This window comes from Phyllostomus hastatus, unplaced genomic scaffold, assembly GCF_019186645.2.
Source record: "Phyllostomus hastatus isolate PE091 unplaced genomic scaffold, TTU_PhHast_1.1 phas_contig_80, whole genome shotgun sequence".
NCBI classification, from domain to species: Eukaryota; Metazoa; Chordata; class Mammalia; order Chiroptera; family Phyllostomidae; genus Phyllostomus; species Phyllostomus hastatus.
The window spans coordinates 45,833,344-45,905,079 of NW_025333960.1; the positions used below are offsets into that span (position 1 = coordinate 45,833,344).

The following is a 71,736-nucleotide window of genomic DNA, read 5'->3' on the forward strand; positions in this document are numbered from 1 at the left end:
GGTAGATTCTCGCATAAGGCCCGCCCCCCGAGCCAGCTGTGGCTTCTGAGTGGCTGTGCGCAACGCTTATCCGGCACTGCCCCGCCCCAGGTCCGGGAGGGTAGGTTGGCTGCCCCGGCCAGCGGCAGAGCCCTTCTGGACAGCTCCCGCTCACCCAAACAGAAGACGTCGGCGCCGGAGCGGGCTGGGACATGGCTAGGCAGCGCGCCGGCCCGAGCGGTGGGGCTCGGTGATCCCTCCCTCCCTCCCCGCCCCCTCTCCTCTCCCGCACTCACGCCCTGTTCGCCCCCCACCCCCGCCCCCCGCCCCCCCACCCCCGGGCGCGCCCGCCCGCAGCCCGGGGCGCACACTGCACGCACGCTCCCCTCCACACACTCACGCACTCCGGCACCCTCCCCAGCTCCCGTGGCCGAGCTCCGCCACGCGCGCCTTGCTAGCCCGCCGGCCGCCCCCGCCGCCCCCGTGCCCCGATGGACTGAATGAAGGCTGCCTACACCGCCTATCGATGCCTCACCAAAGAACTAGAAGGCTGCGCCATGAACCCGGAGCTGACAATGGAAAGTCTGGGCACTTTACACGGGCCGGCCGGCGGCGGCAGCGGCGGGGGCGGCGGCGGGGGCGGCGGCGGGAGCGGTGGGGGCCCAGGCCATGAGCAGGAGCTTCTGGCCAGCCCCAGCCCCCACCACGCGGGCCGCGGCGCTGCCGGCTCACTGCGGGGCCCGCCACCGCCGCCAGCGGCTCACCAGGAGCTGGGCACGGCGGCGGCAGCAGCGGCGGCGGCGTCGCGTTCAGCCATGGTCACTAGCATGGCTTCAATCCTGGACGGCGGCGACTACCGGCCCGAGCTTTCCATCCCGCTCCACCATGCCATGAGCATGTCCTGCGACTCGTCCCCGCCGGGCATGGGCATGAGCAACACCTACACCACGTTGACGCCGCTCCAGCCTCTGCCACCCATTTCCACCGTGTCGGACAAGTTCCACCACCCGCATCCTCACCACCACCCACACCACCATCACCACCACCACCACCAGCGCCTGTCGGGCAACGTCAGCGGCAGCTTCACCCTCATGCGCGACGAGCGCGGGCTCCCGGCCATGAACAACCTCTACAGTCCCTACAAGGAGATGCCCGGCATGAGCCAGAGCCTGTCCCCTCTTGCCGCCACGCCGCTGGGCAACGGGCTGGGTGGCCTCCACAACGCGCAGCAGAGCCTGCCCAACTACGGGCCGCCGGGCCACGACAAAATGCTCAGCCCCAACTTCGACGCGCACCACACTGCCATGCTGACCCGCGGTGAGCAGCACCTGTCCCGGGGCTTGGGCACCCCGCCCGCGGCCATGATGTCGCACCTCAATGGCCTGCACCACCCGGGTCACGCTCAGTCCCACGGGCCAGTGCTGGCACCCAGCCGCGAGCGTCCACCCTCGTCCTCGTCGGGCTCCCAAGTGGCCACATCCGGCCAGCTGGAGGAGATCAACACCAAAGAGGTGGCCCAGCGCATCACCGCCGAGCTGAAGCGCTACAGCATTCCGCAGGCGATCTTCGCGCAGAGGGTGCTGTGCCGGTCTCAGGGGACTCTCTCCGACCTGCTCCGGAACCCCAAACCGTGGAGTAAACTCAAATCTGGCAGGGAGACCTTCCGCAGGATGTGGAAGTGGCTGCAGGAGCCGGAGTTCCAGCGCATGTCCGCCTTACGCCTGGCAGGTAAGTCCAGAGGGTCGCCCGGAGCCGGGCTGCTGGGGAGAGGGCTCCGGGATGCTGGGGCCCCGGGTCCACGCGCCTAGCACTTCTCTTGGTTCCCTCCTGCTCTTCCCTACACACTTGCTATTTCTTCTCGACTTTATTTCCTCTTCCGTTTCCTCTTACTCTCCTCCTCTTATGTTTTTTTTCCCCTTCCTACCTCGTTTGCGGGCTCTCCTCCAGCACCTGCCCCGCATACACACTTCATCAGCCCTCCCCTCAGTGTGCCGACTTTGCCCTCTCTCCGAGGCGGGATGGGGTGCCTGGTGTCCGCTAGGAGCCCTCTCTGTCCAGGACTCACAGAGAACACTATTGCCCTTATTCAAAACCCTGTGTGCACTTGAACTCTTGCTTAGACAATGTGTTTCAGTTTTCCAGGCTGCCTATTCTCCCTATATGGAGGCAGTTGAGGGGCTTTGCTCTTCAGAAGGGAAAAAAATCTCACTGTTTTCCTACTTAATATATCAGGCAAACTTCTTTGGTCATTGGCAGGAGTCACAGCCTTGCCCGCGCCGGGAACCGAGTGGCCAGACTCTTAACAGCGGTTCCTGCGCCCTTCTCTAGGCTTGGCACTGGCGCGGGGACTTTCTGACCCAAAGGGCCTGTTTAAATCAGCTCCTGTGTCGCTGTCCGCAGTGAGGGGAGGGTGCAAGGATGAAATTTGGGTCTGCCACATTCATTCACCTCTGGGAGGATGGGGAAAGAGAAACTAAGAATAGAGAGCGCTGCGCCTTGCTTGCCAGCCACCCTTGCCCGGCTCCGAGTGTTTGCTGGGATTCGCTGAGGTTTGGCTGGGCTCGAAAAGAGGTTAGGTGTTTGTGGGAAGGGGTGCTGAGAAATTAAGACGGAGGTTAGTTAACACATCTTGTCCGCGGGGCTCCAGGCTCCGCCTTTGCATTAAGCGGACGCTGATTGTGCGCTCAGCCGGGCGGGGAGGGCTGGCTGGCCGCGGGAGGGGACGATTTGACGCGCTGGTTACATTGTTCTGGAGCCGGCTTGGGTCTTTGTGCCTCCTCTAGCGGCGGAGCCGCGAGGTACACCCCTCTATTGTTCTAGGAGCACAGACACCTCCTGCGTGGGCGGCGGGAGCGGAGGAGAAAAACGCGGCAGTGGCTGTGACTGGCACGCAGTTGCACGCTTTTGTGCGCACAGACCCAGAGCGGTGCGCGTGGCAGTTGCGCTGCCACCCCAGATCCAGCCTCGAGTCCATAGGGGCTGAGTGTCCAGGCACCCCACTGGGGAGGACACATGGTACCACACTGCAAACAGGGTTGGGCAGCTTCTCTTGGACTGGGCGATCGCTGACGATCGGCGGGCCATCAAAGGGACAGACAAGTCGTGGTAGCAGTGATTTACATAGGTGAGGGCAGTGGGACCCGCGAGGATCTGAGCCAACTGCACACTACGCGCTTCCGGAGAGGAGAGCTGAAGGAAGAGCTCCGGCTTCCTCTCCAGCGTCCCTGGGCTTTCCTCGCACCGCTGAGCCTGGCTTCTGTGCATTCAACGCCCGACAGAGCTGGGGGATATGACAGGCGGCATTTTCACCCACGTTTGGGGGAGGGGGCGTTTCCGATCTGACCACCTCGGCCTTCCCCGACTGTTGGAGGAATCCTACCTCCAGTGCCCCCCGCCCCCCGCATTGTTGCTCTGAGACGGCCAAGAAAACCAGCTTTCCCGCAAAGAGCTTCAGTGCACTCCCAGTGCTTTTGCTTCGACTTAGAAATCTACTTTCTCTCTCCTTCAGCTTACTCTTCATTCCCTCCTACATTTTTCTCTGATTTGCTCTTGGTTCCTACCAAGGATTAAGCAATGAACAGAGAATAGCAGTGAGAAATAAATTGGAGGCTTACTCACAATTCCCAACAATGTGGTTCCCTTTTGTATTAGCCACCCCCCCCATCCCCACCGCCACCCCCAGTCTCTCTCTGGCGAGCTCCAGCACGTGCTGGCTTCCCGGACTTGGGCGGCCAGAAGGAACGTGGCAGCTGGTCTTTGGGGGGTACCGTTAGAGGCATGATGACAGCTATTCTACTCCAGCGCATCTCAGAGCGCTGCCGCCCCCTCACGCCTGTCTCGAAAAGGACAGAGAGGGGGAAAAACACGTGCCTCCCTGCCTCTGTATCTGAAACTAAAGTGGCAAGTAATGCTCTTGACCTGTTAGCGCTTCTCGGCGTTTACAATGACCCCAGAAAGCATTGCTGGTTCGAAGGATAGGTATGGCGTCTCCGGGGCTCACCAGTCCTACCACCCACCCTGGGGGAGTCCCCGGATGACTCCTGGAGTGTTTGGGGAAGAAGAATTGAAACCCCCTGTAGGGGAAACTGAAAGCCTCCTTCAGCGAGTGGGAAATTCCTGCCGAGGACCCCATTTTGCTTAAGCATTCAAATGTGTGTCTGTTTTATCACCCCGAGCTGAAAAGGGACAAGAGCTTTAGCCTTTTTATCTGGTCATTTCATCAGCAACTACAAGCGTGTTGAGTGCTTATTATTGCATAGAAGGCTTTTCAGTTTGGGGTCAGCAGATCAGTCTCTTCAGACACTGACACAGAGGCTGGGATTGGTAAATAGGTATTATGTGCTCTGGAGCGCTAAGGGGACGGGAGCAAATGGAGAAGAAAAGCGGAGGGCTTCTCCGCCTGCAGTATCGATCGGTATCCCGCCAGTACGTCGCTGTGGACCCGCACCTTTCCTCTTTCTGGCTGCGTGGCATAGGGGAGTTAAAAAAAAAAAGTCCAAGGAGCTCCCCAGGGCGGCTGGACCTGTCTTCCAGCCCCACACCTGGGGGAAGTGGCGCCCCTTCACCACCCCTCCAGACCAGGCCTGTTCTTTCTATGTATTTCCTAAATTTAGTTTCCTTTTCTCTTTCTCACTTTGGGTCCCTCTGGGTCTTGCCAGAGGCCCAAGCAGGTGAGGGTTCGAGAGACTTCCGAATTAAGGTGTCTGATGTGGGCCATTGCGCTGCAAACCTCACCCTTAGGTGAAGCACACAACGTCACAACAGGAACAGGTCTTTCCTTTTCCTCCTGCCCCCCGCCTCCGTGAATCCCCAATCCAAGGCGGCATTTCGAAGGGGAAAGGAGATGCGGGGAATCCCAGATCAGCCCAGCGTTAGACTTCGGAGACACAGACTCCAAGTGCGCCGTTTCACTTGGGAAGGGGGGTGAGGCAGCAAGCGTTTGAAACTGCGCCCAGTCGGGCTTCTTCAGAAGTGTTTCAAGGCTGGTTCCTGCGGGCAGTTTTTATCAACTGGGCTAGAGGCTGCGAGGACAACCCCCCCCCTCCCCCGGCCCCGCGCGTTCGAGAACCAACCGTCTCCAGCTTGGAGCCTAAGAAAAGCCCCCGAACCGAGCACAAACACGAACAAAGAGGAGGAGAACCCAGACAAGAACCTGGACGGGCGTCCCGCGGAGGCAAATCAAGGCCTCAGCGGCGAGAGTGAATCCTCCAACGCCGGGAAGACAAGAGCAGAGCCCTCGACAACAAATCCTGTGACCCTGGCGCCTGGGGTGGTCCGCTGGGAGCCTGGCCCTGGTCTCCGCCACGGACAGACACGGACGCACGGCCCTCTCCAGGCAGCTACTCGCTGCGGGCGGCCGATCTGGAGCTAGCACTGTTCAGACAGCGGAGGGCCTTTAACCCACGTAGACGCCGCCGCGGCCCCCTGAGGCCCGCCACGAAGCAAGGAAGGGCAGTGCCTAGCGGCTCCTGCTAGGGCCACCAGTGGCAGCGCGTCTCCTTCCCAGCGGGGACACCTTAGGCCACGCTGGCGGGGTTGGGCGGGGCGGGACTCCATTCGCAGACCCCCACCCCAACCCGCAATCCCCCCCCCCACCCCCCGCCCCAGAGCACCCTGCCCCGCTCATCCCCTCTCTCGCTGCAGTTCAGTTTGGGATCCTGGCCCGAGAGGCCGCAGGCAACCCTCGTCAATACAGAACACGCGATATTCCAGCCCGCTGGCTGGTCAGATTAATAATTTAGAAGCTCTCGCTACTGTCCTTGCTTGGTCAAGCCCCGAGCGCCTCGAGGACACCTCCCGAACGCGCTGTGGAGGGGGAGCCGGCGGAGGCGGCGGGACGCAGGGGAGCAGAGTGCGGCCGTGTGCCCGCGAGCAGACCAGGCCGCCCGGCGCCCTCGACACGAGCAGCAGCGCATTTATTTTTATTTCAGACTTTCTACCGTGTGGTTATGTCACTTTCTCAAACAAATGTGTATATGGAGGGAGATCGATGCTGATAATGTTTGGAAGATTAAAAGAGCATTAATGCTGGCAACAATAACGTGAACGTGTGGACCCAGATTTCATTGATCTGGAACCTGATCCGGCGCGTTTCCAGTAAGCCCGACGGCGGCGCGCTCTTCCCAGCAGAGCGTTCACCAACGCCCGGGCTCCCCAACTGCCAGGTGCTCCCCGCCGCGCCGCCTCCCCAGCTCCAGGCGGGCTCTCTGGCCTGGCCGCGACTCCTCCCTCGAGCAACCCCGGCCTGCCCCTTCCTACCCGAGGCTTTCTCTTGGTCGCTGGGCTGCCTGCCCACTTCCCCAGCCCCGCAGGCACACACGGCTTTCCGAGCTCCCCGCCTCGGGCTGTGCGAGTGGTTGGGTGGAGAAGGCGCTGCGCAGCCCTCACCCGTGCCCTCCTAGTCCTCCACGAGCCGTGTCCACCCGGGCCCAGCTCTGGTGGAGCAGGGCCCGGAGCAACTTCCTCCCTCCCTCGACACCGTCTAGGAAGGTCGGTCCCCCTCTCGATATGCGGGAACAATCCAGCCCTACCTTGCAAATGGTGTCTCTAAAGCTGTTAACCGCGCAGCTTTGGGATCCCGGATCCGTGCATCCCCTTCCCGTCCGTGCCTCTTCTCATTTAAAGAGCCGGTTCGCAGACTTTCTACACGGATGCATTAGTTGGACAACTAAATGCGGCCCCGGTGACAAAGGCCTGGGCTTCGTTCCTCAGAATCGTCTGCTCTGCAGCAGGCTAATCGGGCCAACCGGCTGGGGCGGGAAGGTAAGAAAACCAGACCGCCACCCCCGCCCCACCACCTCCTCCTCTTCTCAGCAGCCGGTGAGAACCAGGGCTCGGGCCTAGCCGGGCCCGGAAGAGTGCCCTGGCCCCCCTGCGCCGCCTGGGGAGGAACGTCCGAGCTCTTCCCACCTGTCCCGTGGGGGACACTTCCACACCTACCAAGTGCCGTCGCCAAAAGGTGGTTTATTCTCCCGGAAGACACGCCACGGCGAACGTGTCTGGAAAGGAGGAAAGGTGCGAGGCAGCAGTGAGGATGGGGCGGGCGCCTGATGGGTCTGGATTTTTGAAATTCTAACTCCTCCAATTGGAGAATCTAAGCTTTTTTTTTTTTTTTCTTTTGCCTGGAGAAAGGCTCAATCTGGAAGGAAAGGAATGTTTTCCTTCCTTTTCCAAGAATCAAATGAGAAAAAAAGGGGAAAGAAAGAGGAGGTGGGGGGAATCTTGCATTGTTCTGCTTTGAGGTGTGGCAAAGGGTGAGTGGGTTTTTCTTTCTGTCCTCCCAGATGGGAGGCATCTTCCCACCGGTAGTGTTCATTAAGGAAGGCGGCTGGGATATAGCTCCTTGATTCCTCCTCAGAACGTGCTCTCATCCCCCTCCTGAGAACCGCAGTGAACTAAGTCAGGTGGTCAGTGATCAGATATAGAAACCAAGGGGGGGTGGTTTCCTTCTGGTTAGAAGACCACTGGCCCCCTCCCCACATACCCCACCCACGAGAGGTCCCTACGTTTTCCTTCCGGAGAGTTGAGTGGCATTTTGGAGAGTGGGGTCTTAAACGCTCCCCCACATGCACCTTAGAATCCCAAAACAGGGTGGGAATCCTGGTGAACGGTGAGGGTGGAACGGAGAGGAAACGGATTCCCAAAGATTATCTGTGTCTCCAAAGCAGAGCCGCCCCACTGCCCTCCTGAACCCCATCTGCACAGACGTAACAAGGGCCCAGGCCGGGAGCTTCCCCTCTCCAGCTCCAGGCCTGAACCTGAGAGGTCAAAAGCCTGCTTCTCCTGCTGTCTTCAACCCAAGACTTCATTTGAGGGTCACCTACTGTCTTTCTAGCTGTCAAAGCCTTGTTCTAAATGAAGATTGGAGGGAAGCAGTTCTCAGGGAGAAAGCTCTGGGCTCTACCATGCTATGGCTGGTGATGGTGCTGTGAGGCACTGCCTTCAGGAAAAGCAGTATCATGGAGGGGGAGGTCCCTGGAGGAATGAAATCCTCAGAGGAGACGCGGGAAGATTTGGCTTCTGGGTTCCTGCCAAAGGAAGGGAAATGAGGAGGGAATTAAGTAGAGATAATTGCCTGGATAAAGGGCCCTGGGGAAAGGGGTGGATATTGAGGCACCCTGGGTATTAACCTTCATCCAAGACCCTCTGGGTTACGCTCACACTCGGCCACTCAGACAGCCTTGTTTCCCCTGGCCTGGGGAAAGTCGCTTCATCCAGGGGACACTGTTCTTGGCGGGGAGAGGCCATGATGAAGAAGCCCACGGGGGTCATTTCTGCTGTCAGGTGCAGAGTCTGCTCGAGGTGGTCTGGTGGCCCACCGGCACCCCTTGTCACCCAGCCTGCCCTTGTAACCCACTTCAGTGACTTTGGGAAAGGCTTTCTGATTTCCATGCCTCACTCAGGACAAAGACTTGGGAGGAAACAAAATAGAAATGTGCACCGGTTTTTGCAGAGACAGGAAGGGAGGAGGTGGGAAGTTGATTGGGTAACTCAGCCCATCTGATGCCTGGCGAGGTGTGGATGGGCAAGGCATAGAGGCCGGTGGCTGCAGGGCGTGCAGCTAGAGGTAGTGTCAGCCCAGGAGCAGGATTCCTAGAAACTGTGGACATTTGTTATGAAAAACTGTCCCACACAAAGTGTCCCAGAGGGAAGGGAGGCTCTGCATTCCACCTTGACGCCTCTCTCGCCATTTGAAGATCCATTACTCTTCTGTAGAAAGCAGACTTTGTTTGGGTTGGAAGCACACCTCCAACGTAATTTAATCAGCATTGGACTTTGGCTCATGTAATCAAATATACATATACTTTCTCCTGCAGGAAGAAAAATAATTTCTCTGTAACTGCTATTGACTTGAAGTCATGTAATCTCTGGGAAGCATCACATTTTTAAAGGGAAAGGTAAAATGAAGGGGAAAAGAATCCAGAGTTTTAGTGGTTTGCCTTGTCCTTGCTAAGAGAGCCAGTTACCACCTAGAAAAGGGCAGAAAGAGCATTTTAGAGCTTAAATACTCGTGCTGCTCCCGTTGTGGGTCTTTCACTTCAGCTTCCTCTGTGGAGTCAGCCTCCCAAATTTACTTTGGTAGGAGACGAGGTTGCCTAGCACCCCAAATCCCGGGAATTGGGGCTTTATATTTACATGGGGTAGAGACATCCTTGGAGGAACCCGTTTGTTCCATGTTTTCCTCCCCTGTTTGGAGAGGCCACCGGCAGCAGCGGCAGCAGCAGCAGGATCCCAGTGGACAGCAAGCCCCTTCATTAAGGGTGATTGGTAGCCACTGCCAGCTCGCTCCCCGCTGCCTCCCCAGGGCGTTGCGTGTGCAGCTCTGCCCTAGAGCGTCCCTCCAGATCAAGCTTCGCCTCCCCACCCCCAGGGCGAGGCTCTGGGCTTTACCCAAGTTGAGTCTGTTAGGGAATCTGTTGTAAACACAGATCCATTGATTTGCATTTGTCAGAGAGTAAAGTTAAACCAGTGAAAAGAGAAGCCCTTACCCTTTTATGCAGGGCCAGGGAAACCTTTCATATTGATCCTATTGATCCAACCTTTCCCTTTAAGGAAACCACATAGTTAAAGACCCTCGTTCAATAGATTTACCCTGTGCTTGTGATATTCCTTTAAGTGTTCTCATCTAGGATAGCTGGGCATTAAGCCCATACTCCAAACCAGACAAAAATGAAAAGAGGATAGGAGGGGAGGGGTCAGGAGCCGGAATTGTGGGAAGTGAAATTGAATCAAACTGAAATGTGTAATGATTTGATTGGGGATGTTTTCCTCATTCTTCTACGGTGACATGCAGGGATAAGGACAAGATGGATGTATTTAGCACCTCTCTCTCTTCTCTCTTCTCTTCTCCTCTCTCTCTGTCTCTCTCTCTCCCCACCCTCTCTCTTTCTTCCACCAAAGAAAACCTGTTTATATGCTAGAGTAGCTACATCTCAGGCACATCATTTCTACTGTAAAATTATTTCAATCCACTAGCTTGGTTCATTGATGCTGGTTCACTTCAAAGCAGTAATACACCCACAAAATTGTCTTGGTTCATTTGTAGCAAATCGGGGATAGAATGGTCCCCAGGAAGTGCAATCTTTTGGACTCTGCGTGTGAGCATGGACACTGAGTAGGGGCTTGGAGCTGTGTGTTCTGATGCAAGTTGACAGAAACTAAGCCAAGAGCAAAGTACAACTTTTCCTACAGAGCAGTGTAAGGTGGAATAGGAATTGCTAAATATTGCTCAGTATCACTCATGTTTGCAGATGTGAAAATGAAAGTCCCCTTTGTTTCCAGAACTGTTGGCGTGACCCATTTCATTTTGTCCTTGACCCTTTGGTTCTGTAAATAACATTCATTTGTGATTTTCCCCCAACATGGTGCATGTACTATTCCTAATTGGCTATCTCTTGGGTTGTGTTCAGACATTCATGTTTGTTTTATGTGATTGAAAAATATTAATGATTCCTTAGGTGAGCTAATGTATTTATCTGCTGAGTGAGTTCAAAGGGCAGAGTTCAGCTTTGGTTCAGGTTAATTGAACAGGAAGCAGTGAGCTCTCCAGGCTGTGTTGAACAAGGGACCAGTCCCTTAAAATATCACACTCAGCAAACACACAATTTCATTGTCCTCATCCTGGAATCTGATGTAAGACGCGCAGCTCAACTCAGATTGCCTGTTTAAAACCCCAAAGCAAAGCACGGCAACTGCAACAAAACCCTCGAGTCCCCCTCGGGGAAGAAGAGTTTTCTCATTGGCTAATTGCTTTATTGGTAGCACTGACCTGCAGAGCAGCTGCAGGGGCCTAGATGAAGGCTGAGGCCTCGGAATAATGTGCTCCATTAGAACAGGGCAAGGCATTTTTTGTTTACTCAATTGGAGCACCCTGCAAAGTGCCATTAACCCCAGCCCAACCGAGCTTGTGCTGCAAAAGCCAAAGGTCACGCCAGTCAGGCTGTAGGATCAGCTAGCTCAGCCTTGGTGGGAGGGAGGGCGCATCCTGCTGGCATCACCCTCTCCAAACTTGGCCCAACCCTGGTGGGCCCTGCCAGGGCTTTGACCAAAGCAAGCATTGCACAAACTGTTTACATTTCCTAAGTGCTGAATCATGTTAGTGATGATTAAACAGTTTTGATCTGAGCACCATCAATCACACCAGAAAAAAAAATCCTCCCACTGACCCTCCCTTTTCTATTTATGTTCTCTTCATTCCTGTGCATTACAGTAAATAGAATTGTGCAAACGGTGCTTTTTTAGCAGGAATATAGTCTGGATAAGTGCCTGGATCAAGAGGAAGACAGACCGCCAAACAGAGCTAGGGGGTTGTTCAGCGGAAAGAAGGTTCGAGGTGGAGCGGCAGTTCAGGCTTCCACGGAGAGCCCCTTGAGCTAGAGCGCCACCTGCCGGGAGTCGTCTCACTGCCATGAGCTTTGCACCTCCCATTAGGCCCCGCCCCTTCCTTTCACTTTGTTCCTAGATCTGGGTCTCCATTCCTCACCCTTCTGACCACTACCTATATTTTCCTAGACTTTTCTTTAGGGACTTATTCCTGGTCCGTGGGGACTCTAACCTCTGCCTTTTGTCATCCGTTGTCCTGGAGAAATCAGCAGTTAGGCCATTGTGGGTGAGGTGATCGGCCCACCGTGCACATTGAGGTAGGAATCTCCTGCTTAGATGGCAAGCGTCTGGGCGAGGAGGGGCCGAGAGAGCAAAAAATATCTGTGGGAGAGGAAACGAGTGGTTATGTGTTTAAGAGAAATGATGCCAGTAAGGGCTGTGCCAACGGTAAGGTGCTCTGCGAAGGTAAAATATTGTACAAAGGCGAGGGGGCAGGAGAGAATTGGTATGGGCGGGGAGGACGTCAGGAAAGAGACATGTCAAAGCAGCGAGCCAGAGGTGGGCTCTGTGGAATCCCCGGGGAAGAGAGAAAGTGAACCAGCCGTTCTGCAGTTGCAAAGAGGTGAGCCAGTGAGCTGGACCTGGAGCCAAACCGTGGAGCTGGCTGTAGCTCTGTGGGCGGCAGCTGTTTCCAGACTCGCCTCACATCGATCCCGGCCCAGAGCCGCTGGCAGCAGAGCACCAGTGGGTGGGTCGCTGCCTCCACGCCTGGGCGCGGGCTTCAGCACCACGAACAGCGCCACGGCGCCCTGGCTGCAGCCTCGGCGAGTTTCCATCTCAACCCAGAGAAGGCATAAAGGACCTCTGCGGGGTTAAAACCGGGCAGGACCCTGATCAGTGGCTCCAGCTCTTGATCTCAGCACGTCCCGGACAGAGGAGGGCCTCAGATTTTCCCCTCGCACCCCATGGCTTCGATTCTCTGCGAGAGGTCAGGGATAACAAAGGGAGAGGAGGCAATGGTGAAGACAGGACAAAAGATGCTAAACGACCCTCTCCTTCCCAAGAGGAAGAGCATTACCTCCGGTGGGGGTCGGAGGGATTGAATTATTTTTCACGACGTTCTGCCTCCTGCAGGCACTGATTGCCGCTCTCAACACAGTATTTCAGATTTAGGATTTCCTCTGAAGTCTGGTTGCCCCGCACACAGGTGTACACAGATGGATGCTTTCTGCCCCACTTACATGCGCCCGATTTTTGAAAACATGGCTTTCATTTTATCAAACAATGCTCTCACTTTATATCAGCAGAATGTTGCAGGGGCAGCCAGCTACAGAACATCACTACCTCCCGTAAACCTAGAGACTGGGTTTGATTTCTTGAGAGTCATCCTTGATAGAGTTCTCTTTAAGAAGTACCTCTCCACCGCTTCTTCGGGTCACTTCCCCCAGGCCACACAATGAGGTCCTGTGGCTCTGGCCAGGGTGAGAGCTGACACTAGGCACTGACCCCTGACTCTAGCTGCTCTGCGTTGTTTTGTGTTTTTATTCCCAAGAGGCAGGTGGGTCCTTTTGACCTCTGATTGGGCACAACTCCAATCCTTAAGGTCTTCTAGTAGAATAGCCTGTGCCTTCCCAAAGCCAATTAACATGTGAAACTCTTGCTTGATTTCAAGGAATTTTATACTTCAAACCCAATTTATTGCTAAAGGGAGGTAGAGCATGGGAACAGACAAATGTGCCCTCTTTAAAAGAAAGTCAAAGGTGATAAATGAGATTTTCTTCCCTGTGACAGTTCATCTTTAAATTCCAAGTGATTCTTGGATGAAGAGGAAAAACTTCCAGCCCAAAACAAAACTAACCTGGTAGAACATTGGTTCTTATTGTTGAAAAACAAAATTTTTGTGTGTTTGAATGTATTACATTTTTCTCTATTTGAAGCAGACCTAAGAACGGGTTTCAGATCTGTTTGATAAGCCTGAGAAAAGCAGTTTCTTCAAGCTACATGATCTTTGAATTTGCAGACGTGCACTTCTTAGTAGTTGTTGGGCTACACTATCAAATCTCTTCCAGTAAAACATGGATTAGACAGTAAGCAAAGTGCTTTTTTAAATGTCTATTTTAAATGCATCACTGCATCTTATCAAAAATAAAAATAAGGCAGCCCATCGATGCAGACAACAGTATGGTGATTACCAGAAGGAAAAGAGTATGGGGGAGGTAGAAGAGGGTAAAGAGGGTGACTTGGGGTGGTGCATGCACAATACAATACATAGATGATGTATTTTGGAATTGTACACCCAGTGAAGGGACTGGCCAAAGAACATATGTGCATAACCCATAGACACAGACAACAGTGTGGGGATGGCCAGAGGGAAGAGGTGGAGGCTGGGTGGAGGTGGGCAAAGGGGGTAAAATGGGGACATTTGTAATAGTGTCAACAATAAAAAGAAAATTAAAAAAAAATAAATGAATCAAATCATACCCCTGAAACATATGTCATTTTCTTAACCAAAGTTACCCCAATAAATTCAATTTAAAAAAGTACTTCTGGCCAAGATGGAGGCATAGGTAGATACACTTTGCCTCCTCGCACAACCAAAAGAAGGACAACAACACATTTTAAAACTAAAAAGAACCATAACTGCCAGAAAATTGAACTGTGTGGAAGTCTGACAACCAAGGAGTCAAAGAAACATTCATCCAGACTGGTAGGAAAAGCAGAGACCAGCAGCCTGGGTGAAGAAGACATGTGGCAAGGTGGAGGCTGGAGGACAGGGCTGGTGAGGCAGCAGCTGGTGGAGCAGGCTGTCCCACACTTGTGTGTGGGTAAACTGGGAGGAACAACTAGGAAGCAAGATAGACTGTGCAACCCAGAGTTCCAGCATGGGAAAAGAAAGCCTCAAAACCTCTTGCTGTGAAAATCTGTGGGGGTTGTGGTGGTGGGACAAACTCACAGCCTCACAGGAGAGTTCATTTGGAGAGACCCACAGGGTCTTAGAACATACACAAACCCATCTACCTAGGAATCAGCACCAGAAGGGTCCAATTTGCTGTGGGTGTCAGGGGAAGTGACTAAAAGCCAGAACAAGTGGCACTGTTCCCTCTGAGACCCCTCCCCCACATACAGTAATGCAACACAGGGGTGTGGGTTGCCCCACCCCAGTGAATACCTAAGGCTCTGCCCCTTTCAATGTTATAGGTGTGCTGAGACAAAGAAATGTCCAAATGAAAGAACAGATCAAAACTCCAGAAAAAGAACTAAGTGATGAAGAGTTAGCCACTCTGTCAGATGCAGAATTCAAAACACTGGTAATCAGAATGCTCACAGAAATGGTTGAGTATGGTCGCAAAATAGAAGAAAAAGTAAACGCAATGCAAAGTAAAATAAAGAAAAAATATACAGGGAACCAACAGTGAAGGGAAGGAAACTGGGACTCAAATCAATGATCTGGAACAGAAGGAAGAAATAAACATTCAACTGGAACAGAATGAAGAAACAAGAATTCAAAAAAAATGAGAGGCTTAGGGACCTCTTGGACAACATTAAATGTTCTAACATCTGAATCATAGGGATGCCAGAAGGACAAGAGGAAGACCAAGAAATTGAAAACTTACTTGAAAAAATAATGAAAGAGAACGTCCCCAATCTGGCAAAGGAAACAGACTCCCAGGAAGTCCAGGAAGCTCAGAGAGTCCCAAAGAATTTGGACCCAAGGAAGCACACACCAAGGCACATTGTAATTACATTACCAAAGATTAAAGATAGGGAGAGAATCTTAAAAGCAGCAAGAGAAAAGGAGAGAGTTGCCCACAAAGGAGTTTCTATAAGACTGTCAGCTGATTTCTTAACAGAAAACTTACAGGCAAGAAAGGACTGGAAAGAAGTGTTCAAAGTCATGAAAGGCAAGGACCTACATCCAAGATTACTCAATCCAGCAAAATTATCATTTAGAATGGAAAGACAGATAAAGTGCTTCCCAGATAAGGTCAAGTTAAAGGAGTTCATCATCACCAAGCCCTTATTACATGAAATGTTAAAGGGACTTATCTAAGAAAAAGAAAAAGATCAAAACTATGAACAGTAAAATGACAACAAACTTACAACTATCAGCAACTGAACCTGAAAAACAAAAACAAAAACAAACTAAATGAACAACTAGAACAGGAACAAAATCACAGAAGTGGAGATCACATGGAGGGTTATCAGTGGGGAGGGGGTGGGGGAGAATGAGTGAAAAGATTCATGGAATAAGAAGCATAAACAGTAGGTACAAAATAGACGGGGAGGTTACGAATAATACAGGATGGAGAAGCCAAAGAACTCGTATGTACGACCCATGGACATGAACTAAGGGGCAGAGGAAATGCTGGTGGGAGGGGGTTGCAGGGCAGAGAGGAATAAAGGGGAGAGAAAAAAATAGGACAACTGTAATAGCATAATCAATAAAATATACTTAAAAAAATAAGGCAGTCCACTCTGCAAGGGATTGTAGTAAATGCATTTCCCTTGTAGTGAACTCAGTGTGAGGGTTTTTTTGTTTGTTTGTTTTTAAGATTTTTATTTATTTATTTTTAGAGAGGGGGAAGGGAGGAAGAAAGGGAGAGAAATGTCAATGTGTGGTTGCCCTCGCACACCCCCTACTGGAGATCTGGCCCACAACCCAGGCATGTACCCTGACTGGCAATTGAACCAGTGACTCTTTGGTTCACAGGCCAGCACTCAATCCACTGAGCCACACCAACCAGGGCTCAATGTGGTTTTAAAATATTTTGACAAGACTACCATGTAAACAGGACCTCTCCTATAGTCTTCTTTGACTGCAAGTACTAAAAGATGTGTGGAGTGAAAGAACTTTTTGCTTTTCTGAAACACTGAGAAATTCCTAAATCAAAAAGATTTTTCTAAATCTTGGATTTAATTGCTTCCTAATGTATAACCTAAGGAACTCAGTGAACTGAGTTCACTTCAGTTCACATTGAAGGCACAAGAATGAATTCTCTTTTTTTAAGATTTTTTATTAATTTATTTTTAGAGAGGGAAGGGAGGGAGAAAGAGAGAGAGAAACATCAATGTGCAGTTGCTGGGGGCTGTGGCCTGCAACACAGGCATGTGCCCTGACTGGGAATTGAACCTGCGATGCTTTGGTTTGCAGCCCGCGCTCAGTCCACTGAGCTATGCCAGCTAGGGCAAGAATGAATTCTTTATTCATTCACTTTCAATATCTAACCTCTGTCCAACTTCTGAAAAGGAACAGAGAGTCTTCCTGTTGAAGTCCAATTCCTTGACCTGATTTTGGGCCCCTGCCTCTCTTGCCTTCTTAGGATGCCCAGCTTTCCTGTGCTTATCACCATTTACTCTTCATTACTTTCTTTCCATCAGTATTTTGTGCTCTAGTCTCTTCTTTTTCTGAAATGCCCCTCTCCCCAAAATCTGTTCTAGCTTTCTCTCTTCTCTCTCTTCACTTCTAAAAAGAGTTGCTCTAACTCAGCATCTGTTTCTTACCTCCTCTTTCAGGACCAGCCTTTTACAGTCTGCTTCTGCCCACACTTGTTGACTCTGCCCAGGTCTTTTTTTCCTTCTGGACACCTCAAATCTCAAATCACCTTCTCTGAAATCTCTCCAGCCTTTCTCTTCTCTCCCTTTCCTGAACTCCGGTTGCATTATCTGTTCCAGAATACACAGACGCTTCTGGGCTGTGGTCTTACATCACCCCCTGTGTTGTCTGTGTCTCCTTTTCCTATGGCTCTTTCCTCGTGTCCATGGCAAACCCATAGTAGGAATTTTTCAAAGCAAGTCATTCTATGGACTGCTGCCTATCTTTATAAAGTCTCCTAATTTCAGTCACTATGAGGAAATGGGTTGTGTGTATATGTGTACTTAGGACTGACTTTCCTTTGTAGCCTCTCCTTTTTGAAAAGGGATATTCTTCTCTATAAATGTTTTGTTCCTGGACAGAAGTATTTCCTGACATAATGTAAGCCAAAAACTGGATTTCTCTGCTAATCAGGAATGAGAAATCCACTTGATACGGATAAGACAGTGCCCACAATGGCTTGGTTAATGACAAAGTTTGCCTGCTTCCACCCGAAGCGAAAAATGTTACCCTGAAAACACATTAGCAAATCAGAGGGAGTGGTTTCCCTTTTTATGGCATTTTAATTATCAGTAAAGTAAATTTGCATATAAATGGTCATTACTTGATATACTGCAAATTCTTAGATTGTTATTGATTTAAATTTACCTGTAAAGAAAAAAGCCAGAGGTCAATATGTTATATTGATACATTTACCCTTTTCCTTCCCCATTTCCTTATCTTTTAGCAAATGAGAACATAAATAAAGCTGCTTGAGATCCTTGAGACCTAGCAAGTAGTTCAACAATTTTCAGGGACATTAGACACAGTTTTGCAAAGCAGTTAAGAATTTTTAAAAAAATTGTTTTAGCTTTTTTTCACCTTGATTTTACTGGATTTTAAAGATTTGAGTGGATAAATCCTCATTTACCTTCACAGTATCTGTATAGGATTGAGTGAAAACAGATTCCATGATTATCTTAACTTTAATAAGAAACTGAAACTTAACTAATTTGCTTATGTGGAAATTATATAATTGCCTTGTGTGTATTTTATCTTTTTTAAAGTTATGTTTTGACATTCATGTTACATAAGTAATAAACTATGAAGATCAAGCATATATGAACAGAAGTCAGTGTTAACATTAAAACATTGTTGATTTTTTTCCTTAATGCTTTTTAATTGAATGCAGGCTGGGCCCAGTGATAAATGGGTATGCTCAGTAAGCAATTGACTTAAGTGACTGTCATTCGTGTGCCTTGCACAGCCAAACCAAGTTTCCTTTGACAAGGAGGCAGAGACAGGAAGGGCTGGGCAGAGCAGGACGCAGGTCTGAGGCCCCCCTGAAGAGCCTTAGCCTCCCAGTTGGAGGCCGAACTCTCCTTGGCTGGGGCACCGTGCCCTGCGTGTAGCTGGCACCAAAGGGCACATACTCTCCTTTTTTCTCTTCTGCCTCCTCCTCTACCTTCTTCCCATGGGAGCAGGAGGAGTCGGTGCTGCTGAGTTCCCCCCTCCCTGACCAGTTTTCCACCCAGAGCCTCTGCCTTGGGCTTCCACAGGCAGATTCCAGCAAGTCAATTCAAAGGGCAGGGTGGAGACTAGGTAGATGATTGTGTGGGAGGAGAAAGGGAGGGAAATTCACAGCAGAGATAAGGTGGGCTTTTCTCTCGTAAGCCACAGCAGCCCAGGAGCCTGTGTTCGCCTCCTTAGGCAGCCCATGAGATATGCACAGATGCATTCCTATAAGATTCGGACAAGGAGCCCCAAACTCAGAAGAGAGGAAGTCTGGAGCAGGTCCTGGGAACAGGGTCTGTAGGGCCCAGAGTCCTCGCTCCTAGACTGCTGGGCAGGGACGGGAGGCGCCCAGCACTCTCAGAGCTGACCTCCGGCCGGGGGAGCAGTGCAAGGAATGGTCTTTGGCTGTGGAGTCAGACAGGCTCGGGCATTAATTCTGCCCACGCTAGCTCTAACTTAACCTCTCGGAGTCTCCGTTTCCTCCTCTATAACATGGGAATAACCTGTCCACTTTGGAGAGCAGGTGTAAGTACTAGAGATGATTTGTATAAAGGAGCTTCCGGGTAATAGGCTGATGAACTGTCTTCAGGATGTCCCTACAGAATCCCTTGTTTAGAGTGGTGACCTGAGGGACAAGATGGCTCTGGGTGTTGGGGAGGGAGAGAGAAAGAAAATTAAGTTCAGATTTTATTCAACTTCTATTATGTGCTACATACCAGCTACCCATTGTCACAATAATGCTGAGTAACAGACCACTCCAGAACTCATTGAATGCAACGGCAAGCATTTTTTCCTCACTTACCTGCAGGACTCAGCTGATCTCAGCAGGTCCCAGCAGGACCCGCCAGTGCATCTGTGGTTCAGCTGACTTGATCATGTGTGTGGGGGTGGCTCCACTCCACACATTTCCCATCACTTCTGGGACCATTTCGGGGACCTGGACATGTTCTTCTCGTAGCAATGGCAAAGGGGCAAGCACAAGCAATAACACACTCTAACATTCCGTGGGTGAAAGCAGGTCATGTGACTGAGCCCAGAGACGGAGTGCAAAGGCACCCCAAGGTTACGTGGTAGGGTGCATGGGTAAGAGGAAGAGTGAATTGGGAGCTTTTTCTCTCCTTTTGCAATCTACTTCATCCCGCATATTTTGGTGCACCTTTATTCTTGCAGGAAGCCATTTCTATGGTAGGGGTAGGATAGGAAAACAAATTGGGAACAAACGGAAAATAAAGGTAGAAGTATGCTAAAATACTTCAATATTTTATACTATCCGCAAGTAACAAACCTGTGCCCAACTTGAGAGCAGCCGTGTTTCTATGCATGATGATCGTGTGTGGACATGCCTGACCTGCTGGTGTAGATCATGGCAGGCAAGGACTCTGAGCCTTGCTTTCCTTCACCTTCCTGCTAGCGCTGCCACAGTGCCTAACACGTAGTTGGCACTCAGTACATATGAAATGCCATTGATCCCCACTCTAGTGTCCGGTGGGCAGGTAGTGTCCACGAGGAGGCCCCTCCAGCCCCACCAGATGACCACATGCGGCTCTACGTTTATTTCAAAATGAGGCTTCATTTTTAACTTTTCTACTTTTCTTTCCGACTGAAATAATCATCAGACATCCAAGGTGCAAAAGCATCGCCTACAGAAGTTTAACCATCTGATTCAGATCTCAGTTATTCCGTGCCCATAAAATCCAAACAATGGGAACCCTTTGCTGAGGGTCTGCCCGTGAATAGAGAAACAATTCAAAGGGTGTATCAAAAAGATCAAAAGATGTACTCATTTGTGACTCCATCAGTGCCTCGGGTGTGTTGGTTTTTAACCTTACGCTCTATGTCTGGGGCATGTTTTGTAAAAAGCATAAGCAGCGTTCAAAAGTACTTGACGGTTTTGCCTTGATTCTCAACGCGGGCGTTAAGAGACGCCTCCCATTAGTGAGTATGCCCCTCGTCGATGTGTTTATTTGCTTCGCCCTTCTCTGCCCGTCCCCTAATGGTCTGGTGCACAGAGGGCTACTTGAGCTGATTTATATGGATCTCAGTGGCTCTCATTGGTGCATACTTAATTCAGAGAGGTGATCACATTGATTTCCTTGCCCTACTTTTCGAGGCATCGTACTAACATAGATGTCTCAGCTGCTCTAACTGCATTGTCTGAAAAGGAAAACATTTTAAGCCTTTGGAAGCAGTTTTGATGGACATTTCATTGTGTTCTATATTACTTACTTAATTAAATTTCCTTCACATCGAGGTCTGTTTAAAATTAAATTGAGAAATATTCTTGCGTTCCATTGGGCGGATAACTTTGTTTAGCTGGGTTTGTTCTGCGTCCATATGAAATGGCATCCTGTGAGTCAATACCCAGTGCTCACACGTCCCATGGATATGAAGCAGGGACACCCGTGGTAGGCTCCATCTGCTGGGACACCCAGGAGATGTCGTCTCCTGTTACTCGTAACGAGCTGACCCTGAACTTGTTTACCTTGTAGTTCCAGAAAGTCCTAGTGTTTTGTGCCTGCAGGTTGGCAGGCTGATTTACTTGGATGCTGAGTGTTATGAACAAAATTGGTAACTCTTTCACAGATTAGCAGGAGTCCTGGGACTCTTATTTACAACCTCTTTGTAGTCCAAGGCAGCTAGCTTCCTCTGGGGCGTACAGAAGTCTTACTTGCATTGCTTGAGGGGCTAGGATTCCAAACTGGGTTTGAAAACAAATAGGGTGAGTTGTCCGAGGATTCATCCCCAGTGAAGAGGTGAGATTCCCGAAGTATCTTTGGAAGCCAGACACAGGAGAAAGTCTTTATCTCCCAGCTCCACCCACCCTGCTCCTGAAGACAGCAAAACAGACCCTCCTCAGCCTGTACCCTAGCTTTCTCTGAGACAGCCAGCCGTTCCACCAAATTCAACAGCAAGGGAACCTAGGGTGAGAGAGCCTGAATTGGAGACTTGGCATTCCATAAGCACTGTTTACTATTTTTAAAAACAGTCCCCAAAACCTGTTTTATGTTGCATTGTTAATTAGCCTTTAAACATTTCAGAACTCATTAGAATCTTCAAGGTTTTCAAGTGTGTCTTTACCATTGTCTCAGTCCTTTCGGGCGGCTGTAACAAACCACACAAACTCGGAGGCTTAAAAACAACCAAAATGTATCGCTCACAGTGCTGGAGGCTGGAAGTCCAAGATCAGGGTGCCAGCGTGTTCGGGTGAGGGCCCTCCTCCAGGTCACAGACTTCTCACTGAGTCCTCACAGGGCCAAAGGGGTTAGGGAGCTCTCTGGAGTCTCTTTTGTAGGGCACTAATCCTGTCCATAAAGGTTCCACCCTTGTGCCTTAAGCACATCCCAAAGGCCCCACCTACCAATACCATCACCGTTGGGAGTTAGGATGTCAGTATATGAATTGTGGGGTCATAGACATTCAGCCCATAGCAATCTCTGTGCCTCGAATAACAGGTACATCGCAAGGTACATATAGATGCTTAGAACAAACAACATTGTGAATGCTTGTTAATTTAGTGTTATTATTAAATTACACTTTGTAACATCTTTCTATATAAGCAAGGCTTTGGCCTAAGTCACCGACTCTCCCATAGTCTTTGTGTTAAGGGTACTGCCTGGTGTCGTCATTGAGAGCATGAGCGTGGCTATTAGATCCAATTTGTGTCCCACTACACCACTCACTGGCTGTGAGACCTCAGGCAAGTGATTAGCTTCGGAGAGCCGCAGTTGCCTCCTCTGTAGAGTGGGGATAAGGCTGGCGTCTGACCTCATGGAGTTGGTGTGCGGATGAAGTGAGACACCGCAAGTGCCTAGCGCTGCACCTGACACACTACCTCTAATTTCCTCCGTACTACAGGCGACACCCTATTCCTCGTGGACAAATCTATTCTTCAGCATAATTTTTGCATCCTTTTCACTGGTGCAATTTGTGACGAGAGAGGTTGCCAGACGCCACATTGCGTCCTGGATATGGTCCTCCCAAACCGGTCAAACACACAGCAGTACTGCTGACTCCTCCCCACCACCCCACTCCCCCACCCCCGTGTCCTTTGAAGACCCTCCTAACAATGATGGGCACGCTACTAAGCTGGTGTTTAGAACACGGAAGCCTTCTGTGTGCACAGTAGGTCCTGGCGGAACCCTTCCTGACGTAAGTGGGGATAGAGCCCATTTGGCAAGTGTGGTACACGTTGAGCACAAACTCCACGTTAGACAGAATTTCATGATTTTACGTGTAAAAATTGCAGCCCAGTCAACAAGACTCAACTCATTCTACATCCCCATCATGATCGCAGGTTCGAGGAGGCCGTCACATCAGAAAGTCATTTTCCCAGACATCCAGGGGGCCGTGAGGCTGGAAGTGCTGAGAATGACTTCCTCTTTAGCATCTTTTCTGGTTTCCGTGTGTATGGACCCTGCCTCTTAATCATCGTCCCCAAGTCCATTTATTGTGCTTTCACTTGGGCTCCCTTCTAGTGCCCTGAAGGGTTTCTGCCTTAGGGAGGTGGGGAGGGAGGGAGGAATCCCACAGATACCCCACTAATTGCTTATTCTGAAGTAGCAACTTATTTGCTAATAGAGGATTTTGAAGGTGGCAGCCTCTGCATCCTCAACACGCAAGTCAATTTAAACAGTCTCTGGAATCCTTTCCTGACCCCAAATTACTCCCAAGGATTAATTGTCCTAGTGGTTTCATGGCCACATTATTTCATATTCATTAGTGTTTTCATGAAAAATTATAACACTAATTAGAGTGGCTTCCAGTTAATTCACTTGGTGATTCATTACTCTCTCCTCTCTTGATGTTCTGCATGTGGTCATCTTGGAGAAAGCATCCACGGGGTAATTACAGTTCTATTCCCTGAATGATTGCCTAATGCCATTAGTTCTGATCCACAGGTGCACCCTGGGCGGCTGTGTGGGCCTGGTTACAGCTGCACCCTGACACTGCCCTTTGGATGCAGGGAGAGAGGCCAGTCCTGCAGTGAGGACTGGCCTCTGGAGGGTCCAGTGCGGCACAGGGGAGGGAGCCTTTTAAAGAGAAAGAACTGGGGGCAGAGCTTCTTGGTGGTAAGTGAACATCACTTTACTCTCTTCTGGAACCTGAGGTAAGGACAGAAAGGTGCCAAGAGAAACCTGTCCCGAGAACTTGTACCTGGAAGAGAACTAGGCAAGCCAACTCTCTTCGGCTTTGCCAAATGTGTGGCCAGGTGCTGCCTAGACTCTGGAAGCCTGGGTCTCTCAGAATTCTAACACCAGTTCTTCTCATGGCCAGTTCACTTGACCTTACACCCATTCGGATTTTTGTTAAAAATCCAGAAAGTATCATATTGGATGTGGAAAAACTGGGAACCTTGTGCACTGTTGGTAGGAATGTGAAATGTTGAAGCTGCTATGAGAATATAGCAGTTCCTCAAAATATTAAAAGGAGAATTTCCATGTGATCTAGCAGTACCATTTCTGGGCATATATTTCCTTTTTTTCTGGGTATATTTTCAAATAATTGAAAGCAGGGTCTTGAAGAGATATTTGCACACCCATGTCCACAGCAGCATCATGCACGGTACTCAGAGGGTGGAAACAACCAAGTGTCCATCAGTGGATGAATAAACAAAATGTGGTATAAACCGAAAGTGTGATATTATTTAGCCTTAGACAGGAGGGAAATTCTGACACATGTTACAACATGGATGAATCTTGAAGACATTATGCTAAGAGAAATAAGCCAGTCACCAAAAAAATATGCATACACTGTGTGATTTTACTTATATGACCTAGCTAGAGTAGTCAGCTTCCTAAAAACAAAAAGTGGAATGGTGGTTTTTGCCAGAGCCTGTGGAGAGAGTTGTTGTTCAATGGTATGGCTACCTGTTTTACAAGATGAAAACGTTCTGCATATTGATTGCACAACAGTGTGGATATATTTGACACTACTGAAGTGTGTACTTAAAATGGTGAACTTAGCCTTGGCTGGTTACTCAGTTGGTCAGAGTGTCATCCCAATATACCAAGGTTGTGGGTGTGATCCCTGTCAGGAAAGGTACACGAGTCAACCCATGAATGCATATATAAGTGAAATGACAAATCAATCTCTCTTTCTTCCTCCCTCCCTCCCTCTCCCTCCCCACCTCATCAATAAATTAAAAAAAATTTTTAATGGTTAAGATGGTAAATCTTATATGTATTTTATCACACTTTGTTTTAAAAGATTATTTGTCATTAATGTTGTAATGCTTGCTTAATTTTAAAAACTGGAAAATTGAAAAAAAGTCTTTCTATCCTCAGCAGGGAAAGAAAAGTGGTAGTTTCAGTCTCTCCTTTTTTTTTAACTTATTCCTAGGTACTTGTTTTTTTCTATGATTTTTTTCTCCATTGCATTTTCCAATAGGTTACTTTTGGTGTGTAGGAAAGCTATAGGTTTTTTAAATGTGTTATTGTAAAAGAAAACATGCTTACGGGGAATGCATGAAACGTAAATGGATTGCTTAGTTAATTCTCGGAAAGCAAACTGAATGTTGCCAGTGCTCCAGAAGTCCTCCACACGCCCCTTTCTTATCCAAAAACCCTCCCTCAACTATAAAGGTTAGCAGGACTCTTCCTTTTATGATAATCACCTCTTGGCTTAGTTTCAAAGTTCTGAACACTGATGTAAGTACTCCTAACCACGAGTTTGGTTTTGCCAGCTTTCTAAAACTTCATAAAAATGGATTCACTCTGTGTATATTTCTTTGTGTCTGGCTTTATTTTTCTCTTCAGGTTGCTGCATGTAGTGGTGACTCACCCTTTCTCATAGCTATAGAGTATTATATTAAACTAACACGCCACAGCTTACCCATTTTCCTGTTGATAGGCACTTGGGTAGTTTCTAGCATTGTTACAAACAGAGCTACTCTGGACATCTTGAGCATGTGTTTTAATGTACATAAATATCTATTTCTTAAGAATTCAAAAACAGGTACTTTATTTGAAAGGCAATCCCAAAAAGCACTGGTAAAGGAGTGAAGAAATAAGACAGAGAAGGGAAGACCTGGCCAGTGTGGCTCAGTCGGTTGGAGCATCGTCTGGTACACTGAAAGTACAGGGGTTCTATTCCCCATCAGGGCACTTACCTAGGCTGTGGGTAGAATCCCTGGTCAGGGCATGTATGGGTTTACACAATGAAAAACAGATTGAATACTGAAAGGACACTGGTTTTTGTTTGTTCTAGAAACAAACAAAAAACAGAAGGGAAGAAACCCAGTAATGTTGGCTTTATCAAGCACTTTTCCACCATGGGAAACTGGAAAACGTTTCAGCATTCTTCCGCCTGGAGAATGAGGGTGTTGGGATATTCATCTGGGAGCTCTCATCAGCCACTGATTCGGGAAGCCCCTGGGAGGTTCCACAGCCCTTCTAGCCTGCCCTGCATGTGGACAGAACAGGCTCTGGCAACCAGAGGAAGCCCTTAGGCAGCGAGGTGAAGGTGCTAGCAGTTGGCAGTGGGCTGGCATGCATCGCAATGATGAAGGCCAAGTGAGGGTGCCGGCCCATGACAGCATCTGCACCAGGGCAGTCTGTCTACAGAGGACTTGGGCATGCACATCTTCAACCATAGCAGATACTGCCAAACAGTTTCCTTCTTCTTTTTTTTTTAAAGATTTTTATTTATTTATTTATAGAGAGGAAAGGGAGGGAGATAGAGAGAGAGAGAGAAACATCAATGTGTGGTTGCTGGGGGCCATGGCCTGCAACCCAGGCATGTATCCTGACTGGGAATCGAACCTGCGACACTTTGGTTCGCAGCCCGCGTTCAATCCACAGAGCTATGCCAGCCAGGGCTGCCAAACAGTTTTCTAACCTGTTGTAGCAATTTCCATCCCCACTGGCAACCTAGGAGAATTTTCATTTCTTTTCCAGCACTTGGTATTGAGAGACTTCTACTTTAAGCCATGTTGGTGGACATGTAATGTTGTTTTAAACTTGTAATTCCTGGATTACTAGTAATTTTAAGCATGTTTATTTTAATTTTTTATCCTCACCTGAGCATAGGTTTCCATTGACTTGAGAGAGAGATATATTGGATACAGAACATCAATCAGGGTGCCTCTCGTATACACCCTAGGCTCGTGCCCTGATGGGAACCAAACCAACAACCTCTATATATTTATATATAAAACTTTAAAGATTTTATTTATTTTTAGAGAGAGAGGGAGGGAGGTGAAAGAAAGGGAGAGAAACACTGACGCTGGGATGTTGGAGAGGAACGTCAGTTGGCTGCCTCCTACACACCCCCCGCTGGGCTCATACCCACCACCCAGGCATGTGCACTGAATTAGGAATGAAACTGGCAACCTCTCGTCTTGCAGGGCGGTGCCAGACCCACTGAGTTATACCAGGCAGGACCGAACCAGCCACCGTTTGGTGTATGGAAGGACACTCCAACCAACTGAGCCATGAGAACAGGGCTTAAGTGTCTTTTTACATAATTATTGGAAATTTGAATTTCTTCTGTGAAGTGCCTGTTCAAGTCTGCCTGTTCTTATATTAGGATGTCTGACTCCTTCTTATTGATTTCTAAGACATTTTATGTATTCTAGATTCAGGCCCTTTGTCAGTCATACGTGTTGCAAATATTCGTGGCTCTCCTTTTACTCTTTCTCTTTTTTTCTATTTTAGTTTCTTCTTCATTTCTTTTGATACACAGAAGTTCTTAACTTTAATGTGCTCTAATATATAACCTTTGGGTCAGTACTTTTTCAGTCTTAAGAAATATTTCCCATGATTATGAAGGTATTACTCTATTATTTTCTAAAAGCTTTACTGTTTTGCCATTTGCACTAAGGTCTGTGATACATGCAGAACTTATTTTTTTTCTGTACAGCATGAAGTAGGGGTCAGGAATTAAGCCTCAACTAATACCTATCCAGTTACCCCAACTCCATTATTGGAAGGAACACATGTATGTTCTGCAGAACCAATCTTGTCACTGAATCAAGTGTCTATATGTGCATAGGTCTGTCTGTGGGCCTTCTGTTCTGTTCTACTGGTCTATTGTATATCCTTGTTCCAACACTACATCATTATAGTCTTATTGAAGGTCTTGACGGTTGATCCAGCAGGTCCTCTCGTCTTGTTCTTCTTCATCAAGAATAGCTTCATGCCTTGGCCAGGTGGCTCAGTTTGTTGAAGTATTGTCCCATGCACCAAAAGGTCACAGGTTCAATCCCTGGTCAGGGTGAGTACAGGAGGCAACCACTTGATGTTTCTCTCTCACATCTCTCTCTGTCTCTCTCTCTCTCTCCACCCTCTTCCTTTTCTTCTCTCTCTAAAACCAACAAAAACACACCCTCTGGTGGGGATGTAAAAAAAAAAAAAAAGAATGGTTTGGCTATTCCTTGATTTTTTTTCATTCTCATATGGATTTTAGAATCAGTTTGTCAAATCCCCAAAAGTGAAAGGAAAGAAGAAAGGAAGGGAAGGAAGGAAATCTGCAGGGATTTTGATTGGAGATTTGATTAAATCTATAGATAGATATGTAGAGACTTAAACTCTTTATAATACTAAGTCTTTTAATCCTTTCATTTAGGTATTCATGAACTTCTCTAACAAAGTTTACAGTTTTTTCTGAGTCTTGCATAACTCTTGTTAGATTCACTCCTTTGTGCTTGATTTTTTATCCTATTTGTAAATAGTACCTTTTTCTTTTTGTTTGTTGTATTATGTAGAAATACAACTGATTTTTGTCTACTGATACAGAGTCTAGGAATCCTGCTAAATTCTTTTAAAAATATTTTTACCCTCACCCGAGGACTTTTTTTTTTTCATTGCTTTTTTTTAGAGAGAGAAGAAGGGAGAAAGGAAGGGAGAGGGAGAAATGTCAATGTGAGAAAGAAGCATCAACTCGTTGCATCTCTTACGCATCTAGAAAGGGCTCATACACACCTAGACTGGGAACTGAACCTGTGAAACTCTTTGGTTTCAGGACAATACTCCAACCAACTGAGTCATACCAGGCTGGGCCTAAATTATTGTATTAATTCTAATAGTTAATCTGTGTATTATCTTAGATTTTCTATGTATGCACAATCAACATTAATTTTTGTATGTTCATATTATAACTGACCACCTTACTGAACTTTCTTATTTGTTCAACAATTGAATATTCAAATTCTTGGATGTTCAAAGTTAAAAAAATCTATTAACTTATAATTATGAGGGTTATTTCTGCCTGGAGAAGCAGAATAGAGTAGCTGTTAGGTTCAAGGAGTCTGGAATTAGGCTGAGTGTGAATCCCAACTTCATTACTTACTACGTAACGTTGCTTAATTTGCTTCATCTTCTGTGACTCAGTATCATTAACTATAAATCACTTCATAGGTTGATTGTAAAAATTAAATGAGTTCAGCCCTGGCTGGCATAGCTCAGTGGATTGAGTGCGGGCTGCGAACCAAAGCGTCACAGGTTCGATTCCCAGTCAGGGCACATGCCTGGGTTGCAGTCCACGGCCCCCAGCAACCGCACATTGATGTTTCTCTCTCTCTTGCTCTCTTTCTCCCTCCCTTCCCTCTCTAAAAATAAATTTTAAAAATCTTTTAAAAATTAAATGAGATCATATACTTAGAACTGTGCCTGTTGAATACCAAGCACTCAGCTCTTGTCAGCTTTTGTCATTTTATCCATTATATTCATTCCTTTCTAAATTTTCACTTCTTAGTTGTTTTTTCTTATTTTATGGCATTGACTACCTTTCCAGCATAATATTGAAAAGGAGTGGTCCTTTTAAGCCTCACCTGAAACTTAACACTTTAAAATATTTCCTTTTAGTCTTTTCTTGTAGACATTATTGTTTATCTTTCATCTGATGGACTTGTGAATCTTGTGTTAAACTCTACAAGAGGGGGATATTTCTCCAGAGGAAACTCTTTTTTTTTTTTTCCCAAACTCTGTTGTTCACATAGTGATAGAAAACATGAGTTATTTGTTTTTGAACATCACTGAGATCCTGTTGCAGAAGAAGGCACCAGCCCTTCCCCCTTCCCACAGCTTCCTCGGCGCAGCGTTTCCGAAGAGGTGTGTTGAACAGCCGGACCGTCTCCCACAGTGGCTGTGCCAGTTTACATTTCACCAGCCATGAGCGAGGGCTCCTTTTCCTCCACAACTTCTCCAACGTCTGTCATTACCTGTCTGGTTGATAACAGCCATTCAAACAGATGTGAGGTGGTAGCTCGTTGTACTTTGGGTTTGCGTTTTCGCTAATATCTAGTGAAGTTCAGCATCTTTCATGTATCTGTTGGCCATTTGTGTGTCTTCTTGGGAGAGGTAGACACCTGCCCATTTTTTTTAATTGGACTGTTTGTTTGGTGTTGAATTTCATGAGTTCTTTATATAGTTTGGAAATTAAGCCCTTGTCAGAGCTGCTGTTTACAGATAATCTCCCATTTGCTCAGTTGCCTTTTTGTTTTGTTGACGGTTTGTTTTGCTGTGCAGAAGCTTTTCAGTTTGGTATAGTCCCATCCATTTATTTTTGCCTTCACTTCCCTTGTCTTTGGGGTCAAATTCATAAACTGTTCTCTACAACCAAGGTCCATAGGTTTACTACCTATGTTTTCTTCTATGTAATTGATTGTTGCAGATCTTATATTTAGGTCTTTGATCCATTTTGCATTAATTTTTGTACATGGGAACAAGTTTCACTCTTGGTCCAATTTCATTCCCTGCGTGCGACTTTCCCTCTTATTACTGCTTTTGCTGCATCCCAGAAGTTTTATCATTCTCGTTGGTCTCTAAATATCTTTTGATCTCTATTTCTTTGACCCAGTCATGTTTTAGTAGCATTTTGTTTAATCTCCACATATTTGTGGGTTTCTTTACTACCTTAGTAGTTGATTTCTAATTTCAAAACACACGGTCAGGGAATATGCTTGGTATGATTTCAATCTTCTTAAACTGGTTGAGGCTAGTTTTGTGAGACAACCTATGGTCTGTCCTTGAGAATGTTCCATGGGCACTGGAAAATAAAGTATAACCTGATGTTCTGGGATGAAAGGCTCCGTAAATGACAATTATATCCATTTGACCTAATGTGTCATTTAAGGCTGATGTTTCTTGATTGATTTCTGTTTGGATGACCTATCTAGAGCTGTCAATGGAGTATTTAGGTTCCCAACTATGACTGTACTTTGGTCTGTTTCTCTCTTTAGTTCTGTGAGTAGTTGCTTTATATATTTCAGTGTTCCCTGATTGATTGCATATATATTAAGAAGCATTATGTCTTCTTGATGTGGTGTCCCCTTTACCATTATAAAATGTCCATCTTTGCCTCTTGTTACCTTTGTTATCTTGAATATATTTTGCCAGATATAAGTGTGGCTACACCTGCTTTTCTGTGGATGTTATTTGCTTGGAGATTCATTTTTCCACCCTTTTACTTTGAATCTACTTTTGTTTTTACAGCTTAGATGTGCCTCCTGAAGGCAGCATTTGGTTGGGTTTTCTTTTTGTATCTCATCTACTCCTCTGTGCCTCTTTATTGGTGACTTCAGTCCACTTACACTAGGGTAATTATTGATGTATGAGGATTTTCTATAGCCATTATATCCTTTGTTTTCTGATAGCTCTATGCCTCCATTCTTTTCCTTTGTGTTCCTGTCTGTTTTTGTTTGGTGGTATTCCATATATCTTTCCTCTGTTTTCTTTTTTGAGCTATGTGTCTCAGTGTTGGGTTTTTGTGTGTGGTTTTTCATAAACCATTAGGTTTATGAAAAAGTTTCATATATACTGTAGTTTTTTATTCCTTTTGAATGCATCTGATCTCCATTCTCCTTTTCAAATTCAGACCTTTATCTGCCTTTCATGTCTTTTTGTTGTCATAAATTATACTTGCTCATGTTATAAGTTTGTTGGTGATCTTACTCATACATAGTCTTGTGACCTTTTGTTCTTTGTTTCAGGTCAAATGACCTCCTTGAGTGTTTCCTGCAATGGCAGTCTTCTGGTGATAAATTCCTTCAGTTTCTGTGTGTATGCAAAAGTCTTTATTTCTCCTTCATATTTAAAGGATAATTTCGCTGGATATATTATTCTCGGTTGGTAGTTTCTCTCTTTCAGTAGTTATCAGTATAGCCATCAGTATAGCCCTGAGGCTCAGTAGTTAGTATATTTGGTTCCTCTTCTGGCTTGTAGAGTTTCTGCTGAGAAGTCTGATGATAACCTGATGGGCTCTGCTTTATAGGTCATTCCCTTCTTTTCCCTGGCTGCTTTGAGAATTCTTTGTCATTAATTTTTGACAGTTTTAATAAAATATGCCTTGGAGAGCACCTCTTTGGATCGAGGTAACCAGATGTTCTGTTTGCTTCTTGGATTCAAGGATCTATTTCTTTCCATAGGTTTGGGAAGTCCTCGTCCATTATTTGTTTGTATAGGCTCTCTGTTCCCTTCTCCCTCTATTCTTCTTCTGGTGTGCCTAGTGTTCTCAAATTGCTTTCTCTGATGGAGTCAGATAGTTCTCATAGAGCGCTTCCTCATTTTATGCTCAGGTCTCTCTCTCCTTCCCTCTGTGTCATTTCTAGTTTTCCATCTTCAATATCACTAATTCTTTCGTCCATCTGGGTCATCTCTACTTCCTGTGCTTGCTAGTTCATGCCTCATCCCTTTTATTGAATTCTTAATCTCCCGGCTTTCTGTTTGGTTATTTTTAAAAGTTTTAGTCTCTTTGGTAAAGAAGTTGTTTTGTTCATTAATTTGTTTTCTAAGCGCATTAAATTGCCTGTCTGTATTTTCTCACATCTCATTGAGTATTTTCAAAACTGCAGTCTCGAGTTCTGTGTCATTTATATCACATATTCCCATGCATTCAAGTTTGCTCTCTGGAGATTTTTCATTTCTTTCTGGGAGGCCTTGCTACCTTAGTTATTCATAGTATTTGAGGGTTTCTTTCCTGTCATGGTATCTATGTATTAGTGGCCCAAAGAGGACTTTTTATATTTTCCAGTAGGTGGTGCTGAACCACTAGGTAGTTTAGCTCTGTGAAATCCCAAAGCTGACCTCCCTGGCCATCAGTATAGCCCTGATGCTGGGCGGGGTGGGGGGGGGTGTGGAGCAATCTGAACACCTTCTTTGTTTTGTGCTCTTGGTCATGGTGATCTCGGACCTTCACAGGGCACCCCCATCATGTGCCCCAACTAGGGATCAGTCACAGAGAGCACCCTTTACTCAGGGGAGATAGTAATTCTGTAGCAGTAGTTCTTGGGTTTGCAGATAATGTGCTCTACAACCCAACACCAAGGGCAGCTGGAGGTGAGTTTTGGGAGTCTATGGGTTGGCAGGGTTCTGTGGCTTTCTTTCCTTGTTTGGAATGGCAACAACCCAAACAGCTGCGACAGAACCCCTGGTCTATGTCCTTGCCCAGGTTTCTGGGCTCATCTGCAGTTTGCACTGTTCGCTCCTATAGGAGTGCCCACCAAGTCTCTCTGCTCCTCCCAGCTAAAGGGAGTGCCAGCCACTGCCAACTTCCTCCCCTCTCCAGCTGAGCCCACCGTGGGCTCCTGGCTGCAGGGCTGCATCCATGGCCAATTTAAGCTCGCCTCTCTTCTCACCCCCTCTGTTCTCACTTGCCCACCTTTAGATGTTTCAGTGTGTGGATCCCTCATGCATGCCTGTATGTTGAGCACAGAATCTTTTGGTGAGTTATAGCTGATCAACTTATTGAAATTTCAGGGGGAGAGACCAAGGAGATCTCTCACACCACCATTCCTCTGACATCGTAGAACTGCGATTTTCAACTAGTATGACACAAGAATTTTTAAAACCTGACTATTTGGTCAGGGGCACTGTCCTCTTTTCTCTTAGACTGCCAAATAACAAAATGACAACAGCCAACACAACAATAGCTGTCCAGTGTGAATGAATCAAAATTACACCTATTTTTGTCAGATTGGCAAACATATTATATATTTTTAGGTATGCTGCAAAATTTTAGTAATTATATATGCCATGAAATGAAAAAGGTTGAAAATTGCCAACCTAAAATAAAAGATAAAATTCACCAAACTGGAAAGTATGGCTGCAGTCAACCTGTACTGGGGGCATTTCTGAGGAATTTCCACCTAAACACAGGCCAGTGCAACTGGATTGAAAAAAAATAACACCTGAGCCCTCCAGCTGTTCACAAAATCAAATTAAGCAGCCATCACTATCTTGATAGGTGATGCCTTTTGAAACAGCCAGAGCATTGTCCATACTCCTCCACCTACCAAATGAGAACTGCAATTCTCAGACAACATTTGGGCCAAAAAATAGGAGTGTGTGTGGAAGATGGACAACAGTAGTGACAGGTCACACCCTGGGAGGTGTAGTTTCCTGGGTGTGCTGGGTGAGTGTAGGGACAAGAGGAGGCTTTGGTGTACAGTATCTTAGGGATTGAAGCACATGCTCCATTTAACTAGCTCATCAGCAATCTGTGAGTGGCCGAGGGAGATGAATCCACAGCAGTCCAGTAGGACCAAACTACAGGAAACCTCGTGAGATGTTAGGCACTGGGTTGGTTATATCTGGCGGTGACTTAGTGCAGGTCTGAGAGGAATACAAACACCCCTTCTCTGGACCATATCAGACCTGACTGATTCTGTCTCATTTGAGAATGAATAAATGGGACCAAAGGAAACATGGAAAACAGAAAAAGAGACAATCATCTGAAATCAGAAGAAATTCATCTGAAAATGTCTTACAGAAATTAAAGAATATTTTAGAGAATCATTTGGTATGTCAACATGATGCAAAAAGAGACGGCTTCTATGAAACAAACACAAACTGGTTAAGAAGAAAGCAGACTCTAAGTAATTTTTTTAAAATGGTAAGAGATGAGAAAGACTTTAAAACTTTCAGGAAAATGAAGAATAAATAATATTGGAGGAAATTTAAAGCAAAACTGACTGTAGTTGTAATGCTCAAATTTATGTAGTTCAGGTGATATTTCCTGTAGGAAGGCAGTCTCAATTCTATAATGACTCAAAAAGTATATCTATATACATTTTATGAAAAGAAAAATAACCAAAGACATATTCCAGCTTACATGGAACATAATTAAAATTAAAAGTTCAAGAACATGGGTTGGCCAATAGCCCTATGTGGCTAAATTCATCCCATATATCCATAGGAGTATCATTACATTAACACCATCTCTCTCTCTCCCTATTTTTTAATGATAGCCATCCTAATGGGTATGAGGTGATAACTTCTTGTAGTTTTTATTTTATTTTATTAAATTTACTGGGGTGACTCCAAGCACACGGCATGCACAGAAAAAGCAGGTGTAATCATATTTATATATGACAAAATAGATTTCAAGATGACAATGGTAACAAGAGACAAAGACAGACATTGTATAATGATAAAGGGGACCCTACATCAAGAACGCGTAATACTTCTCCATACACATGCACCCAGCCCTGGCTGGTCGGCTCAGTCAGTTAGAACGTTGTCTCAATGCACCAAAGCTGCAGGTTCCCAGTCAGGGCACATACAGGAAACAACCAGTGAATACATAAATAAGTGGAACAACAAAGTGATGTTTCTCTCTTTAAAAATCAATTTTAAAATTGTTTAAAAAGCAAGTAATTTTTGACAAAGGAGCCAAAAATACACAATGGAGAAAAGAAAGCTCTTCAATAAATGGTGCTGAGAAAATTAGAAAGCCACATGGAAAAGTATGAAATTAGGCCACAGTTTGTCCCCATGTATAAAAATTTATGCAAAATACCTCAACTGGTGTGGCTCAGCAGATTGGGCACCGGCCTGTGAACCAAAGGATCGCAGGTTCGATTTCCAGTCAGAGCACATGCCTGGGTTGCAGGCCAGGTCCCCTGTTGGGGGTGCACAAGAGGCAACCACACATTGATGTTTCTCTCCCCCTCTCTCTATCTCCCTTCCATTCTGTCTAAAAATAAAATAAATAAAATCTTTTAAAAAAAGACTAGAGGTGTTTCTTTAAAAAAATTAAAGCAAAATTAGTCAAAGACCTAAATATAAGATCTAAAACAATAAATTACATAGAAGAAAACATAGGTAGTAAACTTATGGACCTTGGTTGTAGAGAATATTTTGCAAATTTGACCCCAAAGACAAGGGAAGTGAAGGCAAAAATAAATGGATGGGACTATACCAAACTAAAAAGCTTCTCCACAGCAAAACAAACCATCAACAAAACAAAAAGGCAACCGAGCAAATGGGAGATGATTATCTGTAAACAGCAGCTCTGACAAGGAGTTAATATCCAAAACATACAAAGAACTCATGAAACTCAACACCAAACAAACAGCCCAATTGAAAAATGGGCAGAGGAGCTGAACATCTGTTCAGAAGACATACAACTGGCCAGTAGATATATGAAAAGACCCTCAACCTCACTAGCTATTAGGAAAATGCAAATCAAAACTACAATGAAATACCACCTCACACCTGTTAGAATGGTGGTTATCAATAAGACAAGTGATAAGTGTTGGAGAGGCTGCAGAGAAAAAAGAACCCTCGTTTACAGCTGGTGGAAATGTAGACTGGTGCAGCCACTGTGAAAAACCTTCTGGTGGTTCCTCAAAAAATTAAGAATTGAGTTACCATAGACCCAGTGATCCTCTCCTGGGTATCACCCGAAAAACTCAAAAAACATTTATTTGCAAAGATATATGCACCCCTATGTTCATTGCAGCGTTATTCATGGTGGCCAAGACATGGAGACAACAATGTGTCCTTTGATAGAGGACTGGATAGAGAAAATGTGGTCCATGTGTACCACGGAGCACTACTCGGCCATCCAAAAAGGTGAAGCACTGCCATTTGCAACAACATGGATGGACCTCGAGGATATCATGCTAAGTGAATAAGTCAGAAAAATCAAAGAATCATATGATTTCACTCATAGGCGGGATTTAAGACTGAAACTCAGACACAGCAGTGTGGTTACCAGAGGGAAGGGGGTGGTGGGAAGGGTGGTGGTGACTGAAGGGAGCCTAATATATCATGAAGGAAGATGGTTTGAGTTTGGGTGGTGGACATACAGTACAATAAGCAGGTCTTATATCACAGAACTGTACGCTTGAAACCCATATGATCCTATTAACCAATGTCATCCCAATAAATTTAATTTAAACATTTTAAAAAGATTTTTAAAAATCACTGTTCTAGTAGACGATTGAGTGGGAAGTAGGGAGAGGCTGTACCTGGCTCCCTTAGCTATTTCAAGCCAAATGTTTCTCCCCAGAGTTAAATATTTGGTTTTAGCCACTCACACTCTCCTGGGTAGCTTGCAGGCATGCAGCTGGACAGCAGAATAACAGGTGTCCCTTTGCAAGCCTTCTTCTTAGGCAGAACAGATGGCCAGGAATGGTGAACTCAAAGGCTCAGAGCCCCAAAAGACACCTTCTAATAGCCAAGTGGGAAGTAAAAGCCGCACTGGATCAGAAGTGAGGGGATCTGGGTTCTCGGGGAGTATCACTGACCAGCTGTGGTCAGTACTGGGCAAACCCTGTTGCCTCTTAGAGTGCCATTCTCCTTACATCTAAAATAAAAGATTGGACCAAATGGTCTCTAAACTCCTGCAGTTCTAGGACTTTTTTTTTTTTTACCAGCTGGTCTGAGTATCTGGTGTTAGAAACCTGTTCCTTGGGGCTCCCCTTTGCTCTGAGAGTTTCTGCTGAAAGGGAAGCTGAGGTAGGAGGCGTATCTGTGCTGGGCATGTGAACTCCGGTGCTCCGCAGAGCCTGCCTGGAAGGGCCCCCTGGAGGAGCAAGGGTGGGGGGCGTTGCCTGGCACCCTCCCCTGGGACACGCACCCTCTGGGGCCACCCTCTGTGTAACCAAGTTGGCAGACATCGAAGGACCCCCATTTCCTGAGTCCCCTTTGGTGGCTTTGTATTGAAGGTAAAAATAGGGACAGGAAGTAAAACATGTTTTCCTCCGAGACCATCTCTGAGGCGCCAAAACAGAACAATGGCTGGCTGGCTTTCATTGGATGATAAATGGACACTGGGGAGGTGTTGTAATGCTCGTGGTGACCAACCTGCTTGCAACCCCACACCCAAGCAAAGGTGGTGGGGGAGGGGGTGTAGAGCCACAGCAGAGGTTTATCATTTTTCATCCACATGAGAGCAAGAAGGTACTACAGGGAACCCAGGTAGTACCCTGGGTACTACCTGCCCTGAGTCAGAATGAAGCCCAAGGTGCGGCTCAGGCGTTGGAGGATGTTGGGGGATTATAAGGCAAGCCTCCTGGGCTTCTGCATTTCTGTCCTTGGGACATGACCCTGTACGGAGCCTCCAGGATGAGGGGAGTGGGCATGTGCACAAGCGTGTGTGGCCCCCTGCTCTCTTGTCCCTTCTTCTCTTGTCCCCGTCCTTCCTTCCTGCTCCTGCATCCCCTGCCCGTATATTTGCTCTAAGAAGCTGACAGCAGCTCTCTCCCTAGCATGTAGGTTGTTCACCCCGAGCACCTTCCACATGGCTGCCCAGGAGAATTTGACACATTTCTTAGAGGTTCATCTCACCAGGGCTGTGCTTGCACTCACCGGCAGAAGGGGGTGCTGGGAAGGATGAAATCCCAGCGACAGAGAATGGGTCCCGGTCCATTTGTGTGGTGTGTCTTCCCTGTCTCTGTTCTTGGCCTTCCAGATGGACATGGGTCTGGATGTCTCCAGTGCCATTGCCTGAGTGGGTTGGCACCTGGTCTGTGAGGAAGGCCCTGGTCTTCTTGCACTGGCCTGCCTTCAGACCAGCCCAGTGAGAGTCGGACAAACCAATTTTTTCACAGCCTTTCCCTCTTAGTTTTTCAACAGTCTGGAAGATTTGAGTTGGGATGATACCATCATTCTGTCACTTCTAATTTTATTCTGTTAACAATTTTTTGAGTCATGTGGGTAGAAGCTTTGATTTTGAAAAAATTATGCACTTTTAAGTTTTGACTCCCAAAAGTAATTTCGGATCAGCTGTAAACAATTCTCAAAAGCGAATATGAAAGAGGGACTGCCTGACCAGGCTCCCCCTGGGGACCTGGAGTCGGGGCTCCCTTCACAGCACCTGATTTCAGAGATAAAGACTTAGAAAGGCGTGCTGGGGGCAGGGGTGGGGAAGGAGAAAGCAATTGGTTCCACACCAGCCGGAATAGCCCTGCTGTTGTCTCCTTTCTCCCTCCCCCCATCACTGAATCTGCCTGTCACTAGAGAGGAGCTGCGGAGCTTGGTTATTGGGCAGTTTGCACAATAGAGTTTAACGGTTTACGTCCTCTTGTACGACCTGGTCACTGTCTTCAGTGGACCCCCTTCTCAGGTGCCAGCACTGACTCTGTCCTTCCTCTCTTTCCCTCCCAGCATGCAAGCGCAAAGAGCAAGAACCAAACAAAGACAGGAACAACTCCCAGAAGAAATCTCGCCTGGTGTTCACGGACCTCCAACGCCGAACACTCTTCGCCATCTTCAAGGAGAACAAGCGCCCATCCAAAGAGATGCAGATCACCATTTCCCAGCAGCTGGGCCTGGAGCTCACGACCGTCAGCAACTTCTTCATGAACGCCCGGCGCCGCAGCCTAGAGAAGTGGCAGGATGACCTGAGCACAGGGGGCTCCTCGTCCGCCGCCAACACCTGTACCAAAGCATGACGGAAGGACTCTCAGCTGGGCACAAGTCCCCTCCAAACGAGGACAACAGATTCCAACAGCAAATACAAAGGAAAAAGACACCGGATTCTTAGCTGGGGCCCTTCACTGGTGATTTGAAAGCACAATTCTCTTGAAAAGAAACTTCTAGCTGTAATCATAGGCCAGGTGTTCTTTTTTATTTTGTTTTTAATGGCTATGGAGTCCACACGCAAGCCGAAAATGAATCTCGTCGAACCGGACATTGTCCTCTGAGCATGCTGAGCATCTCAGAAGCCCAAATGGGGCCTTCCTGGAGCAAGTTCGTTTCGGTGTGGTGTCGGCCAAGCTCAGGACTGCTTAAAATGCCAACAGCCCTCCTTCCTTCGGTTCTGTCAGCCTCTTGCAGACCTTGCTCCCAGATGGAAAGGAGGGAGTTTGGCCTGAGTTTGGGCTCCCAAGATGCTACATTAAGAGAAGAATCTAGCAACCAGAATGACCTCATTTGCTTTCTAAGTGCTTAGCCTCATTTCCACCACCATACACCAAACTTCACAGCCATAACGTAAAGAACATCAGAGTGATAATTACTGAGCACAAGTTTTAAATGTGGAAGTCAAAAAAAAAAATCCAAGGACCTGTTTTTCCAACTCAGGCATCTTTTCACTGAATGGTTTTGAAAGCTTTAAGTTGATCCAGTTTACAGTTTTCTTTATCTCCTGGAAATCTCATGTGGTCTTGGGTCCATCAAAACAACAAGTCAGTTCACTTGAGCTCAAAGTATCAAGCACAACGAAGATAAACAGAGTAGTAAGGAAGGTTTTGGATTCGCCGCATCTGGATTTTCAAGACGCCGATAGTGAAGTCATTAGGGAATCACTGGGAATACGACTTCAAGCACATTTTGCAGTTTGCTACAAATTCTGTTTGTACATAATGCAGACGCACACTCAGGAGGCCAATTTAACTGTTACGGTACTTGGAGCAAATGCAGCATTAAAAAAAGATCTAGATTTTTTTAGATCATTAACGTATCCTTCTTGGTTGTTAGTCACCTGGTTCCTCCTATTGTGCATTCTGACCGCCTCGTAACTCATTCTCACTCTTTCAAGATTTGGGTTTTTCTTTCGTCCATCCCATCAGTAGGGATATCTTCAGTGTTTTCTAGCAAGAAAAAAAATAAAGAATTCAAGCCACCGTCCATGTTACCCATCTAGTCCTAAATCTCTTCCATTGTTGAGTCATCCTAGCAGAACAGCTGAAATAAACTGGAGAAAACACAGCACACCAAAGAAGCAGAATACTGCAAACCAAAGACATTTATTACTTGCCATTTTCTAGCCTAAAAATACTGTGATTACTTTTAGAAATCAGAAAACCTCTGCAACTCCGAATGGCATTTGGCTCTTGCATTTGGCTCACCGTCAGGCTGAGCGGACAGGTTATGCCAAGGACATTCAGCCAAGCCACCAGGGAGTGGCTCGGCCACACTCCTGTGGCTTCTGGCCGTCACCTTCCAACAGCAAGCAGGAGAGCGCCTACAGAACTCTGGGAGGTTGCGAAGGTCACAATGTGCATATTTACCAGTGAATGGCCCCAAGTGGGCACCGTGGGGGTGTTCAAAGCAAGCCAAACGCTGCAATGATTCTTTACAGACACTTGAGACTGACTTTTTTATGAATTACTTAATCGAAACCAAAGAAACTTTTTCTGCACCTACTTCTGCAACAAACAGAACTGTCCCATGAAGCTGAATAAATGAATACGTAAATCAGTGAAAATCACCACCAACAAAGAAGGAAGCACGCCAAAAAACCAACCATCAAAAAACAGTGAGACACACTGTGTTCAAACAGACCTCTTGGGACATTTTTTGGAAGCAGATTTTAAAGAAAGGGTTGAGACAAGAACGGAAATAAGGACAAGCCTCAGCGGCTGCTGCTTCATCTGACAACTCACGCGGTAATCTTAAAGCTGAAGATTGTCTTTAATTTGTGCCTATGCAGTTTTTCAAAAGAACACGGAACAGAGCAACAGAAACCTCAACAGCTACAATACCAAAGATGAGGATTTCTCACACCCTTTGTTTCAGTTCATTATCTCCTCTTGCCTGGCTAACGTACTAGTAGCGCCATTGATCTGTGTAAAGGTAATCAATTTTGTTTCTGAGCAACGAAAGGAAAGGGTCATTTATTTGATGTTATTGTTTCCCTTTAGTTTTGCTTTATGGCTTTCTCCCCCAACATGGGATCTCTCAACAGGTCCCATAAACGCCAAGTTTAAGATGTTGGGATAGTGAACAGTTCTCTTTTCTCTGCTCCACAGAGTATGGGGAATAATATGGTCACTTGAATGTTCTTTGCTTTTCCCTTAGACTTAAGGTTCCTTCTGCGTTCAGTCTCATCATCAGGGGAGGGAAGGGGAATGAGGGTCAGGGTCAGGGGTCTTGGTGACACATCCTTGCCCGAACCACAGAACCAAAGAGTTTATAGAGGAATCGATAGCCTCTTCTTCATGTGATTGCTACATCCTAACAGGGCTTCTTTTGGGGGTGGGGGGTAACATGTAAAAATAATTGTCAATTTCTACTTTTCTATTAGCTTTTTAAAAATCAGCTGTAAAGTTGCATTTCTAAAAAAAAGATATATATATAATATATGAACACATATATAGATTCAACTGGACATTGGTGATAACCCCAAAATTATTGCTGTCCAAATTCATGTCCTGTTTTCGTCAAGTGCTTCATTTATTAAGCATTCAGTTCATAATTTTGCTCATTTCTCATGCCATCCCAGAGTTCATTTGCCACTGTGGATGATTTGGAGTGTTCAGATTTCTGCGAAAATTCCTGGGAAGGGTTGAAAGTCAAGTTCATGCTTTTCAACATTTAAGCTGTTAAGTGGAGCCATGGTGGAAAGGAGTTTTATTTGTATGTGAAGTCATCTCTAATCCATGCCTCAACCATGATACGGTGGTACGTGAGGTTCATGCATCAGACCCACCCCATCACCGGGCCTGGGCCCGGGCCAGTGCGGGGCTGATCGCCCATAACTGCCGGAAGGCTCAGTGGTCCACTCCCACCAGTTATGGAGATGGCGCCAGCCCTGAAACATGTTCTAGAGGAGTGTCCCTGCCCCACCAGGGTGCTCCAGATCCTCCTCAGTGAGCAGATCCACCAAAGGGGCTCCTCGCAGGGGACGCCCCACTGCCGTTGCACTGGGCTGATCAGGTTTCCTCAGGGTGGTAATTACCAGTTTGCAGCCACAGCTGGCACTGGGGTGATGCAGGGGTGCCGTTAGGGGTGGGGCAGGTGTGTGAGTCCTGAAGAGAAAACAGCAAGCAGGGTTTGGGAAGAATCCTGGAGTCCTGCCCCTGGGAGTCCCGTTGTCTCTTGTCCCACCTCTCCCTCCCACCATGTGGGTCTCCCTTCGCAGGGGCAGCAGCCGTGGAGCTGTGAAAGAATGTGACTCTCCATGACTTTTGTCATTTATCCTACCTGGGGATATTCCTTGACTTTTCCCTGTGTGTCTGTCTCTTGCTCATATTCCATGTCTCCTTTGTCAAATGACCAAAAACAAAAAACAAACAAACAAAAAAGAGAGAGCTTATTTCAGCAGGGGAAGGCTCCAGATTGGTTGATAAAAATGACTTCCAACTTGCATGTTTCCAAATGAATCCTTGTGACTTGTGGCCAATGGAAATGGTCGCTCTTACCGAGAGCAGACTGAGGAACCAAGGCTGTTTGGTTTGATTAGTGATTCTTTGGTGCTCTAATCTCGGCATTTGAGTCCCTGGCCTTCTCTGAAGATGTCAGCACCAAAAGGAGCTGCCTTGGGGGCCTGAGAGTTCACAATGCACACATGCCGTGTGTTCCTGGTGGCCTGAGGAAGATGTCATCATGTAAGAAAGGCAAGAACTTTCCTCCAAGGACTTTTGATAAGGATCTCACCAGATAACATCATACCAGAGAGCAATGCTTGCTTTTAGAAAATTATGTACATGCATATATAAATACATGTCTGTATCTATATATCTATGTATCGAAATGTTAAGCCCTACAGAATTTCAATTTGTTAAAAATCTGAAAGAAAAAAAATCCCTGAAAATTGAAAGGTAATGGAGTTTCACCCATAAGTTTCCTCAAGCATTTAAAAATCACATTTTAAGTGAATAATTTCAGGGAAAAAAATGGTCATTTGGTCTTGTTATGGTTTAGGATCCATTTCCTCAATCCCCAGGAAGAATTCTAGGCACGCCTCAGCCATCAACAATAGAAGGGACGGCTCTGATCTAAAATTCACATTCTTGAGGCACCAGAAATCTAAAGGTTACTGAGTGGAGAAATACTTTTTTATTCCTTTAGGTAAATTAACTTGCTTTAATTTTATTTTCAATGTGATTTTGGCACTGGGGATAGAATTTTTTCATTCCAGAAAATTTTTATTAAGAGCCAACATTTTTTAAAAGGCAAACAGCAACAATAATAAAAACTCAACCCCGATATTAAAGGCTTTTCAAAATGTAGCATAGCGTGCAGGCTGTACCACTTAAAGGTACAGGTGAGGATGAGTCGTGATGGACCCAGCCTGATGCTTTGTCTGAAGAGGGCTGTAATCTCTCCTTCTCTCTCCTCTGCGTCTCCACTCCTGCAGGCTCTTGGCAATGATACATTTAGGAAACGTAAGGTAATCTTCATTTAAAACTAAAGTAAAATAAAAATTAGGGAGGTAAATCATACACACACACACATGCATTTTTGTAAGTCAAACGGTGTGTTTTAAAGCCTAAAATTAGCACCTTTTATATAATCAACTATTTTTACCTTATCTATGCTGGGTTGGTTACCCACCTATTAATGCCAACAAATTAAAGTTGAATGGATTTTTAAAAATCGCCATCACCTTGATCTACAGGGGATGACACTTCCCCACTTTGGAAAATGTCCTCGGGATTATCCGAGTGTCTGTGTGACTGTCACTGGCATCGCATCACAGCACCACGCCTTTGCAGTGAACTCTGGTTTCCAGGAAGTTGTAGAGCAGGAGTTTTTTTCCAATATAAAAAGAATAGGCTGGGCTCCTGTGCTGGTGAAGAATAATGGACTCAATTACAAAGTAGGGAAAAAGAAATGATACGTGTGGTCCAGGTGGGCCTCAAGACCCAGTCACGAGTGTACCATGATGATAATTGTCCTGATTCCTATAGGTTGAGCTGATTTTTGTTGTTGTTGCTGCTGATGCTGTGATTCAGACTTGTTAACCTACCCAGGAGTGAGCGGGAACCAGTAGGTGGGGGAGGGAAAGGACTGGTGCCTGTAACTTTCTGGTCTTTACCTGCACGGCTTCGTAATTTTTGTGCCCTTCCCTAAGACCAAGTCGCCTCTCAAACAGCAGGCGAATCTAGTTATCAAAAAAGGCCACGAAACCCTTACTCAAGGAAAAAGGGGCACTTGAATTGGTATAAGTCTCATAAGTCAATGACATTGGCTCTAAATATCGCTGTCCCAATGCCCATTTTCTACCCACCATTTGTTTCTTTCCCAGGGCAGGGGAAAGGGAGGGTTTACTTATTTGTTTTAGAGAGCCTCAGAATGCATTATAAAATACAAAAATAATTATTAAAATAATACATGGCTTCATATAGGTAGACACAAAGCTTCTATCGGATGGGCCATTGCATGAATCCCACAGGGACTGGAAATGCTCATTGTTCGCAGATGCCAGATTGGCCAGCTAATCCCTTGTTAGTAGAGGTAATGTGTGTAGGAAAAAACACATTGCTGCTGGTTCGGTCACCCCATGGAAGTCTTCCACTCTGCTCCATCTTTCACAGCAGGCATTTCAGATAGTATAAACCTTGGTAGAGAAGCTTGCCTCAGGCCCAGACAGTCAGTCTGTCAGCTTGGGTGTAGACAGATTTACATACATCTCTTGACATGTGTTCTCACAGACATCCTTATAGCAACACACATTACCCGTGCGTGTCTAGATTGCGCAGGCACGGGTGTGTACCCATCTCCATACTGTCATCTGTTACAATAAATAAATTGTAAGTGATCATTTCACATGCATGTGGAACTTCTACCATGTACATCGTTTTCATTATTTATTGTAACACGGAAAACTAAAATGCAGGGGGAAAAAAAGAGTATCCCAACATCTTCCTTGTGTACACTTGGAACCGCTTTCATTTGGGCACATCCAAGATAAGCTCAGACTTTCAAGAAACCTTGGATTATGTAATCATCTGCATAAGAATGGTACACATGCTTGATTGCTTCGGTTGAATAGCTTTATTCTGGATCTCTCATAACTAGAGCTAAATCCAAAGACCCGAAAAGGGACAAGAAAGAAAAAAAACAAAAAAAAAGGAAAAAATAGCAAAACCAAGTGCAAACCGGTAGGGACGAAGTGGGCCCTGGCTTCCAGGGCAGAGACAATGGTGCCACGATGCTGTGGGAGCTGTGCGAGCTAGAGGAGGGGGTGGGGGTGTTTTCCATGCTTGGCACATCGAAATGGTCTTTACGAACGTGGATAAGGTTTAGAGGTTATCATTTCCTACTTTCTTTTCCCTTAGACTATTGAAGAGGTTAATACATTTTGTCCATCAAAAATCGAAGACAGTAAACAAACATTTTTTTTTCTTGTCTCTTTGGGTTATGACCCAACAAGCAAAGTACAATTAATGTAATTAATTTATTTAAATGAGTTCCTAGCACAGAAATGTATAGGATTTGGGTAATTATTTAATCATCCCTCCTTAGTTTGTTTGTATTCCTTGTGCTACATCCAAATCGAGACCAGCGGCGTGCATTGGCAATGCAGAATCACTTTTAGAATTCTCTAGGAGGTTAGTTTGCTTTAGAAAGCAGTGAAATTCTGTTACAGACAGGGAAGAAATACAGGTTACAAAAAAAAAAGAATTGAGTTATGTTTCCTTGTTGAATTAACTTTGAAAATAGTTTAAATAACACTATTAAATTATTTAACTTAAGTTCAGAGCCCCACGTGGTACCACAAGAACTTCACCTTTTAATTATCGGGGCCCACAGAGTCTTCATAGTGTAACTTATTTATTTAACTTATTCAGCATCTGTGAAAGGTGCACTGTATAGTTTATATTTTTTATTTAAAACAACAGAGAGCACTATAGTTTGTTTGCGGTCAGAACAACAGAGCAAAGTTTGTGGACAAGCAATGACTACCCAACCTGCACCTGTGCATTCAGAAAACATAAGCCAAGACCCTGCTTCGCCAGCCTGGATTTCGGGGCTTCTATACAGAAACTGGAAACAAATACATTTAAAAAATCTTAACAGCAAAAAGAGAGAAACCCTTACACTAGCTGCTTCCAAGAATGAACTCTGTGTGTGTGTAAAACAAGACAAAAAAGGAGGAGAAAAAAAGCAGAAAAAAAGAGAAAAAAAAAGGAAAAACTTTCTATTTCTAGTGAGAACCAAAGAAGGCTACCTCACTGACTTTTTCCATTTGTAATTTTAATCGTGTTGAGACACCAAAGATACCAAAGATTTCTTTCTCTGTGCGGTCTGCATTTTGCTTGTGCTCTTTTATAATTTTAACTCTTCTCTCTGACATATGGTATGTACAGCCACAGCTCAGATTCCCCACAGAAAGAATTGTCTGTGTGACAGCGGCTGCCAATCGGAAAGGGATATTTTCTGTGTTTCTCTCATTTGTTCACTGCCCCGGTCACATGTTCAGGATGCAAGTTCAGATGCTGCTGTAATTGGATTCTTTAAATTCCAGTTCCAAACAGGCCAAGAAGTCTGGTTGGAAGTGGCCTTCCATCCTAGCCGTGACCTAATTCCTGCTGTGGAGCTATCAGAGTAAAGATTCCCAATCACTGGACCACAGAAACTCAAATCACTGAGCAGCAGAGCTAGAAGGGACCTTAGAAGCCATTCAGTCCACCACTCCTCCTAGAGGCCTGGAGGAGTGAAATAATTATCTGTGTTAAATAGCTACACAGAGGCAAAGGCCTCCTGTCCCAGTGCCCAGCTCTGCCTCTGCATGAGATGGGCCACCCATGGGCAGAGAGCAAGCTGGCAATCCTTTAGCAAAAAGTAGGGCCTGGGGCTTATCACTTAACATTTTCAGTGGGTAAGAACAGTCCCAGGAATTTCAGTGTTTGTCTAGTTGCAATCACGGCAGAAAGTCACACAGGGTTTGTGGCTGCAAAGGTGGCCAGCCTTGAAATGGTGGAAGAGCACGTTGATCCAGGGAGGTCCCTGTTGAGGTTCCCCATTGCAAAGTGTGGTGTACACACTCCTTCCATGCAGTGAGAGGAGAGAGTGGGCCCTGCTCGGTTTAGTTATTAAGGATATTTTAGGTCAGTATCCGAGAAATTGGATCACTGTTTGCACATGTGACATTTCAGCTGTTCAGCTCTTCCCTTCTCCTCTTGACTTGCGTGTGCGTTTGTATTTCACTTCTAGTCCAACTCTGTATTTCTGAGAGAAAATGAAGCCCTACATTGAAGGTGGTTTATTGTAAATGAAAGAGGACCCAAAATTTCAGAGGAATAGATGAGTCAGTTTAAGAAATGGCTACTTAGAGTTGCTTCTCTCTTCCCTTCTTACTCATGAAATTAATTGGTCTTCTTTGGATTTCATGAAATAATTAAGTCACCATTAAGATCCATTCATTTGAGTGACTTGTACATTAGCCAATGAATCATTCTCAGCATCTGACCAAGTGGATCTGAGACATGTGCAAAGGCCCACCCTCATCTTGAATAGCTCTTTATTGAGCACTAATATTCTGTATTTCACATGATGTGGTTATCTTTGAGCTTTTAAAGGGACTATTTAAACAATGAAGCTAAGAAAGAAAAAGACCAGTTAGCACGTGCCCCAACGGAGTGTAGCGGTTGAGGAATTTGGAGGACAGACTGGCCTCTGTGAGGAAACCCACTCACTCCCTTTCTGTAGCGTCCAGGCCCCATACTGACATGTCAGAGTTTTCTCCCGTCCAAACAAGCTGAAAGCTCCGTCTTTCCCCCTATCCATGGCAGACTTGTAAGGCCTTCCTTCCAAACAGCACATTGCATTGGTTTCCTTCCCCAGTTCCTACCGGCAACAGAATTCTCAGAACACCTGGGAGGCACACCAAAGACCCGATCACTGAGCAGCAGAGAGCTCCCCTAGAAGCCGACACCGCCCTCCCACCACCAGGCCCCTACGAGAGGGAGCCTAAAGGGAGCAATGGCAGCCTGAACACAGAAAACATCCCTCATTGGCAGCCCCCTTCTCAGCAACCCCCCTCAGCCTCATGCTTCACTTGCAAAGTGTGACATAACCACGGGACGAGTGCCTTGCTTGAACCAAAGCAACGATTTAGCCAGTCTGGACCTCTCTGCTTTTTTTAATCCTTCCTGTGAATACCTCAGCTTCAACTGGGCCTCCATACAGTAAATTGGTGGGCTTATTGTACTGTGGTGCTTTGCAATGCAACCCTGCAAAGAACAAGATTTGTACTAATACCAAAGGTTCTCTCTCTGTCTCTCCCCTCTGCTCCCCTGGTCCTTCCCCCTTTTCTAGTTCTTCACGGTTCCAAAGCTTTAATATGAACCTGGGCATGTTGGCAATGCAGACCGCGCAATTCCTTACCGAATTTTCTCAGATATACCTCATAGATAATAGTGTTTAGAGTAATGTTATTATAGCGTATGTAATAAATTATTCACTGTTTCTTTTGGTAACTGTGATTTAAAAAAAGAAAAAAGAAAAAAAAAGCTTTATACGTTTTAGGTTGTGCTTTTGTAATAGACGAAAAGGTGCGCTTAAAAAAAATGTATGTTCTTTTTTTTTCCCCTTTGGATTTTATTTATTCTGGATTGGGGAAAGTTGCAGAATGAGCCCAAAGTTTACAGTTTCATATTTTGCTGAAGAAACAATCTGTGTTCATTTGCTCTGCTGAAAAAGAAATGATTATTTTCTACATTTGTGCTACTTGGTCTGAACAATTAATTGTTCTGTGTTAACAGTGTAGTATTATAATTAGCAACTGCCAATCAGTGCTATAATTTTATGCATGAGGCTAAAAAGTTAGCAGTGTGATGCATTGTGGTCTTAATAGCTGCCTTTCATTTGGAACTAGCCCCTCCCCTTTGGTTCAATGGACTTTATTTATGCATGGGCGCCGATTGTTTGTTAGCAGTCGTGGGACAGTCGTGTATACGTTAAACTGTGAACATGTACACAGTTCAGCCTCAGACGGTGGTCATATTGGTTTTGTTGGGAAATGTCTCACCTCAAAAATACCTGTACATCTGTTGGGATTTCAAAATGAGTCAGATTGGACCGGGTTCAAACTTTATAAGAAAGGTCATTCGGAGCTTGAGTTAGCCCGCTTGCTGTCCCCAACTGGGATCCTCAGGACCCAGCTGTCCCACGCTATGCGAGAGGGGCTTGGAGGCCAGCACTGAAGGACAACTCAGCTCTGCATTTTCGTTCTCCACTGAAAGGCATTGTTTTGGCTTTATGTCCATGACCTCAGACCTAACTGGCCAGGTACATGGGCATGTGAACTCATTCTGCTTAAGCCTCTCCTGGATCCCTGCTTAGGAATGGTCACTTCGATTGTGCTTGGTTTCTTTTAGTATTTTGCTGTCAGGTCAGTTCCAGTAGAAATGCAAATGGCATTAATATCAATAATTATTCTATGGCTTCTTTTGGTCCATTCTCCTGGACAACTCTGCCAACTATTCCCGAGATTCCGGCAAAAACAGATGGCCATTCCCCACACCATCACCTGTGCGGCCATACCACGCCTCTTCCTCCCTCGGGTCAGAGATGACTCTATAACTCCCTCTTTCCTGCTGGACAGTGTCACCTCTATCCTAAGTTGCGGGGGGGAGGCGGTCGTAAAGGAAGTTTTAGACGCCAGTTTAGGGAAACCATTTTGGTTTCCCCCAGTTATCTGAGGCCTCTGTATCTCCAAAAAGTATTTTTCAGTCACATTGGATTGGGCCAACTTATACTGTCTTGTATTTCAGTTCTGAGACCTCCTCTCGAGTTTCATACCTATTTCCCAAACCAAAATGCTTGACATAAAGCCAAATCAACTGCCTGGCACACTGTGCACAGGAGAGTGGAGTGCAGTGGCGGGAAAGCAGGAGTCTGCTATGCAACACATCGGAGATCACCCACAGCAGAGCGTTTGTTCTACCTGTCACTGAGACTGCTGGGAGTGCGCTTTCATTAATGACACACGGAAACATTTGTTTGGCCTTATAAAGTAGATCGTGATAATGAAAGCTTTGTCATAGATAGTTGTTTTTTTAATTTCCCCCCTTATGAACCTGCCAAAGATGGGAATGGATACAAGAATTTTAAGTTGGCTTTGGTAAGACAGTTAATGATTGTAATAGTGTTTAATCTTCCAGAAAGCTTTATGTGTTCTTCCGCAATAAACCACCTCGATTATTTGTTTCAGTAAAGTTCTCCTCACCCTCACAAACCCACAGACTGTTCCTCCTGATGCAGATACTGTAGTACCTGCGAGGTTCAAGTGCATTTTCCATCCGAAGCAAACAGGAGTGTCTGAGACGTGAAGGGGCCCCGCCCTTCTCATTAGGAGCAACACCGGGGTCTGGCCCGCTAGGATTTGCCAAGAAGACTTGTCTTATGAAACTTGAGGTATATTTTGTTATGCCATCTTATGTCCTTTTTTTAAAATTTGTTTTTAAACTTTGTGGAAAGTGATATGTTAAATCAAGTGTAAGCCGAGTTTCCCAGACAACTGACGTAGCTACATGGTGAATGTTATTTTGTTATTAAAGGGTTTTTACTCGATGCTTTGTGCCCGTGGGTGTCCTTTTCCTCGGAGACACAGAGCTGTGGGGTTGACCTCAGCTTGGCCTGGATTTCGCTCCTGCTCACATGGTGGGAATGTGGGCCTGGCCTGTGAAATGAAAGGTCATGGGCTAGAAGGTAGATTTTGGCACTAGGAAGAGAGCTCCATAACTATCTGCTTGTTTAAAGAGAGCTGGACCCAAACCTTCTCACCTCACCCTGTCTTGACCCCAGCACTTCTCCAAGATCCCTTGGCCTTGAGCACATACCAGCATGATGGTAGGCCCTGACTCTTACAGAAAAGGCAAGAAGAGAAAATAGTAATCCTCAATCTTCTGCGCCCCACCAGACGCGGCACTCACCTTTCCCCAAGCTGGGCTCCACCAGCCAAAGCTGTAGGTGGCCCATCTGGGTGGCTTTGCCTGCCCCATCGCCGAAAGTGTCTTCCTCCACCTTGATGACTGCAAAGGGTCCAGATCCCCATGATCCAAAGGGAAGGTTCTTTCAAATCAAGCCCCCCTTATCATTCTTCCTCTGCACACTGGTTTAGCTATTCCACCTATAATTCGTGCAGATGACTCTTGGGAAAACAAAGAAAGGGATGGATGGGTTTTTCTGTTGTTTAGTTTCTAACTTACATTTTAGTGATTCCCAGGTCTTTGGTCTGGGAAAACACAAGCAGGAAGAGGAGACCCCACTGCCTCTCATGCCTGGCCACTCTCTCCAGAGCCATGCATGCTGCCCACGCTCTGCATCTCGCTTAGGGGACAGGCTGAACCACAGGTACCGCGCCAAGAAACTAGCCCATCAATGCCTACTTTATCTCTGCTTGAAAGACCTATTCAAAAGCTATAGAACTTGGGGGTTTGCCCCTCCATTTTCTTTGCTTTGTCTCAATTTGGCATTTAGCTTAAGCATCCCTATACTGTCTAGGACAGGTTGGGTGTTTTTTTTCCTTTAGATTATGACAGGGAACCTGCTACAGTAGTAAGAAAAGTTAAGAATTCAAAGACTATTGGTTAGGTAATTATATCATTAACAGATACTTCTTGAAGCTAAATTACTTTCTTTCTTCACTGTGTTGTTTAGTGTTACACTAGTCTAAATGGTACCATGACAAGTTGTAAGACACCTGGCAAATTGGAATTCCTTAAATAAGAAGACTGACACCATCTAAGTTTGGTGGGCAGAGACTGAGATGGTACAGGCATGATCTTGGGGCTGGTTCCTCTTCCAATCCGTATCTCCAACCACCAAATCTTATTTTCCCCTCTCAATCCGACAGCACTGCAGTCTCTCTTCTCCCCTGAGCTGGGATGCCAGAGAATTTCATGGGCAAAGATAAGGGATTGACCAATGTCTGAATTAGTTTTCTTCTTTAGCCTTTGCTTTCCTCCAAGAAGGTGTTTTTCTAGACTACGGAGAAAGAGCCTGGCCATTTTTTTTCATCCTTCCTATGTGATCTTTCTACCCAAATGAACATTTTATTAGTACAGGAATGGTAGGTTCTTTCTTGGTCAAGGAATTCTTACTAGAGAGGCCATCCTCCCAAAGGAGTGAGAGCACGTTCCAGTATCTTTTCTTTCATTGATTTTTTTGTTCTCTGGATCAAGTCAGTCGTTTTCTTTTAACATGCTGGCCTGTGGGGCTTGGACCCTTTCTTCCAATCTGTTGGTGACTTTATGGTTTTTAAGGTGACTCAGATGAGGAAAGGGAGGAAGAGGGAAAGAGAGAAGAATTTGCCCCAGCTCTATTTAAAGCTATAAAATGGAAAGAAGAGACACTTTAAGCCATGGGGGAAATGGCTACACAGTGGTTAACCTTCCCTGTGAGAGGTCACGTTCTCCAAGTGGCTTCTAGGTCAGTCCTTCCAGAAACCCAAACCTTTGTAGAAATCCAGCTACCTTTCATAGGTCTCTTTCCAGATTCCAAGGGGACAGGACATCAAAGGGTCACATGCACATCTCCGGTTCTGGCTCCTTGCTTTTACAGATATTATTTCCAAGAAAATGATAGTGGGGGGAGGAACTTTAAACTTTTATTTTTATAGTCAATTCCTTTAACATTATCTCTCCTATTTAAAATCAGGAAAACACACCCCTCCAATTGGCATTCCTTCTTGTTTTGGAAAAAAAAAAAAGAAACCCCTAATTAATCCACATTCTTATTTTCTTTTCACCCTGAGCTAAATTACCAAAGCATATTATCACCCAGATTTTGCCCTGTCTCAGACATGTTAAGTCAGACTGTACTGAAAGATTTTCCAGGGATGGTCAACAGGGTGTATGTTCAGTGGCTACCCTGAAATCCTGGTGGGAATGAGGACCACACACCATTAGCAAGGGGCTGCCCACAGCTTGATAAACTCCCAGTCCTTTGGAAGATTTCGTTGAATGTTAATTGCATTTTCAATTTGCTCATTTCCCACCCTGATGTTTTGTCTGCAACATTGCTTACACTGGATTCTTTCTATTTTTATTCCTATCATTAAATGGTAGTGCTGTAAATTCTGCAATTAATGTCAAATAAACTGCTTTCATTCATTGACCATGGCTCAGATGGCTTTTTTCTCTTTTCATGGAAAGGACTAAGTGTCTTTCCCCACTGTTGTGACCCACTGTGGTTTTATAAAGAACAGCAAAGTTGCTCTGCTTAGTAGGATGGCAACTTCTTACCCCTGCCAGGATACAAGGCACACTTTATAATGAACAAATCTGTCATTCGTGTTAGCAATCAGAAACTGTTAGGGTTGTCTCTGTAAGACTGCCTTATTCTTAACCCATTAAAACTTTAGAGACAAATTACCCTAACATTATCCTTGTACAGATTTCACAGGAGCCCATGTGTGGTAAGTCAAAAAAAAGGACCACATTATTGTCACCATATAGAAGAATCAAGAAAACAAACAAATTTGGCACCAGGAGACCTCATTTGGATTCTAGGCTCTGCCACGAATTAGTTACATGGCTTCAAGCAGGTCATTGAGTTCTTTGGGCTTCAGTTTCTCCAATAAGGTTAGGTTGCAATAGCTTATATCTAAAGATTATATCCAAAGTCCCTTCTGTCTTTTGTCAAAAGATTTTAAAGATATTTTAATGTTTAGTATAGGTCACTTCTTGGCTTATTGTTTTCTCTCTCTTTTTTTAAAAAAGTACTTTTTTTTTCTTTTTAAAGATTTCATTTATTTATTTTTAGAGAGAGGGCAGAGAGAAAGAGAGGGAAATGAAACATCAATGTACAAGAGAAACACTGATTGGTTGCCTCTTGCACGCCCCCAACTGAGGACCTGACCTGCAACCTAGGCATATGCCCTGATCAGGAATTGAACCCACAACCTTCCATTCACAGGCCGGTGTTCAATCCACTAAGCCACACCAGCCAGGGCTTTACTTCCATTAAGTAAACTTTGGTCTAAGTGAAAGTCCCACCTACGACCCAGCCCTAGGTGCATTTATCTAGACAGTGGTTTTCAATTCCAATTATACACTCAGGTCCTATCCAAACCTATCAGATTTATGTATTAGTTAGCTTGTGCTGTGTAACACCTCTCTAAAACGTAGTAGCTTAAAAGAAACAACCTTGTTATAGCTCACAATCCTGTTGGTTGTCAATTTGGACTGGTCTCACCTGGTCCTCCTGGTCTGGGCTGGGCTCACTGGTACATCTGGAGTCAGCTCCCCGCCACATGCCTTGGGACTGGCTTTTGTTTGGACAGCCCTTGAAGCCTAAGCATGGAACTGGGGAGTCGCTTCAGCTGTATCCTATTGACCAAAGAAAACCGTAATAGGTCCAGCCCACATTCACAGACGCAGGAGTGGAAAGAGACTCCGCCTTTTAATGGGAAATGCTGCACAATCACATTGCCACAGTGAGATATTGCAGCCATTTTTGTAATCTGCTAGGATTTCTATACTTTAAAGCTCTTCTAGAGAGTCTAGTGTCCAGCTAGACTTGTAAAACACCGAGCTATATAATGAAGGCATTTGGAAGAGTTGGCACAGGTAAAGGCTGAGGCTGTGGGGGGAGATGGAGAAAAAGCAGGCTTTACAGTGGTGCTGTTAAAGATAGCTACTGTTGTGAAAAGGAAGTCTGAGAATGATGGCTGCCAGACAGGAAGGGGATGGGCGAGGGAAGGCAAAGAGGGTGAAGGTGGTTAAATACATAGTGACAAAAAGAGACTAGACTTGGGGTGGTGAACACACAGTAGAGTATACAAATGTCATATTATAAAGTTATACACATGGGACGGATACCATGTTGTTAATGTTACCCAATAGATTTAATTAAAACAATGTTTAATTTAAGGCTCAGAGAGGTTAAGTCACCTGCCTTAGGTAACACAGTAATGGAGTGAGGATTGGAGCCCAGAACCATCCACTGTACAGCCCACCTAAAAGTACATGCAAGTGATTATTACACATGGATTCCCCAGGGAAAGGAGGGAACCATGTCATGGCACTTGAATACCGAGTCATACGGCCTTACTCAGCCATTAGCTTTGATATACAGCTGTTACTGGTAGATAAATACACTTGCTTGGTCTACCATGAAAAGATTATTCATAAAAATGATCATGAACCAAGTCTGAGGACACCCACAACATTTCAGTTCTTTACAGTAGTTAACAACAGGCACCCAGAGGCTTTGAAGTGGGTAACAGTTACCTACTTCCCCAAAACTGTCTGCCAAATTTTATTTAGTTTTTAAAGATTTTACTTATTTATTTTCAGAGAGAGGGGAAGGGAGGGAGAAAGAGAGAGAGAGAGAGAAACATTGATGTGAGAGAGAAGCATCAGTTGGTTGCCTCTCACACACCCCCAACCAGGACCTGGCCCACCACCCCAGCATGTACCATGACTGGGAATAGAACTGGTGACCTTTCAGTGCACAGGCTGGTGCTCAATCCACTGAACCATATCAGCCAGGGCTGTTTGCCCAATTTTAAAGGAAGTGAAGCCAAATTTAAAAGTTCTGTTTCCCAGATCAGGCATAACACTGTGCATACTGTGTGCTGTATAAGCTCAGTGCAATCTGAGGTCTCTGTCCTGTAGGGGAGCACTAACTGCACTGCAGATAGACCCAGCGGCATTCCAGAAGCAAGCTTCTGTTAGCCCTCAGGCAGCCTTAGACAACAGGCCACCTCCTAACGGAGAATGGAAGACAGGATCTTTTTGAAATCAGACCTCCTGTGCATCATTCCCTGATGGTGAAGGCTCAAGGTTTCCCTGGATTCTTATACCCTGTGGTTGCAGGGGAGGGTGAGAATGGGGGGGGGGTTCCCACCCCTTATCATAAATACTTTTAACCTTACCCATCACCAGCAGAAAACCTTAATATGCCCATAACAACTACTGAAATTGAAGCAGTAATCAAAAACCTCCCAGCAAACAAAAGTCCTGTACTAGATAGCTTCAAGATGGATTTCACCAATCATTCAAAGAAAAACTAAGTCCCTCTCAAACTATTCCAAAAAATTCAAGAAGAGGGAAGACTTCCAAACTCTTTTTATGAGGCCAATATTGTCCAAATTTTAAAACCAGGTAAAGACACAACAGAGAAAGAAAATTACAGGCCAATATCCCTGATGAACATAGATACTAAAACCCTCAGCAAAATATTAGCAAACTGGATCCAGAAATACATGAAAAAAAATCATACCTCCTCATTCACAATCAAATGGAATCTATTCCAGGAATGCAAAGATGGTACAATATTTGCAAATCAATAAATGTAATATCTCACACAAACAAAATGAAAGACAAAAATCACATGATCATATCAATAAATGCAGAAAAAGCATTTGATAAAATCCAACACCAATTTATGATAAAAACACTTGGCAAAGTGGGAATAGAGGAAGCATTCCTCAACATAATAAGGCTATATATGAAAAACCTAATGCTGACATCATACAGAATGGGCAAAAACTAAAAGCTTTCCCACTGAGATCAGGAACAAGACAAGAATGTCTGCTTTTACCACTTCTAGTCAACATAGTACTGGAAGTCCTAGCCATAGCACTCAGACAAGAAAAATAAAAGGCATCCAAATTGGAAAGGAGGAAGTAAAACTGTCATTGTTCACAGACAACATGATATTGTACATGGAGACTTATAGGCTCCACCAAAAAAACTATTTGACCTAATAAACGAATTAGGCAAATTAGTGGGATACAAAGCCAATATTCAGAAATTGGTGGCATCTTTATACATCAATAATGAACTATCAGAAAGAGAGACTAAGAAAACAATCACAGCCCTGGCTGGTATGGCTCAGTGGATTGAGTGCCAGCCTGAGAACCAAAAGGTTGCTGGTTCAATTCCCAGTCAGGGCACACGACTGGGCTGTGGGCCAGGTCCCCAGTGTGGGGAGCACGTGAGAGGCAACAACACATTGATGTTTCTCTCCCTGTCTTTTTTTTCCTTCCCCTCTCTCTAAAAAATAATAATTTAAAAAAGAAACTGTCATCAAAATAAAAAGGGAACACACTGTATAGGAGAACATATTTTGGGAGAACATATTTGCTAATGATACATTAGACAAAGGCTTAATCTCCAAAATATGTAAAGAACTTACACAATTCAACACCAGGAAGTCAAACAATCCAATTAAAAAGTGGGCAAAGAACTTGAATAGACACTTCTCCAAGGAGAATATACTGAGGGCCCATAAACATATGAAAAAATGTTCACCACCACTAGCCATCAGAGAGATGCAAATTAAAACCACAATGATGTATCGCCTCACACCTATCAGAATGGCCATCGTTAATAAATCAACAAGCAAGAAGTGATGGTGAGGATGTGGAAAAAAGGGAACCCTAGTGCACTGTTGGTGGGAATGCAGACCGGGGTACCTACCCCTATGTTCTCTCAACAGGAAGTTGTAATTACTAAGCAGCAGTAAAGATTAGGAGTAACAGTAAAGTGTTCCAACACCTCCACAAAATAGGCTTACAGCTGTGAGTGGAATGCTCAGAGCTGGATTGCTTTTTGTTGTGGTTTTTTAAAGAAAAATATAGTTGATTTCAGGCTTATGGACACTCAGAGTGCTGCGGGGCTCCATTTGCCTGTTCGCTTGTCTGAAGGGCCGGACTGCAAGGGTGGGCCCAGACTGGCTCCCTCACTGAGCTCTGAGCCTCAGCTCCCAGAAGGAAGACTCCAAGGCTACTTATAACAGGTCACGCAACAGACTAAACATTAAGGTATTATTTACCCAGGTCTTAAGCTTCATCCATGGACTAGATAGAAATGGTTGAAGGGTTTGGAAAGAGGTTGGAAGAAACAAAAAACAAAACACAGGTTCCCCAGGCTCATCACCTTGGCAAGGTCTTAGACTTCCTACAGGAACCCCGGGCTGGGGGCTGGGCTGCCGGAAGGGAGTGTTCCTGGGAGGTTCCAATTTCTGGACAGGGGTATAGAGCTGCTGCTGCTGTGTGGTGTCAGGGGCAGGCGTGGCGGGGCGGGGGGGTGGGTGCAGGTGTGTACAGGCAGCAAGAAAGAGGGGGAGGTACCACAGCTACTTTCATTCATGTCACCAATGAATCTCTCTTCCAGCTGCATGTCCATCTCGCTATTCCTGACCTAGCAAAAGTAACGGTGCTGCTGGTCCTCTCCCTTCATAAATCTACCGGCCCCCAGTCCAACAGCATTCTGCTTCTTCAGCCACGGCCACGCCCACTCATTCTTCTCTCTTCCCACTGACTGCACCCATGCCACTGTGCTAGGAAGCCAGGCCTCATCATTCACCATTCAGATCGTAACTTACGGCTCAAGGGAGGGTGGTGAACCAGGTCCCACCACCCCAAGACCAAGGACCCTAGGGGCTCTTCTTTCCCTAGGGGAAGCTAGACAGGGGAGTAGGGGGAGGGTGGAGATGGGATAGCCAGTCCAAAGGTCCACAAGCCTCCAAAAACATCTCAAAACAACTAGCAAATAAGTGTCCAAACCATTTCCAGTGCCCACTTGTTTCTTTGTCCAGGCAATGGTCCAGCCATCCTCCACCATATCCTCTTCCTTAAGAGTCTGGAGTCTGGGCCAGAGGGTTCAGGCTGGGGGCAGACCCCCTCGGTAGCTGCCCCATCATTCGCAGCTGTGACCTCTATGTCCTCCACACTGTCTTCATCATCCTCACCTGTCTCCCTGGCTGTCATCAGTGCAGTGACTCTCACCCTGCACTTTCTTCAGAGTGGCCCCATCAGCCCTCGGGAAGTGGTGGAACAGGTCTTCAGCTGCTGGCTCACCTGGGGAAGATTCCTGTCATCCACAACTGTATCAAACTTGTTAGTCATGAGCTCTGTAGGGAACCATTTTGTTTCAGTCTGGTAAATGTGGCTCAGTTCTGTATGGAAAACCTGCAGAAGCGATGTGGTAGGCAGGAGCCAGACCCTCAAACCGGGTTTTCCTGTGGGAACCAGGCCCAGAAAATGCATACAGATTGTTATGGCTTGCTCTTGCTAAAACTCCCTCACCCTGGTCTGAAACAGTAGATGTTTATTGCCTATCTTCAAGGTAATTTCCAAAGCCTGTGTAAATTTTCCCAAGGACAGAGCTAATCAGCTCATCGCCTTTCCCTTTTGCATTTGTTATTTTCATTTCCTCAATTGTACCTAAAATGTAGACAACAATATTCTATGTAATAGATAACAAATCCTTCTTTGATGTAAGACCTGAGAAAAACAATAAAAGCCTGTCCAGGCAAGGGTCGGCGCGCTCTCCCCTTGAGAGAAGCGGCCACAGGACTCTCATTTTGAGAGAGGACCATACCTTCCTTTTTTCTCCACAGGGCTGCCATAGTCTGTGCATTTGTTTTAGTCTTCAGTCACAACACGTGGACTCTGCAGGCCAGAGTCTGCCTCATCTCCCCAGGGAAGCCCTCCACCTCATCCAGCTCCAAGTCAGCATTGTGGAAGTAGTGCTCCTCCCCAGAGCCTCCCAGTGCCTCCCAGCGCTTCCCAGTGCCTCCCAGCGCTGTGTCCTCCTCCTGGCTGTGCACGCCCCCAATGCCCCTATGCACAGCAATCTGCAAGGCGGGCCAGGCCCCCAGCGCCACACTGGCCCACAGTTTTAACTCCACCCCGGGCATGGGCATGGAACTCCATGGAGCTGCCACCCAGTGATTTGGGACTTCCCAGAACACAAAGAAGCATCAAGAAGGGCAAGTAAGATTTTACTGTGAGCTGTTGTTCTCAAAGTGCCCACAATATTAAATTTTTAAAGGATGCTAAGAGTTACAAAATTAAAACCTCAAAAATAGTACTGGTGTTGGTAGGAACCTGTGGCTACAGGTATATCTTCTAACAGAATTAGTTTTGAGTAACCTCATTTGAGTTTTAAATGATCCTCAAAATCATCATCATCATCATGAATACTTTCATTTTCACCGTTCTTACTGGATGTTCAGGAGAACCATCTACAACCCTCCCACCTTCTGCCTGGGTCTCAACTTCCTCTATGGCAGGTCCAGCAGAAGGGACAGGAAGTCACAAGTGGGGGCCCTGTGGCACTGCTGAGTTGGGGGGGTCTACCTCCACCCACTGGGCAGAGCACAGTGCAAGAGGCCCCAGGCCCTTGTCGTCCATGAGCTGAGGAGGAACAGTTCACGGCCCACTGAGCCCAAAGGGCGGCTGGTCCCTCTGCAGAGAAGGAGGTACATTTCTCAGAACAAATCTAGACACTCAGCACTCAGGGTGAAGCCACACTAGACATTTGCTCCTGGGACAGCTCCTTTCTAACCACAAGTCTGAGAGGCCAAAAATAACCTTGTCCCTCCTGCCGTGGAAAGTCTCATGCACACAGAGGGGTGGGTGACGCCACAATGCTGACTGGTCTGAACCCCCGCCACTCACAGCGCATTCTTTAGGGTTAAATACGGGGTCAGGCAAAAGTGGGTTTCCAGTGGGGAGTGCCCGAAACACAGCTGATTCTGGTACTGTTTTCCACATGACTGACTGTGGGGTGAATACCGGGAACAGAATTACTGGCTCTCAGGTAGGTGCATGGTTAGCCTGACCAAGCAGGGACAGATGGCTGACCAGTGAGGCCACCCCAGTCCACACGCATGCCAGCAGGGCGAAGAGGCTCCCTGGAGCCCTCATTTCAAAGGGGTTCTCTGAAAATGTTCCTGACCTGTGCTAAGGTGCATATGAAATCACCATCACCAGTAGGGTGAACACGTGTCAGCAGACCAGCTTCCTCCCAGGAAGTGGCTGAAATGGCCCTGGGTGGGCAGGAGGTTCAGATCGAAAGTCTCCAAGGAGGGGAAGCAGGTAGAAGGAGAACCGGAAGGCAGACTTGCACCCAGGAGAATTCCCTTCACTCGTGAATCTGCTACCCCCCATTGGGTGGGTGACCGTTATTATTATTTCTTGATTATGAGGGTAGTTTATTAAAGCTGGGGACAGCAAAGCAAAGAAGGGCTTAGCGCACAAGAAGCAACAGGAGAGCCTGGGCTGGGCTGCCTTAGCTCACTGGGAGGTCACAGAGAAGGGGGCTTGGGGACAGGTTCAGGGGACTAGCCTGGCCCGCTGCCCACTGCCCATTGCCTTAGAGTTCAGGAGACTGGTGCCGGTGAAGAGAGAAGTGGGGGAGGAAGATGGGGAGATGCAGTCATCATCTCACATGGAACTGACCCCGCCTCTGGGTGCTCCCACTCAGCCCGCGGGTCCAGAGGCAGGCTTAGGTCTGCACCTCCACCGCCCTCCCTCCAAGCCCGATGACCGTGACCTCTCTGCACTTCCCAATTGCCCCGTTCTTTTTCACTGCCACCTTTGGCTCCTCACATTCCTAATCCAACTCTGTTTCCAGGAAATTTGGGAAGCTTTGCTTTCTCCCTGCACGAAGTTTTAGGGGGGGAGGGAAACGTTTCTTTTCCCCTCTAGGCTTATTTTTACTGAGCCGAAGTCACTGGAAACAGCATGAAGCTTGCATCTTTATCAGACGTTTTTCGAATGTGCTGGCACACTACAGATGAAGTTCGATGACTGGCAATGGAGTATCAAAAATGTCCGTTTCCGGAGCTTTCCTGTAGGTAAGACAAGCCACTTCCTTCAAAAGCTCCTAATCCAATTGGGAGTCAAGGCACATGTATACTATGGTTAAATGACATTCAAGTCACGTGGCTGTTTTAAACAAAGACTCTAAGGCAGGGGTGTCAAACTCATGTTCACCGGGGGCCACATCAACTTCATGGTTGCCTTCAAAGGGCCAAATGAAGTTTTAGGACTGTATAAGCACAACTACTCCTTAACTAGGAGCAAGGAGCTCAGTGCTGCCGCCGGGTAGAAACAAGGTGCTGGGCCGGATAAAACAAGGTGGAGGGTGGGATTCGGCCCGTGGGCCTTGTGTTCACCACCTGTGCTAAGACATACTACGGGGCTCGATACCCAAATTCCCATGCGGGGCAGGCTGGTTTTCCCACACATCCGACGACAAGCAAGCAATTCCAGGACACCAGCCGGTTGTCCTACAATTGAACTCAAGTCTGAAACGATTTACCAGGAGATCACCTCAGACTCCACAGATCGAGGGTTCAGTTCCTTGGGTCCCACAAGACGGCCCCTGACCCCACTTCAGACTCCACTGACAAGCCCACCTTACCACCTGAGCTTCCGACTGACCAGCCATAGATTGGAGATGCCCAACCTTCTCCTCGGGTTCAATTAACTTGCCGCAGGAGCTCACAGAATTCAGAGAAACCTTTTACTTACTGGACTCAGGAACAGCCCGATGGAAGAGATTCATAAAGCCAGGTGTGGGTAAGGACCCAGAGCCTCCACATGCTCTCCAAGAGCACCGACTCTCCCCGAACTCCGGGTGTTCGCCCCCCAGAAGCCCCTGCCGTGGGGTTTCAGGAAGGCCCCTTCACACAGGCATGATTCATTAAACCACCAGCCACTGGTGATTAAACTCAAACTCCAGTCCTTCACTCCTCCCAGGGGGCGGGGCTGCGAGGTCCCACGCTCTCAGCACTTCACTGGTTCTCCCGGCAACCAAATCCCTTCCTCAAGTGCTTCCCAAAAGTCACCTCATTAACATAAGACACCATTAAGCTCTCATCACTTAGGAAATTCCGTGGCATTTTGGAGCTCTGTGTCAGGGAAAGAAGACCAAACGCTGTATGACCTTCATATTGTAAATCACAGTATCAGGTGTCCGTATCCAGAGTAATCCTCCCGAGGAAAAAGTGTTCACCCCAACAGTACTGCCATGGTCCTAATGTGTTTGGGTCTTTCGTAGGGCTCATGCCAGGGGCAAGTTCAACAAGCACAAAAGAACACCCGAGCTTTCTACTTCCACATTAAAGATTAGTTTTTAGTCTTACAGCTGTTTCATCACCCACCAACAATCAAAACTGCAACTAACCTACAGAACACAATCATTCAGAACCGCCTGCAATCGAGCTAAAGGAAAGGTCAGGGCAGTGACTCAGAACAGGCTGGTCCCACACCCACGTGTTGCAGATAAAAATAGGGAGGGGTGTCTCTGCTGCAGAGGTTCTCCCTGAGGAGCCAGGGGCCCCGGCCCCACACCACACCCCCAGCCCAGAGTTCCAGTACCAGGAAGAAAAGTCCCCATAACTTCGGGCTGGGACAGCCCCTAGGGACTGAGGCTGTGGAAGACAGAAACTGCTGAAATCCCAGGCAGTTCCTCTTAAAGGGCCCACCCACAGACTTACTCAAAATCACTGGCTCTGAACCCCAGTGCTGGCGCAGCAGCCTGAAAGGCAGTAAGGACATATGGGGAGGAACTGAATTGTCTGTTATTGCAAGGAGAGCTGGAAGGGCAGCTTTCTCCCAGACAGAAGTTCTGGCACAGGTCATTGTTCCTTTTCTGAGCCTTCCCCCCATTTCCCCCCTGCCCCCACGGAGCCCACAGGCTGGTGCCATATCTGATTCTCCATCAACCTTGCTATCACTGTTCATCCACCTTGTTGATTCCCTGAGACACCAGGAGGTCAATGAGCAATTCAACCTTTATACCCCAGGGCATCTGTAAGCCACAGAGATGGTATCTGAGCCATTGTGTTGCAAGTAGTGAGCCCATGATACAGATAAAGAATTACTGATCAACAGATAAAGAAGTACTAGGAAAATCACAGCCGCACAGCAACTCTTATCCAATTAACTTTTTTCCCAACCCCCTTGCCTACCCTTTCTTTTCCTTACACAAACCTCAGGTTGAAATGAGATGTCAAGATGGTTTTTGAGGGTACATGACCCCCCCATCTCCTCAGATTGCCAGACATCTGAATACAGCACCCATAAAGATTTAATCCTTGTCTCTAATTGTTGGTTCTGGTAGTGACTGACAGCACAAACACCCAATTTTCTGGTTTCATGTTCTGTCCTACTCTCTGCCTTCTCTGTGCCACACCTGGGTCCCCACTCACAAGAAGAAAAGCAGAGAACCAAGCATTTGGTGCCACCACACATATATGCAGAAATGTGTCTCCAATGATTTAGGACAACGTCCAAAGCCCAAAGTCTTTAGCACGTCTTTCAAGGCTTTTCTCGATCTGAAATCTGTCCACCTCTCTAGCCTCTTACCATCCAGCCTCCCATCCTAGAGCCCAGCCTTGGAGAGCCACAAGCAGGCACCAAAAGGCTTTTTTGTCCTTAGCCCTTTACAGATGGTCTTCCTTCTTTCTCAAATACCTTTCTTTGGCGGATGAAGTCCTACTTGCCTTTTAAGACACATGTCTAGATTGGGGGTCTCAGCCGAGCCCTCCCATGTCGCCTTGCTTTCCTGCTGGCCTGAGAACTACCCCACAGCTTCCCATTTCCTCGCCACCCTGGGAGCTCCTAGGAAACAAGGGCTGAACCTTATTTATTTTTGTGTCACCAGCATCTTATCTTGCACAGGGTGGGACAGGAGACTTAGAGGCAAGTGGGAATCTGAGAATGAGAAGGGTCAGGCTCAGGAGGAAGGGGAGCCAGAAGCCACCCAACAAAGCCAAAGTGACCTCAGACACACCAGCCAAGTGTTAGCTAGCAGCACAGTCATTGCCTGAGAACTGATGGAAGTGGAGAGTGGGGGTGAGCAGAGTGCCAGCTGGAAAGGTGGGGCCCTGAGCCTCAGGATCGAGTCAGGGAGAGCTAGCTCCTGGGAGAGCACACCATTCTGTGACTGGGGCAAGCTCCAGTGCCAGCTAGAGTGGAAAGGCAGGGACCTGCCTTCCCGTGGGAAAGACTCTGAGAAGTGCCCGGACGCTGTGGCCTGTGAATGACCATGTTCCTGAGGACATGCAGGGGCTACACACCAAATGGAAGAGACAGATGAAGGCAGATTTATTTGGGGCCAGGTCCCTAAGCCCTGGGCATCCCAGAGAGCCATTGACTTCCCTGCCATTCCTGAGGAAATGTGTAAGGAAGCTGTACGCTTCTCCATTGAGTTTTCCAAAGTCTCAGCAAAAATTTGCTTCCTCTGTGTGTCCATCTCGTAGACAAATATATAGACAATGGCCTTGACAAGATAAGTCCCTCTCTCATGAGCTCCCATTTCTCTCCATACCATCCCACTAATGTTGATACAATATTTATTAAGGCTTAAATAGCACTGTTGAGTGCACACATTGACTGAGAATGATGGAGAGTGTCAACGCAAAGAACAGGAGCTCAGCCGCAGAGCGGGGACCCCCAGAGGACGAGTAGACACATCATCAGCTAAAGACCCAAGCTAGCAAATGTCAGCAGCAGGGAAAACAGTTCTTTAATTAGGGCTTTCTTTCCATCGATCGTTAACACCAATTTTTTTTATAAATATATTTTCAAAAATATTATAAAATCATATATGCATACAATTTTAAAAATTCAAACAGTATAGACTGGCATGAAATAAAAAAGTAAAACTCTTCATCTCACCTCCCTGGCTTCAGAGGAAAATCCTTTTAACCTTTTTTTTTTATTCTTCTGGTAAGTTGCTCGATTCTAAACAATATGCTTAGATCTCAATGTCTTGATTTACAGCAGTGGATACCATCAAGTCATTTCCATTCTCTTTGACAGAGGAGGAATTTAGCTTGTACGTTTCCAACTATCTCTTCTGCGTTTTGTTAGTGCCTCTTCCCAGTGAGCTCCAGGGTCCGCTCCGGCTCTGAGTCCCCACCTGGCAGAGACACACATGACCACACTTTGCACCAAAGCCCCCAAGTGCCTGGCGCATTCCAGGCTCGCTCTGTCTCCACAGGGCCCTAGGACCCTGCGAGAGACGGGCAATGGCAGGGAGCCATAGAATATTGAAACAGTAGATTAAAACAAACAAGAGCATTTGGGATCAAATTATACATCATTTTCCTCATGTCTGACAACAATAACAAAAAATCAACGGCGGTAAAAGACCATCGGAGACCATAATGGTCTGATAACTTGGCGATAACAGCGCTTGTGGGGGCAGTGAGGGAGGAGTCTGCTCCTGGGGCGGCAGCTGGGACTCCCCCCCAAATCCACAGCCGTGTGCTCAGAGGCATCGCTGCCGAAGTGCTCATTTTTGACTTCCTCCAAAACGCAGCACCCTCGCCAGAGGAGAGTGACGAGGCCGCAGTGGGGGGCCAAATTCACTCATTGTTCATCAGCCTTAAAGACGACAGGAAAAAATTACTCAGGGCCACGTGGAGTGAATATTAGCTTTCTCACCATTGTCTTCCACGAAAAAAAAAACCCAACCCCCACTTAATAATCTCTTGTCTAGACTCACGGCTGTCTGAGTGCTGAGCAGCCTGACTTTGCTGGGTTTCGAAAGGGAAGGAGACACACCAGGGAAGCGGGAAAGCTGGGAGCACTCGAGCCCGGAGGTTGGTGTTGTGGGGACAGAGGTGGCCAGAGCCACAGGAAAGGAAGAGGGTAAGTCACTTTCCATTCACGGGGCACTGTCCAAACCCAGGTGTGACAGAAATCCCAGAAAAATCACAGATCCAGCTCACCCGGAGCTGGTTAAACACAGGGAGCGTGCGATCTTTTGGAAACCTCTGTCATCTGGAAGTCTCTCTGGTGGAATCAAATGCCACCAACACAGCCCTGGATGGCGTAGCTCAGTGGATTGAGCTCGGGCTGCGGACCAAAGCATCTCACAGGTTCGATTCCCAGCCAGGGCATAAGCCTGGGTTGCAGGCCATGGCCCCCAGCAACCACACATTGATGTTTCTCTCTCTCTCTTTCTCCCTCCCTTCCCTCTCTAAAAATAAATAAATAAAATCTTTAAAAATTAAAAAAAAATGCCACCAACGCATCCAGCCATGTCTCCATTCCTCCTGCTCCCTTTCTCCCCATCCTTCTGCCCCCAAACCCATTCCTAAGGTTCTGCTCCCGGGAGACAGCCGTCTGGGGCTGACAAACACACAAGCCCATTTCTCACACTCTCAGGGCCTGCACTAGTGCCTGGCGTGGCCGAGTGCCTGTTCTCTCCCTCAGTTAAGGAGGGAGAGACCTACGCTTCATCCCAGGTCAACTTTCTCTGTGTTCTGAACCTGCCTGCTGCTGCGATTTCTCCACCTTCTTTTCTAACCTGGTCTCACACCCAACAAAGGGGTGTACATTCACTGGCCTTTGCTTTTCCGGGAGCAGGCACAACTCCTGTCAGCTCCTCTGGGGCCCCCTGGGGCCCTTGGCCATGAACTGCCTCCATTCACTTGGCTTTTTTGTGGGTTACAGTCTTTTTACCTTGACTACAAAACAGTTTGTTCTGCTTCAGTATTTTACCAAGACCTAGAGCAGAAGCTCAGTGCATCCCTGGTCAGTTGACTGACCGTCAAATCCAGCCAGCTGTCATCTGAGGACATGGCGGGCAAGGGGGCAAAAGAGAACTGAAAGCTCTAGGCAATGCCTGAATATAATTTATTTTAATTTTGTCTTGGACTGTCTCCTACTCCCCCCCCACCCGCACCCCGTTAAAAACAACCATTCCCTCCTCATCTTTATAAGACTTGGGTAAAAAACAGATTACATCACACCAATATTTTATATGCCTATATATAAAAAATGAAAAATAAAAGCAAACAAACTGGAAAAACATTAGTCACATACATGATAGGCAAAAGGTTAATATTCTTCCTATATAAGGAATCCATAGAAATCAATAAGAAAAAGAAACAGAAAAATGGGTCAAGGTTATGAATAGACAATTTACAAAAGAGAAAATACAAATGTCTGACCAATACACACAAGAAAAGTGATTCAGCTCCAAAAAGTAATCAAAGAGATTTTTTAAAAAGTCACTGGATACAGCTTCTTGCTTATCAAATAAATAATAAGCGGAAAAATCGGTAGTTCCAGATGCTACAGAGGTGAAGTGAGCGAGGAACGTAAATTATACGACCTTTCTGGAGGGCAGTGTGGCAAAGTGCATCAAGAACCTTGAAAACAGTTGTATTCACTGACCTGGTAATTGCGCTTAAAAGACCCTCTCCTAAGAAGTAATCAGAAATGTGGGCTGAGACGTATCGAGAAGACATTCCTGAGAGAGTAATTTATACCAGGAAAATAAGGAAACAATGTCCCCCAAGAGGAGAGTGGTTTAAGGGATGGCACATCAATAGAATGGAACATTTTTGAACAAGTTTTGTGGCAAGGGACATGTTTATGAGATCATGCTAAGCGGAAAGTGCTGGCTGCAAAATGGTGCATTGTGTACAACCTCGAACACGTAAACATCAGCTCAGATTAAAAAAAAAACAACAGCTGGGAAGCGGTGCCGAAGCAGTTACCAGTGAGTTGAACAATGACCGTGTAGTTTAAAAGTATACATTTCGAATGGTCTACAATGAACGGGGTTGGTTTTAGAGCCACAAAAAAAATTTTTTTTGAGAAAAGCCTCTGTATTTTTCATGAAAAAGTCTCAAGAAGGTAAACAGCTTAACGGAACTCAGCTTCTTGTCGCACTATTCCACGTCCACATTTCCTCCCATGACATCGCTCTTTTTCATGTCACAGGAGGGGAAAAAGACCCCACGCACCTACAAAGCCCACAATGCCCTGACATCCTCTCTAAGTTGGTGACTATATATAGTTGCAATTACACAGTTATTAGTAACTAGTCCTAATTAGTCTTCTGTTTTTTCTGCTTAACATTATTTAATGCTTACATTCCCATGTGTCAGCAGAGTCTGCATGCATATCGTTGAATGATGTGGCAGTCATTGGGTGCTGTGTGCTCACCGAACCCCATTGCCCTTTCTCCCAGGTGCATAGTGAGACTACATTTCCCAGGCTCCCTTGCGGTTAGTCGTGACCGGATAAATTCTCGCTGTGCTAGAATGAGCTTAGATGTACTGTGGCCTCCAGACCTCCAGATCTGGTTCACGAAATCGCCCTTGCTGTTCTCTGTCACCCCTGTTTTCCCTCAACCACCCATCAGATTCCGAGAGACGGCGGTGCAGCCGCGAAATGGCAGGAATCTGGGTCCCGGAGCGACAGAATAGAAAAGAGAAATGGCTTTCCCCAACTGACCCACACTGGATTATGGAATCTGAATTTTGGATTCTTCGCCTTCATACTTGGTCTCTTTGTTTTATTTTAAATAGTCAGCCGTCATAGCCCCCTTTTCTGTCCCCAACTTAAGATATATGAAGGCTTTTGGTGCCCCTGGGAGAGGGTTGAGGTGTAGAGGCCGGCAGGGCTTACCTGCACGCTGACTCGAGTCCAGTTCAAGAAAGTGCACACCTTAAAGAAAAAAATAAAAAATAGAAACCTTTACTGTGATAAACCACCCGGGCTCGGTGTCATCCGTTAAAACAGCTCTCCTACCCTGACCCCCAAAACTTAGCCATTGCTATCATCTTAAGAGATCACGCTCTGCTTAACCACTTTGCTGTCTTGGGTGTTTTCATTGTTGCCAAATAATGCTGTGATTACTTTTGAACAAATTATGGTTTCTCATTTGCTCCTTCTGGCTTATACTCACTGAGTATATTCCCCAGAGGGGATTACCAGGGACATCATCAATGCACGACCAGGGGATTAACTCTTTCCTGGCTCCTGTTACCCCGTAGCCCGGCTGCTCTCTCTAGGAATGCCGGGGCGGATGGGTGCCGCAGCATCAGCAATGCGTGTGTTTCCCCACATCCCAGCAACGCTGGGTTTTATCATTTTTAGTTGTATTTGTTGATTCCTTGGTGCCAATTCGTGCTTCTAAGGAGATTTTACTGAGGTCATTTATACTTCACGGTACTTAGTGGGAGTTCCTCTACTGTGCGGTATGCGGCAGAGAATAGCTCGCTCTGCCAGCCTCCCCACTCCTCCCTACCCACTGGCCTGCCCTCGGTTAGAGGCGGCCGCAGGGACGTCCACACACCCTGCGTCGGGAAACGGAGGACCCTGCAAACTGCCGTGGAAGGAATCAAGCTTCCACTTCTGCGTTACAAAATAGCCTTTTGAAAACTCACAGCGGAGACTATAGGTTTAAGGGTGAGAAAAGCTTTCTGTTTCAAAGCCTGGTTTCTGAGCACAAGAAGCCTCAGGCCTGAAGGACTCGGGGCATGAGGTTGGGGCATAAATAATAGATTTGGAAGAATACGTGATCTGTCAGAACCAGACAGCTCTGCCCCAGGCTAGATAAAGTTCCTCTGGGCTCAGGGGGCGGAGGAGCAGAGAAGGAACAGGGGGCTTCCGGGGCAGCCTCCGAGGCGGAGGTGCATCCCAGAAGCCCCGAGGGACAGACCGCAGCAGCGTGCCCTGGCTGCACACGTGTCCACAGGGCAGAGGGCAGAGGGCTGTGTGCATCCACCCCTCAGGCGGGCAGTGGTCGAGCTCGGGCACCGCTCTGAGCACTGCGCCTGCAAATGGACCGAGTCCTTGCTCTCAGGGGGCTGACATCCTAATGGAGGGGGAGAGTGGGGGGAGGGAGGAGACAATAAATAAACAAATGCATGTTATGTATGTGGGGGGGGCTTATATATGTATACATATATACTATCAGTGGTGCTAAGTGCTCTGAAGACAAATAAAACAGGGCAGAGAGTAATGGACGGTCACGTTTTTTAAAAAAATAAGGTGTCAGGGAAGCCCTCCCTGAAAATACGACATTTAGACAGTGGGCAAGGAATCATGAGCATACTCGGGTGTAGAGCACTCTTGGAGGTGAGAACATCAAGTGTAAAGGCCCTGACACAGAGTGTGTCTTGGCACAGACAGACCTGTGAGGTGGCCAGTGTGGTGAGAGCAGAGTAAGAGCGGGAGGAGAGAGAGAGAGAGAGAGAGAGAGGTGACGGCAAAGGGACTGCAGGGGGGCAGGGCACGATTGACCTCCTGGGCAGAACGGACAGAGGCAGCCTTGCCCAACTCAGGGCCTCTCTTCTCCTTTCCCAGGACAGTGAGGCCAACCCGGTGACGGTGCGGCATCCCATGGGGGGTGTCTGGGCTGCCGTGACACCAGACGTGACTGATGGTTCCCAAAGTCTCCATAGCATCCTCCTGGCTTCCCACCACCTTCCCAGGCCTGTTTGGACACTGTCGTCTCCCTACCCCCGGGGCCTCTCGTAAACACACAGAAGACAGCTGGCCCCCCTGTACCTCGTGGGGGGTTGGTAAGCAGAGCCCCGAGGACTAGCTGGTCTTTGGACCCTGGTGCCCCTTTCCCTTCTCCTTCGCTCCCTCATTAGCTGCTTCCCCTCACGCTGCCTCAGACCTGGCCTACCGGGTATATGTGCCGGTTTCAAAACCCGCACCCCTTCCTGAGTTCAGGGACTCAGACTAAAGCAGTCTGATTATGTGAAGGAATACCAGGTACCTCAAAGTATGAATTAGCCTCCCATGGAAATGAGTTGCTAGCAAAAGTCTCTAATTAGGTGGACATGGAATAGGAGACCCTTCCAAAGAGGTTTCTTACCTATTTTTCCACGTGGGCAGGTGAACACACACACATGTGTGCATGCACGTGCATGCACACACACACACATACAACCCCCTCCGTGCTCTAGAAAAACAGGGATCAGGCATCTGGCCCCAGC

The 71,736-nt window shown here is 46.5% G+C and overlaps 1 protein-coding gene and 1 pseudogene across 1 annotated transcript; one reads left to right on the forward strand and one right to left on the reverse strand.

Moving 5' to 3' along the window:
• Positions 1–479: 479 nt before the first annotated feature.
• On the forward strand, positions 480–50,799 carry ONECUT2 (one cut homeobox 2). The gene is made up of 2 exons (XM_045850220.1): positions 480–1,707; positions 38,719–50,799. The coding sequence occupies exons 1-2, from the start codon at positions 480–482 to the stop codon at positions 39,003–39,005; spliced, it is 1,515 nt and encodes a 504-aa protein (XP_045706176.1). The 3' UTR covers positions 39,006–50,799.
• A 7,818-nt stretch (positions 50,800–58,617) lies between these two features.
• On the reverse strand, positions 58,618–59,883 carry LOC123825982 (annotated as a pseudogene).
• Between the last annotated feature and the right edge of the window lie 11,853 nt (positions 59,884–71,736).

Bases quoted from the DNA above. Each gene is read 5' to 3' on its own strand.
- ONECUT2 (XM_045850220.1), top strand. From the start codon at position 480: ATGAAGGCTGCCTACACCGCCTATCGATGCCTCACCAAAGAACTAGAA. The intron at 1,708-38,718 runs GTAAGTCCAGAG...TTTCCCTCCCAG, and splicing joins GTCCGCCTTACGCCTGGCAG to CATGCAAGCGCAAAGAGCAA.